The sequence below is a fragment of the Opisthocomus hoazin genome, chromosome 31 (genome assembly GCF_030867145.1).
Source record: "Opisthocomus hoazin isolate bOpiHoa1 chromosome 31, bOpiHoa1.hap1, whole genome shotgun sequence".
Lineage (NCBI taxonomy): Eukaryota > Metazoa > Chordata > Aves > Opisthocomiformes > Opisthocomidae > Opisthocomus > Opisthocomus hoazin.
The window spans coordinates 3,515,987-3,587,256 of NC_134444.1; the positions used below are offsets into that span (position 1 = coordinate 3,515,987).

Sequence of the window (71,270 nt, forward strand, 5' to 3'; positions counted from 1 at the left end):
CTTTATCAGGAAGCGTAGTGATAGGACGAGGGGTGATGGTTTTAAACGGAGTGAGGGTAGGTTCCAGTCAGACGTTAGGAAGATGTTCTTTACGGTGAGGGTGGTGAGACACTGGCAGAGCTTGTCCAGAGCAGCTGTGGATGCCCGTCCTGGCAGTGCTGAAGGCCAGGCTGGACGGGGCTTTAAATAACCTGATCGAGTGCGAGGTGTCCCTGCCCGTGGCAGGGGGTTGGATCCGGATGATTCCTTCCGACCCAAACCATTTGATGATTCTATGATTCTGTGAAACGGAGGCCATAAGGGGTGTAAAGGCAAGGTCTTGCTCTGACGGGGGCAGACCAGGTGGGCAGACCCCAATTGAATTTGCCATTGGTAGTCCTGATTACCTCTTCTCTCTGTCGTAGAAACTGCTCCAAGGAAGTGACTGAAACCCAGGGGAGGCTGCAAGAACAGCTCCAAATGCAGATCAGGCACTCCGATTTGAAAACTGGAGAAAGGACTTCATCCTCACTGGCACCATCACATGCCCAGACTTTCCTCAGTGATTGGGCAGCTGGCAGCGAGCTGGTGGGTCCTGTGGGACCGCAGGGTCTGCCTCGTCAGACTAAGGTAACATCTGGGGGGGTGGGTCCGGGCACCAGATGGACGGTGGATTGCTTTCTGGACTCCAGGCCTTGCTCTCTTTTCCCTCACGGACTGCAGCTGGCTTCACAGCCACAACGCTGCTCCCAGCATCCCAGCAAGGTCCATCCCATTTGTCCACCTTTGGCCCTGCTGCCTTTGCAGCTCTCCAGGAGAGCCTTTGGGAGGTCCTGAGCCGTCCCCTGACAGGGCTTCTGAGGGTACCCCGCTGTGCTGGTCCTTGCAGAAAGACCTTTTCTCTACTCCCTTTGCAGGACATGGCGGTGGGCACGGAGGACTCTGCAGATGACAGCAGCTCCTCTGCACCAGCCAGCCCCAGCCAGCTCACCTGGAGAGGCGCTCGCGAGATGTCTTCAGGCTGGCCGTGTCTCGACTGGCCAGGCAGGCTCAGCATCGTCTCCAGAGTGGGCTCCTGCTTGCACCGCTTCTTCTGCAGCTGTGCGAGGCTGCTGTTCAGAAGGACAGCTGCGTGTTTGGGCTTCTGTCAGCCGTGCGACCGCGCGCTGCACTCCGGGACACAGGAGAGCAGCAAAGAGAAGCACGGACGCATCCCTGCTGCCCGTGGCAAGAGGAGAGGTGCCAGGGAGAGGGCCCGGAGCAGATCCCCGCAGTGGGGCAAGGATCTCCGCAGCTGGCTCGTGGACACCACAGACTACGAGCACGCAAGAGAGAGGAGGAGAACTGGCCGTCCAAGTCGTGTCCACACTGCCAGGGATGAGGCAGCTGCGGGACTCTCCGATACCAACTCCCACTCTGCTCCCACACCCAGCGCTGCTTGGGAGCAAACCCTGCCAAGGCAGAGAGAGCAGAGCAGGTCCCTGGGTCGGGGCTATGATCTGCGCCGCCGGTTCATGGAGCACACGGACTGCCACCGCTCTGCAAGGAGAACAAGGAGGAGGAGAGCAAGTGCTCCGCATCATGACCAAGACCCAAGGGATGATGCAGCTGCAGGGCCCGCCAATGCCAGCTCCAGGCGGGATTCCACGAAGAACGCTGCTCGGGAGCAAACCCTGCTGAGCAGAGAGAGCGGAGCAGATCCCCGTTATGATCTCCGCAGCCGGTTTGTGGACACCACAGACCACGACCACTCATCAAAGAGGAGGAGGAGGAGGAGGAGGGTTTCAGTGCCCAGGAGAAGCAGGCTGGACTAACACTCAGGGCACTGCGGGAAGGAAAGCCAAAGCTGGAATTGAAAACACTTGCTGGCCTTGCCTGTGAGGTCTGTGCGGTGTTTTCTTCTATGTAGGCTTTGGGGCAATTGGTGGAAATACCCGGTTGTCCTGAGTTTGGCCAGGACAGGGTTAATTTTCACCGGACTCCAGGAAGGGGCACAGCCGGGGGATGGGGGCTGACCCCACCTGGCCAAACAAAGCCCGGTATTCCATACCATGTGCCGTCACGCTGGGTTCCGGTGGGGGGGACGGCGTGGCGGGAACTCTCTCGCGGCTCGGGAGCGTTGCGCGCCGGTGGGGTCCAAGAGAGCGGGTCTGTTTTTGTCGTGTTTTCTCCTTATCTGTATCGTTGTTGTTCCTGTTTCCCTCTGTTTGTTGTTCTGTTAAACTGCCCTTATCCCGACCCACCAGTTTCTGCCTCTTTCTTTTCATTCTCCTCCGCACGCCGGCGGTGGGAGGGGCAGCCGCGTGGTGCTTTTGCTGCCGGCGGCAGCTGAAACCAAAACATTTAATTGGCGCCCAGATGTGGAGCGGGGATAACGGCAGGGCTGAGCAGCGGGTGTTAAAACTGCTTTTATAGATTTTGTTAAAATGTATTATACGCATTTACTGTGTTAGTTCAAGTCGCCGGTAAAAATGTTTCTGACTTTGATCAAGTGGCTCTGCTACCTAAATCCTTACTTGCTGTATGTGTTTGCCGCCGTGCTGTTTGTTACCTCGGGAAAAAAGATCAGGATGATGATTTTGCTGTACTGTATGATATCGACTTATGATATGATAACATCACTGTGCATGAAATTAGGCTTGTGTTTGCATGCGGCACTGCGGTCATTTCCGTACCTCGGATCCTATGTTTTAGAATTTGTTAGTAATCAAACCCAATCTGTGGGGAAAACCAATAGGGATACCTTCCCCCACTCTTTCGCCCCCTCTCTCTCCTTCAGGCTGATCCTAACGGCTTTTGAGAATTTCGAGTACCCATGGGATGCTCAGGCCAGCACTCTCCTTTTGTTCTGCCTCCTGAATGGGTTTTGGGTTTTGTTTAGGTTTAAACAAGTCATTAAGAACATCATGCAAAGACCTGCCCCGGGGCCGGATAGCTGTGAGTGGCTGGGTGTGTGGGACAGCATGGGCAGGTGTCTAGAGCAGTGGGCACCCCTGGTGTGTTTTAAACTCACTCCTGAGCAAATACAGAATCCGGACAAACTAGTAAAATATCTGCAAAAAGTGTGCTGCCACCCTGGGAACTCCAGAGAGACACAGATCACCTCAATGTGCTGGGGTCTGGCCCACACCTACCGAGCTTCCGTGTTCAACACTGTTCAGCACCTTAAAGGGGAAGGCGGGGGAAACGAAGCAGCAGGCACTGGCGCTGCCCCCCCGGCCGGCCCTGCAGCCCCTCCAGCCCAGCAGGCAGTCACAGCCCCCACGACCGGCACCACGGCTGCTGCAGCCACTGGCGTGGTCCCGGCTCCCCCGGTGGGCACAGCAGCGGCTCCAGCCCCAGCTCCAGCAGCAGGTATCGCGGCTGAGCCCAGTGACCAATCTGTGCCGGGAGCAGTCGCCCCTGTAAAACTAAAGAAAGATGCAAAGAGAGCAGATCGCTCCGGAAGGGATGACGATGAGCCAGGGTCATCGCGGGAGATAGAGACAGAGATCATCACCCGGTCCCTGTCCCTGGGCGAGCTGCGAGACATGCGGAAAGATTTCAGCCGCCACCCAGGCAAGCACATTGCCACCTGGCTGCTGCGGTGCTGGGATAACAGGGCCAGCAGCTTGGAGTTAGAGGGCAAGGAAGCCAAGCAGCTGGGATCCCTGGCCAGGTATGGGGGCATTGACAAGGCCATTGGGAAAAAGGGACAAGTCCTCAGCCTCTGGAGGAGACTTCTCTCAGGGATGAGGGAGAGATACCACTTCAGTGACGATTTTCTATGTTACCCTGGCAAGTGGAGCAATATGGAAAGGGGTATTCAGTACCTGAGGGAATTAGCTGTGCAGGAGCTGGTTTACTATGAACCAGATGATGACCAGTTACCCACAGACCCAGATGAAGTCCAGTGCACAGCATCCATGTGGAGGAAGTTTGTGCGGAGCGCACCCTCCTCATATGCCAACTCACTGGCAGTTGTAAACTGGAAAGGTAAGGAGGCACCAACAGTGGATGAGGTGGCTGTCAGACTCCGGCAATATGAGGAAAGTCTCTCTTCCTCCCTTGTCTCAGCTGTAAATAAATTGTCCCAGAAGGTCCAGCGACTCGAACAGAATATGTCCTACTCCCCACCTGTAAGGGGCCAGTGTCTCAGCTATTAGGGGCAAGCGTTTCTCTGCTCAGGAGAGGGAATACAGAGGCTACACACCCCGGGGCACTCTGTGGTTTTACCTGCGTGACCATGGAGAGGACATGAGGAAGTGGGATGGAAAACCCACCTCAAGTCTAGAGGCACGAGTACGTGAGTTGCGAGGTAAAACAATCACCAAAGGGGATTCTGTTAGGAAAAATGCCGCTCCAGTTTCCAGCAGTCAGCTTTCCAGACCAGGTAGAGAGTTTGATCTTGATTCCGATCCTCTGGAGGGGACCTCCAAGTCATTTTTACAGCAGGTGAGCAGCAAATTCTCTGAGCAGGATTAGAGGAGCCCTGCCTCCAGCCAGGTAGATTAAAGTGACAACCGCGTTTATTGGACGGTATGGATTCGGTGGCCTGGCACGTCAGATCCACAAGAGTATCAAGCTCTAGTGGACACTGGTGCACAGTGTACTTTAATGCCATCAGAGTTCAAAGGGTCAGAGTCCATTTGCATTTCGGGAGTGACAGGGGGGGCCCAAGAGCTGAGTGTACTGGAGGCTGAAGTGAGCCTCACTGGGCAGGACTGGCAGAAGCACCCCATTGTAACTGGCCCCGAGGCTCCGTGCATCCTTGGGATAGACTATCTTAGGAGAGGGTATTTCAAGGACCCAAGGGGGTATCGGTGGGCTTTTGGCATAGCTGCTTTGGAGACGGAAGAAATTCAACAGCTGTCCATTTTGCCTGGTCTCTCGGAGGATCCTTCCGTTGTGGGGTTGCTGAGGGTTGAAGAACAACAGGTGCCAATCGCGACCACAACACTGCACCGGCGACAATATCGTACCAACCGAGACTCCTTTCTCCCCATTCATCAGCTGATCCGTCAACTGGAGAGTCAAGGAGTGATCAGCAAAACTCGCTCACCTTTTAATAGTCCCACATGGCCAGTGAGAAAATCTACTGGAGAGTGGAGACTGGCAATAGACTACCGTGGCCTGAATGAAGTCACACCACCGCTGAGTGCTGCCGTGCCAGACATGCTAGAACTTCAATATCAGCTGGAGTCAAAGGCAGCCAAATGGTATGCTACAATTCACATGGCTCATGCATTCTTCTCCATCCCTTTGGCAGCAGAGTGCAGGCCACAGTTTGCTTTCACCTGGAGGGGCATCCAGTACACCTGGAATCGACTGCCCCAGGGGTGGAAACACAGTCCCACCATTTGCCATGGACTAATCCAGACTGCACTGGAAAAGGGTGAAGCCCCAGAACATCTGCAGTAAATCAATGACATCACTGTATGGGGTGACACAGCGGAGGAAGTTTTTGAGAAAGGGGAGAAAATAGTTCAGATCCTCCTGAAAGTCGGTTTCGCCATGAAGCGAAGTAAAGTCAAGGGACCTGCGCAAGAGATCCAGTTTTTGGAGATAAAATGGCAGAATGGGTGCCGTCAAATCCCAATGGATGTCATCAACCAAATAGCAGCTATGTCTCCACCAACCAACAAAAAGGAAGCACAGGCCTTCCTGGGTGTTGTGGGTTTTTGGAGGATTCACATCCCAAATTACAGCCAGATTGTAAGTCCTCTGTACCACGTGACCCACAAGAAGAATGATTTTGAATGGGGCCCTTTTCTGGTTCGACTGCAGCTGGCAACAAAAGCGTCACGTGACCACCCCTCCCCCCGCCGGGTTGCGGCGGAGAATGGAAAGAAACAGGCAGAAACCGGTGGGTTGGGATAAGGGCAGTTTTACAGAACAGCAAAAAAAGGGAACAGGAACAACGATACAGATGAGGAGAAAACCCAACACAAACTGCACGACCCACAGAGCTGCACTCCACGACCGCCACTGCCTACTCCCAAACCGCTAGTGAGTTCCCGCCGCGCCGCCCCTCCCCCCTCAACTGAACCCAGCATGACAGCACATGGTATGGAATACCCTGCTCTGTTTGACCAGGTTGGGTCAGCCCGCCTGGCTGTGTCCCTTCCTGGATTCCCTTCCCGGATTCCGGTGAAAATTAACCCTGTCCTGGCCGAACCCAGGACATTATGCACCTCTTTTTCCATACCATCTACATCATGCCCAGGTCCCCCATTGTCCAGTTGATCACCACCACTTCTCCTGTCTCCAGATATCATTCCCTTAGTCTATGGATCATAGAATCATAGAATCATAGAATCATAGAATCATAGAAAGTTTTGGGTTGGATGTGACCCCTAGAGGTCATCTAGTCCAAACCCCCCGCAGCGAGCAGGGGCACCACTAACTAGATCAGGTTGCTCAGAGCCCTGTCCAACCTGGTCTTGAATGTTTCCAGGGATGGGGCCTCCACTACCTCTCTGGGCAACCCATTCCAGTGTTTCACCACCCTCATTGTAAAGAATTTCTTCCTTATATCCAGCCTAAACCTGCCCTGTTTTAGTTTAAAACCATTACCCCTCGTCCTGTCACTGCTGTCTCTACTAAAAAGATTGTCCCCATCTTTCCTATAGGCTTCCTTTAAGTACTGAAATGCTGCAATCAGGTCTCCCCGCAGCCTTCTCTTCTCCAAGCTGATCATCACTCTAAAGTGTCCGTTGAGTTCATTTAATCCATGACTTTGGGCTCCATCTGTCGTAATGGTCTTCCGTGGCAGGAGAGGTGATGTGTGGTGACGGGCGATCACTTGCTGCATCCGGAGCTCATGGCTGATGTATCTGGTGCGGCCCGTGCCCACAGTCTGCAGTTTGGAGACGTCGATCTCGATGAAGTTGCTGAGTGCCAGTTGTTGAAAACCCGGTCCAGTCCCATCATCACTGTGCTCTGCTAGGTTTTCATCAAAAAGTCCATCCTTCTTTAATCTGGACGATTCTTACTACGGTACTGCTGGTACAACACATAACAATTAAAACAGTGATAACAGACAGTGACAGGGTTATTTAACAATTTACTTTATAAAATTTATTTATTTATGGACTATTCTCACCCAAAATCAAATCCCCATGAGGTACACATCCGACTTCCCCATCCTTCCACATTACCCACCAGGTACACCCAGGTCCTTGAGCAAAAGCAATCCCGCGGATGGGCTTGCCTTTCCCTGAGACAGGACTAACCCAAATTCCACTGAATGCTCCTTTATTTTTCTGTGGTGCCCTGCAGCTCCTCGTGTTATCTTGCTCTGTGTGGGTACGCCGAAGGATGTGGGCTTCTTTGCCTCTTTGGCCCCATGGTGAAGACTCTCAGGGCACTATAGGAATTGCCTGAGAGAGCTTGAAGGGTACTTTCAGGGCACGGTGCAAAAATGATCAGAGGACTGGAACACCTCTCCTACGAGGAAAGGCTGAGAGAGTTGGTTCTGTTCAGCATGGAGAAGGGAAGGCTGAGGGAATGGGGTGGTAGGACAAGGGGTAATGGCTTCAAACAGAAGGAGGGTAGGTTTATATTAGATAGAAGGAAGAGATTCTTTACGATGAGGGTGGTGAGGCACTGGAACATGTTACCTAGAGAAGTCACGGATACCCCCTCCCTGGTAGTGTTCAAGGTCAGGTTGGATGGGACTTTGATCAATGTGTTCAAGTAGAAAGTGTCCCTGCCCATGGCAGGGGCACTGGAACATGATGATCTATAAGGTCTCTTCCAACTGATAACATTCAATGATTGTATGTGACATGGAGGGATGCTCTGCTGGATTTCTGTTTCACAAAAAGACAAGACAGGACTTGTAGAAGATGTTGAGGGCAGCTTTGGCTGTAGTGTGAGTGAGGTGGCACAATGGAAAACCCTGAGGGAGCAAAACAGAATATAGAAGTGCTGAGTGGAGAGGAAGGATCACCTCCAATAGCTCACTGGCAGTGCTCTTCCTAATGAGGCACTAAATGTCTTTGGCCTTTTGGTTACACAGATGCAAAGCCAGGATAGGACAAGGCTTGGGGACACATTCTAACAGCCTGCCACATCCTCTTGAACACCAGTGAGAAAATGGAGCCAGGTTCTTCTGTGTTTCTTATGAGGGGAGGGTGAGGACCAGGGAGCATCTTTCACATTTCAGCTGAAACAAGGGAGGAAAAAGTTTCTCCCCATCAAGACAGTTAAGCACCTGAGCAGATATCCCAGAGCATTTGTGTCATCTCCATTCTTGAAGATATTCAAGACCAAAATCATTAAACATCAGAGCAGCTTGATCTGACCCCATAGCTGACGCTGCTGTGAGCAGTAGGTTGGCCTAAAGACCCTCCTGCAGTCCCTTCTAGCATGAATGATTTAGTAGTTCCGTCTACCTTGCTTCTTGCCCTCATGATGGGGGGGAAAACACTCAGTTTCCCGGTGACCACTGAAGTCGGGCAGAAAAAAATTTGGCAGATGATCTCTGTCTTTCTTGTCCCATTCCACATATTGCTCAGATGCAGGGTTGCTTGGCAGGTACCAGCAAACAGCCCTGATTACTTCTCCAGATTTTGTTTTTCCTTTTTTTCCCCCTTCACAATCTCTTCCTCTTGAAAATCCTTGTAACCTCCAACAGAGAAAACCCTTCTCTGTTTACCCTTTCCTCCCTGGCCCTAGATTGACTTCCTTTGTATGCAGAAAATGGCAAACCCTTACAGTGTGGAAAACGGCAAATCTGGTGAGCCACCTGCACACAGACATTAACAGCTGTCAAAACAGAGCCTCACTCCAGGGTGAGTTTCGAAAACTCTCAGTCAGTAGACTGAGAACATGTCATGGACATGTTGCCCACCAGCTCGTACCCATCCTTGCAGCCGTAGTACACGGTCACTCCCAGGGCAAACTTGTCCAAGGACTGCCCGCTGTGCAGCCCGTTGGCGATGTTTGGTGGCCAAGGACATGTCACCACTGGAGAAGGAGGGGAAAAGCCCATGAGACTTTTCAGGAGAGGCGATGCCTGAGAGACAGCTCAACTCAGACCTCCTGCACGTCAGACATGGGGGAAGGGGAGAGGGTTCACAGCCCCAGTACTGCTGGGTCTGTCCAGACAGCTAGCCTTTGGGTGCCCCATCTCTTCTCTGATTTTTCTGGACAAAGAAGGTTGAATTGATTCATAAGAATCCAGCCAGTCTCGCCCGAAAGCCTGTGTCGCACCCCGTCCCCAGCGCCGTTGCCGGTGGGCTCCCTGTGGGTGTGCTGCAGCCGGGCTGCTGCCGGAACATCGGGAGGAGGGTGCTGGCTCTGGAGACCCCTTTGCACTTGGCCTCACATGAAGTGATGTGCGGATTCCTGGACGCACACTGCGGGGACCCCAGCACCCAGCCGCAGCCGAGGGGCGCGGCACGTGCAGCCGCAGTTACAGAAATGCCTAGCTCCAGATTCACTCAGTAGTGAAAACTCAGTCAGTAGAAAGCTAATAATATTTTAGCAGGAGAAGTGGTCAGTCTTTATCAGGGGCAGAATAAGACCACAAATGAGTGCAGGCTGGGACCTGAACAGCTCAGGAGTTGACCCTGAGGAGAAGGGCCTGCCCATGAAGAGGAATGCCATAAGAGCCAGCAGCACATGCTCCAAGTTAATAAGGCCAAAAGCACACAGGGCTGCATTAGGGGCAGCATGGCAATGCAGACAAGGAGTGAGCATCCCCCTTAACTGACCACTTGTGTGGCCACCTCTGGACTAGTATGTCTGGCTGTGAGGATCTCTGTTCTGGAGAAGTGGGATGGAACCAGAAAGGTCCACAGGAGACCTGCCAGGGGTTTGAAGCCTCTGTGGAGAGGCTGAGGGACCTAGGCCTCTTTAGCTTGGTGAAGTAGAGGCTTGGAGCTCTATAGTAGTAGACTGCCACTACTTGAAGGGTACTGCAATATTGTATCTTGGAAGGAGATGGAAATCTCCACAAAGTGTGTATTGGAAGGCTCTCATTGGATGTGAGGAAACAGGAATCTTAATCGAAGGGTCACGTTGTAGTAGGCTTGTGGTGCAAGAGGTCACACAAAGGGAGTCTGGATCAGCCCATGGCTTTGGGTTTCGAAGAGCAAAAGGAGGATGGAAAGACATCAGTGAAAGCAAAGAAATGCTGGGACAGGAGTTAGGTGGGAAAGCAAGATGGGTGTCTGCAGCCTGAAAGGAAAGAGGTACAGGCACAAGACAGTGTAGGACTGTGTACAACAACCTGTAGCAGAGATGGCCAAAGGCTCATGACAGGCTGAAAAGACACACAAGACCAAGGTCTTTGTCCCCTTGGCTATGACAGTTGCATCTGCTGCTGAGGCCTACCAGGAGAAACTTCATTTTGAGGCTGCGGTCTTTGTTTCCTCCTCAGCTCTCCTTTGGGAAACCAGGAGGTGTTGTACAGTTTTCCTACACTTGGCATTGCTCACCCTCACATCCCACTGACCCTGGAAGACCCCTGAGCCACACCTGAGGGACAGGTTCTGCCTTCTCAGAGCTTGAGGGTCAAGGCTTGGCCTTTCTGCTATATCAGACAAATCAAGGCTTTTCTCAGCATTAGAGCCATCTACACAGAGCCTTTGCCTGCCTGCAATCACAGCCTCCAATTATCTGCTCTAACGAGTCCCTGGGGAGGCTTTGTCAGTAATGGCCCTCATTGGGGCCCATTAATGCTTCCAAGTACTTTGAGTTTTGCTTCTGACTTCTTGAGCAGCTTATTCTGTCTTCTCAGCACGTGAGTTTCAGAGACTCACTACCGAACACACCGTGGGGCTCATTAAAATACAGAAAGCACTTCAGACCCATGTCTGTTCCTGTCATTTCTTTCAAGCCCTTAAGACTTGTATAGCCAATTAAAGAGGTTTCATAGTCTAGTTAAGAAAGAAGATTTCAAAGTGAATGTAACAATGATTTTTTCTTTTAAAGAGCAGTCTTTGTTGCTCTTCACTTTAGCAAAGAGGCGATAGAAGCATTGTCCAAGTGATATTGGTTTGGGGTGTCTCCTCAGGAGATCTGGACAGGTAGGAAAAGCTGTCCCTTGAGGTATGACACTGTACGGGCAACCTTGCTCCTCAACTCCCCAACCTCACCATTTCTGTCATTGGCCTCCTGCGATTCACATCACTGTTCCTTGCCTCAGACTTCTCCACTGAAGTCCGCAACTGGATGCCACCTCTGCATTGCATCATCCCCCACCTGCTCTCCTTTGAGAACTGGCTGCACACAGGCACAGAAGAATTTTTCCTCTTTGAAAGCAGAAAAATTAAAGCATGATCAGTTTTCACAAAGAACAAAACACACTCTGTGACCTAATGCTAAGTACAAATTGCCTCATATGAGGTCACCTGTCTTCAAGGGATAATCTCATGAGAAATTGCTTAGATAGGTATACATAAAAAAATTAGATATTGACATAATGAAACAGCTGCCTAAGGAGACAATTAGTCCTGTGAAAGACAGGAAAGCTTTTAACTCCCTGAAGCTCGAAAGAGCAGCAGCTGGCAAGCTGGGAGGAATCTGAAGGAATAAACCATAGAGTCGTCGAATATCTCACATGGTTGCAGAGTGCTTTACTGTTGATGAAACTCGTCATGCTTCACTTTCCCTTGCTTGTAAAGAGTAAAACAAAGCTGTATCTCTCTGCAGTTGTCCAAAGAAAGCCAGTGGGAGTTGGTACAAAGGAGCTGTAACCTCCAGCTGCAGAGTGCAGCGGAGAAGTCTGGTGTAAGGGAAAGTCCCAGGTGGCCAGTGAGAGCAATGGTGGGGTTGGGGAGGTGAGGTGAGCATTGTCCATACTGCATCAGACCTCAAGGGACCTCTTATTCAGCCTGTCCAGACTTTCTGAGGAGAGACCCTGGTTCAACACCTGCTGGAGAATGCTGACATCACCTGTTCTCTAAAATCAGAAGTCACAAGATGTGCCCTTGAAAAAAACACCTCATTTTTATTAGAAACTCTTTGAAATATTCTCCATCACTACCCTACAAAACAGATCCCATTATAAGTACAACTCTTGAAGACTTGGAAGAAACTACAGGAAGAGACATGGCTTGCTTTATTTTTACGAGTCCCATGGTGTATTTGGTACCGAGTCCTTGAACCTCGGGTACTGAGAGTAGATTGACCAAGCCTCTCAAAGACTCAGCGTAAAAAACAAAATCCAAAGTACTTTAAAGCTAAGATGAGTCTCATGGAGATTATCAACAAAGCCTCCCCAGGGACTCGTTAGAACAGATAATTGGAGGCCATGATTGCAGTAGGCAAAGGTGATGTGCAGGTAGATCAGATTCTGAGAAAACCCTGGGTTTGTTTCATGAAGCAGAAAGGCCAGCCCTGGGAAGGCAGATCCTGTCCTTCACATTTTGCTCAGAGGTGTTGGGGGGCAGAGGGATGTGGGGTGTGTGATGCAAAGTGCAGGGCAACGGTATGACAGTTCCCAGCCCTACTGGGGGTGTGCAAGGAGGCCGTGAGGCCCCCATGCCTTAGGACAATGTGCCTCCTCCGAGAACTTAGTGGAAGAGGCAGCTGCTATAACCAAGGCAACAAAGACTGGGATTTTCTTTATGACTTCCACCTTTCCTAGCACCCTTTGTCATCTCCACCACAGGTTGTCCTAAGCTGTCGTACAGCTCCTTCCATTTCCCTGCAAGCTGTAGACACCCATCCACTTCTCCACCTTGCTCTCACTCTGGCATATCCATACATTCACTGACATCTGTCCACCCTCACCCTCTGTTCCTGGAAATACGAAGACATGGCCTGATCTCATACTCCTTCTGGATGGCTTCTGGTACCACAGCACTAAAATTTAAGTGACATTGTTTCCTCCTTGTGTCCAGTCCTCACCTTCCAAGCTTCCCTGTGTGGCAGTGTTTCTCTCTCCTGCTGTTTCCCACAACCATCTCGGAAACAACCCTTCAGGCAGGCATCCCAACTGTCCAGCCTTCTTGCTGTCTTTCACCTGACCAGACAGAAGTAACCTCAAAATGTTCTCCCAAGGCTGCTAGCTGTTCGGCGTCTTGGATAGACATAACCAAGGCATGTTTCCTGTTGATATCCCTTCATGTACTCAGGCAGGAGAGACATGCCAACAAAAATCTCAGCCCCCTTCCTGGAGTGAGCCTAGGTCCTTCAGCAGAGGGGATCTCCTGGCCAAAGTGCCAGCCAGGTGCCTTCTGCTGGCCTGTCAGATGTGCTGGCAGATGGCGGCTTAAAAGCATGTATCCCAGCCATGAGTCAAGGGCTGACCTATCAGCTATTTCAGAAGCAAGCAACCTCACAGTGCCTTTCTCAGCCATGTTCCGGAGGCACAAATGACCTCACAGGCCCCTTCACAGCCATTGGCTTCTTACTGGATTTTGATTTCCTGAGACACAATTGATCACATGATACCATAACCAACCATCACAATCCTTATGGCCCAGTAACTGACAACATAGAAATAAACGTGTTTCACGAAATTCATCTAATCGATTTCCTACCATGAGTTTGAGTGAAGAAATGTTCCTCAGAGGAACTGCTGTAATTGTCTTGGTGTATTTTATATCTCTACTTCTGTTTCTGCTTTGTCTTCTTCCTCTGTCTACTCCGTCTTCAAACTGCTCTCCAAGTGAAAAATTCAATGAATCATAGAATAACTCAGGTTGCAAGAGAACTCTGAACATCGTCTTGCCTGGCTATCCTGCTCAAGGCAGGATAACCTGATGAGGTCGCTCAAGGTCACTGCCCAATTTGGCATCATCAGCAAATGAGCTGAAAATCTGCTCCGTCACATTATACACGGAGTTCCAAAAGGCATTCAGCAGTCTTCGCCCAGTCAGTGGGGCAGTGACAAGTTACGGTAGATGTCTCACAGCATAACCTATTCCAGTTCTCATGGAAACCCCCCAGATCACCTCTCCCCTTTCAGAAAGAACTTTGGCTGTGAACTCTGGGTGCTGGCTTAGGAGGCCCCAAAGAGCAGGGGGCTGTGCTGTGGGCTCTGGGGGAATTTGCTCTGCCCTACAACATTGGATTCATAGGAACTGCGAGAGATGTTAAATAAAATCCACTCATAGTATTAAGCAGCTTTAAATCACTGTCACTTCCACTTCACCAAACTGCGGAGCAGAGCTGTGAGGATTTTGTATTATTTTATTCTAGTTGGCTCACCACAGTGCATTGTATTATTTAACGCAGAAATCTTTGGCTTTTCTCTCTGTGTCCAAGAAAAACTGCTTGGTTCTTGTGAGGCACAGCATCTATCCCTTCATGCAGAGTGAGGACAGCCAATCTGTCAGTCAGCCCTGGTCTCAGCTGCCCTAAGGTGTCACCTCTTTGAGCTGCAGGCAATTGCACCCATAGGTTCCACACAGAAGAAGATGGACAATGCTGAGAACAGGTGAATCCAGTCTCCAAGGGCAGATCTCCAAACACTTCATACTATCTCATCCTGTCAGAGGAGGAGCTCAGCTCTCCCCTATGTGCCAGGGACACAGAGGGCTCATCACAGCTGCTTGCACACAGCCTTCCAGCAGCATTTCCATGGCCTCCGTACTGAGAGGCTGCGAGGTAACACAGGGATGGAAGGGCCTGGGATTCCATAGGGCTGGCCTTGGCACTGAAGACTGAAGCAAAGAAGGCATTTAGTAACTCTGCCTTCTCTGCACCCTCTTTCACCAGGACACCCACCTCGTTCAGCAGCAGCCCCACATTGCCCCTAGTCTTCCATTTCCTGCTGATGTACATAAAGAAACATTTCTTGTTGGTTTAGTATCCCTTGACAGCTTCAAATCTAAGTGGACCTTGGCCTTCCTCTTTGCATCCCTGCACGCTTTAACAACATTCTTGTATTGTTCCCAAGTGGCCTGCCCCTCTTTCCACATTCCGTGGACCTTTCTCTTCCATTTGAGCTCCACTAGAAGCTCCTTGCTCATCCATGTGGGTCTCCTGCCTCCTTTGCTAGATTTCTTTCTCAGGGGGATGCACCGCTCCTGAGCATGGAGGAAGTGACATTTAAACGGCAACCTGCACTCTTGGACCCCCCTGCTTTTGAGAACCCTGGCCCATGTGATTCCTCCCAGTAGCTCCTTGAAGAGGCCAAAGTTAGCCCTCCTGAAGTCCAAGGTTTTGATCCTATCTATCGCCCTGTTTCCTCCATGCAGGATCCTGAACTCCACCATTTCATGGTCACTACCACCGAGGCTACCTCCAGCCTTCGCATCCTCAACCAGTCCCTCCTTGTTTGTTAGCACAAGGTCCAGCAGAGCGCCTTTCCTTGTCGGTTCCTCCACCACTTGCACCAGAAAGTTATCATCGATGCTCTGTAGGACTATATATGGAGTATATATATATGGAATTCCTCTACAAGAGGGACAACAGGTTGAGTTAACTTGGGTGAGTGTGGATGAGAGGAGGAGTCAGTAAGGGTGACAGCACCTTGGCAGTTCTAAACTACTACATCAGGGATAGCAAGCATAAGAAGTCCCCTGACAGCAACCCAAGGAAGTCTCCAGGTCATTGAGCAGGTTCCTAAGGGGACTATAATTCCCCTGGCACTCACTGGCCAGGTAAAGCAACACAGTGCCAACAGCCTGGAGCCCTGGGATAGATTCTTAGCCAAACTGCCAGGTGGGCTAGGAAGAGTGATACTCACCTGAACCTGGTCCTGACCAGCAAGGGAGAGCTGCTCAGGGATGTGATCATCAGTGTCAGCCCTGGCTGTCATGGCCATGAAATAGTGGGGTCCCAAGATCAAAGGGCAGTGAGGAAGGCCAGCAGCAGAACACAGGCCAGGGGAATCTAAAGCAGAAGACTTACGTATACTTTGGAGACTGGTACATGTGGTGCCATGAGACGCAGCTCTGAAGGGTGAAGGAGCATGGGAAATTTTATAGCCTCCACAAAGGACAAGAATGATATCTTTGAATATCCATGACGAGGAGCAACCATCTCAGGATTCTGCTTGTCTGAACTGACTGAGTTCCAGGACAAATAGGCAGCATGCTGGAGGTAGAAGCTGGGGAAGCTGCAAAGGAGGAATTTAGAAACCTTGTCCCAGAATGTGGAGATGATGCCAAAGCCAAAGCTCATGTACTCTTGATACTTGCAGCAAGATGATCTTGATTACAATCACTCTGGTAAGCAGAAATTTTACATTTATGGGTACCAACGTGATACTACTTAATCATTATCAGCAGAAGAACACACCAGGAGAACATGGTCCTACTGCTGAACTTTCTAAGAGTAGGACCAGACAGGGCAGAGGAACAGGCTGCCCAGGGAAGTGGCTGCATCACCATTTATTGGAGTTGTTGAAAAGAAGTGTATACAGGGCGCTTAGGGACATGGTTTAGTGGTGGACGTGTCAGTGTTGGGTTTAGATTTGGACTCAATGGTCTTACAGGTCTTTTCCAACCGAAATTATCTTATGATTCTACTTCATGGCTTCTTTGTATCTGTCTTCTCCCAGACCTTGGTGGCTGGCAGCAGGACCATGGAGGAGAGCAACCAGCAGTGGATGCGGCTCAAGTCAGGGGTTACTTGAGCAAACTCAACCTTTAACAGCCCATGGGAACAGAGGAGAATCCTCCAAGGATGGGCAGGGAGCAAGCCAATTTCATAGCGAGGTCACTCTGCATCATATTTGAAAGATCACGATGATCATGGAAAGTCCCTGATGACTGGCTAAAAATGTCTCCACCTATCTTCCAACACAGCCCAATGGATTAGAGGAGAACAAAAGGCTGTTTACCCTCTTATTGGAGAGCAGTCTTTCCCAGATCATGTTCCCTTGGATGACATTTCTGTGCAGATGAAAGCGAAGGCATTGGGAATAGCCAGCATGGATTTATCTAGGGTGGACCATGACTGATCAACCTCACTGCCTGTTAGGATGAAGGGGCTGGATTTCTGTAAGGGGGTGTGACTAGTGGGTGTGCTTTATTATATTGGTGTATTCTGGACATTTGGATGGAAGGATGAATGGATGGATGGATAAGGAGATGGGCAGGAACTGGGATTGATGGTCAGTCTCAGAGGGTAAGGAAAAATGGGTCACATTTTGCCTGGAGACCTGCAAGAAGTGGGCACTGCTGTTGTTTGCATCGGGACTGCAGGTCTCAGACTGGGAGATGGGGATTCCCCCTGCTGCGGGTGGCTGTGCCAGTCCATCCACACGGGTCTAGATTATGCAGAATCTACTGGCAGACATTCCAGTAAGCCAAATAACTGGGATGAAAGCATTTCATTCACTTGGTCTCTTTCCTTTGACATCTTTTCACTTTAACTACACTCCTGAAATCTCTCCAATTAACCACATAAGAACTGAAGCCTAAGGGAAATTATATCCAGGACTGACCTTAGGGTGTTTTGCGTGTCAGTGAGCCCTCTGGTCCTGGGTTGCTGAACTGCAGATACTTAAAGGCTGACCAAGCCCCTAGGGAAGTCAAAGTCAGAAGCAAAGATCTGTATCCTCCCTGATTTGCACAGGATGGGCCTTCCTTCCTGCCATCTTCCCAGAAAAATGCTCTTCCACTTCTTTCACCTGCAGACATCCACTGCTTTCCACTGCTGGGCTCAGGTACGGTTGTAAGGATTTGCTAAAACCATCAGCCATCTCTGTGTTTCTCACTGACATCCCTCGACGCTTTCTCCCAGACCTACACAGGGCAAATCAGTGCTGCTCAGGGCCACTCACTCTTCAGAAGACGCCTTGAGCATTTTGGATCTTCCTGGTGCTTTTTATAATCTAACTCTGTGCCTCTGGATTTCATGGTGAGAATTCTCAGCCACAAAAGAGCCTTTTTCACCATATCTTGTGAAATGGTTTTCTTTTTATCGTGGTTCGTGGAGACAGAGTGGTCACCGAAAAGCACCAGGAAGATCAAAGCAGATGCTGAGTGAAGTGCCAAAAAGAACCAGGTGAGCTACCCTCATGCCTATGGCTTCCTGGCAAGGAGTCTGTCCTGAGAAGGCGATTCAGCCTGGCCACTCCCTGGAGAGGGAAATCAGCAATGTCCATGCCACCTGGGGACATAAAGGGTGACCTTTGCAAGCCCACCCTTCATTGGAACTGCTGTGAATGCCTACTTCAGAATGGGCTACCATGGCCTATACAGCAAATTCTGATTCATTTGCCACTGCCCCCAGTAACTACTACAGAAGCAGACTGCTTTCTCCCCCTCTCCCCCCCGCAGATACTGCCACTCTTAGGGAAATCATAGAAACACCTGAAGGATCATTGATGCATTACAGCAGAAGACCCACCAGGCTTGCATCTCGAGAAATGGAACACCAGAGGCCAAGGGAAGGATGGTTAAGGCACTGTCATGGGATTTGGGAAACTGAAGCGTGCATTCTTCTCCCTGTCTCCTGACACCCTGCCCTCTTCATCGAGATGTGCATGAGACTCCATCGACTAGGTCTGGACTCACAGCTGTGTCATACAACTTATGTCTAACTGCAGCCCTTGTTGTCCTACCAGCTCAGGATTTGAGCTTCCATTTGAGCCCAGGCCATTTAAGTTCACGCTCCTTCCATCTTCCGTCTGACACTGACTGTTGTATGACACCACTCTCCTAGATCTGCACACAGGTTTGGCAAGGGAGTTTAAATACTGAACTGGAACTTCTCCCCTTGCTGGAAATGTAAACGCAGCAAGCTGGAGCCAAAACACCCAGAAAACCCAACTTCCCATTGGGCCAACCAAAGAGAAAATACCACAGGCTCTGAGACTTTCTCTTTACTGACGGTGTATGTCTGAGTCCAGACTACATACCTTCAAGTATTTTTTCCTCTCTCTTTGTTAATAGGCTGTAAGCACTTAGGGATTTAATCTGCTTTGCCAGGTTGAACCTGTGTCTCTGTGTAAAACTAGCCTAGCAAGTTCTGGTTTGTTCTTTTAACTCCAATATATATGCAGAAAGGCATTTCTATATCTTCAACACCTTCGGCTGATGTTGGCTACAAGAGAGGATATATCTCAGCCTGCAAGGTGAAATGGATGAATCAGTGAAGGATAAATGCGTTTCCTGAGACGACATTTTATATGTACACAATACAAAGAGGTTGTGAAAGTGAGTGGGTGTGAAAGAAACAGGAAAACTACCCACCCAGTGGAGCTCTGCAGAAGGAGAGTGGAGCAGTAGATAACAGGAGGTGATACAAGTGGGATCAGCAGGTAGAGGGGACTTTTGTAGGGAAGGCTGTGCAAGGGCACGCCCTGACTTCCCCCAGCTGCAGACAGAGACCAGGCAGTGTGCTGAAGGGATGGGGAAAACTGTCCTGGGTTAACAGAGCCTGGATGACAGAAGCCTGCAGAGATGAAGGTTGGAGAGACTTCAGACAGGCCTTTTGGTATCTGAGCAGGCTGAGCTTTGGTGCCATGGCAAAATAAAAATGCTCTCAGGAATGTTTTTTTAATTAGTTCTAGTGTCACTAATATCAGTAACAGGACAGTGCTGCAAGGGAACTGCTTCTTATTCTTGATGGTGGCAATGAACTAAAATGCCTTAATTTCTTTCCCAACAGATATTCTGTATTGACAAAATCACTCTGAGTTCTCAGTAGCTAGCCTCTGGCATGAAGTTCTTAGAACAGTGTTTTTCCTCTCACTGCTATGTACCTCTCTGTTATCATCTAAAGCTTACAGCTCTTAGACATATTTGCCCCTAAATCCTGCCATCTCCATGTATTTTCTTCCGATTGTCATCAGGAGGAGAAGATGGAGTAGGGGAGCTGTTTCCTTTTCAGCAGAAGGAGACCGAGGGACAGATCCCAGGTTTGTGAAAGAAATAGAGAAAGGTAAAATTGTCTTCTGTTATACTGATACAACACCGTTACCTGCATTTCCAGTCTCTGAAGTCCTAACTGTGCAGAAGGGAACATGGAAGCTCTCAGGTCCCTGCATCTGCATTTCAGCATGCAAAAAGAAACTAACGGAGTCAATAAGATGGTTTTGATTTCTTCACCAACTTAAACATTGCATATGTCAGCAGATTGGCCCATACCACTAAAGAAGAATCACACTTTGCTGGACAAAAAGCTTAGGTGTCTCCAGGAATTTCAGGAGGCAAGGCATGGTGGTTCCCAGGGTCATTGAACTGTTCAAAAGCCTCATCTGTCCCTCAGCAATGATGGCTTCAATACCTGGCTCATCTATAGACTCTCTACATGGATGCTGACATTTCTTGAGTGACCTGCTCTGAAAGGATTAACATGGTAGGCTGTTAGTTTTGGAGGGGTATCAGTGTAGTAAAAGGGAAGAACATGGCTTTGGGCAAATGAAAAGGGAAGCAAAGGACGTGGTCAGGGCTGTTTGGGGGCACCTGTGGAGAAACTCTGTGCTTCCTGTGAATTCCTTCTGGGGTCAGGGAGAATCTGGGAGTTTTCCGCACTTTGAAAACATGAAGAGGAAGGGCAGACAGCATTACTGAGGCTGGAAGGGACCCCAGGAGGTGTCTTGACCAGAGTACTCAGGGCTTTATCCATACACATCTTGATTGCATTCCTGGATACACACAACACACACTGCCTCGGAAAGAGCTTCCAGTGCTTGACTAACATCATGCTAGAATGGTTTCTCCCTATAGCTAGCCTTAGTGTCTGTTGTTGCAGCCCTTTGTCTCTTCTCCTTGTGTCAGGGACATGAGCGTGACTCCATCTTGCTGGGAACTGTGCAATGCTGCTGTATGTCCCCCTCAAGACCTTCACTTCTCCAGGCTGAACAAGAACAGCCATCTCAGCTTCTACTCACACTAACGAAGTTCTCCCAGGCTGAGGGCTGCAGCGCTGCTACATTGAACTGGCTCCAGTTTATCAAGGTCTCTGGCATGGTGGGATGTCAAAACCTAGGGAAAATATTGTGTATACCATGTAGAGAGTGCTGAGCAGACTGGCTGTGCTCCTGCTCATACAGCCCAAGATGTTGTGAGCCTTGTTTGCTGATGGCTCATGTTTTACCTAATGAAACCCAGAGAGCAGAAGACCCTTTCCCACAGAGCTACTACAGGCCTGAGCAGTCCCCGGGCTCTATCATTGCAGGTTCTTAGTCCACCTCAAGGTCAGGACTTCATGGCTGTTATGAGTTTCCTATTGGCTCAACCCTCATGTCTGTCTAAGTCCCTTGGGATGGCAAGCCGGCCTCAAGTGTAGTGTCTGCTCCCCTCAATATGATGTCTTCTACAAATGCTATGAAAAAGCACTCTCTCATCTCCTATGGGCCATTAAAAACACATTGAACAGGGCAGGTTGCAGGACAAAGCCTTGTCGTTCCCTACTAGTTACAGGTCCCCAGACTGAGTACCAACATTGGCCATGCCTCCCCATGCCCGATCATCCAGTTAGTTTCTCTTACCCATCTACTCATCCACCCACACAGACCATAAAATCCCATCCTGGACAGAAGAATGTTGTGGCAGATGATGCTGCAAGCCTTGCTGACTTCCAGTTAGAAGCAGTACCCCTCACTTCCAGACCACAAGGCAAAGAGGATGGACAGGCACAATCTGCTCTGGGTAAACCCAGTCACCTTCTTCTGACACCCAGAAATGTGATCCAAGTGCACACGCACTGGGGCACAGCCCTTTTGTTTCTCTTAACTGTTCTTGAATTAGTCAGCACTCATTGTGGTTCCCTGGAATTGCCTTACAGGTTTAGACTGGTTTGTCATTTGGACTGTTCCTGTGCTTGGAGGGTGCTGTCCTTGAAGGCCAGTTGTACCAACCTCTGCCACCACAGCCTGGCAATTGATTCCGTCAGTGCCGCAGCTCTGTCTCTGACATGAACGGATCCAGCTCATCCCGTCTGTGACCCTGGCTGAGCATTGCTGCACAGTTGGGATGAAACACAGATGCTGCTAAACCAGGCAAGCTCATCTTTGGCAAAAGAAAAACTGCTATCAAGGGTCCAAGACCCTGTGTGTGCAAAGCTTTTGTTTCAGAGCAGAGACATGGCGTGTACAAAGGAGAGCTGAAAGTGTTTCTAGCCCTAGCAATACAAATCCGACACAAAATGCCTAAATTAACTCAATTAAAGTCACACACCCCCCCCAGCATGAAATAACTGATCCTTCCCTGTCACCTTTCCAGTGTCCTGCTTAAATATGAGACAAAAAAAGTGATTCTCATGCCCAGCTCCTTTTCAAATAGCAGTAATGAAACTGCTAAAAGTAAGTGTCTCTCTGTAGCTGAGTGAAGGAACATCAGTTATTCCTCCAGGCTATTTTGCATCAGGTTCCCCTGGAGCCCCTGGGACACCTGGAGGGAGTCCAGAGGGGACAGAGTAAGTCATGCCTTGGGCTGGTCCTCTGCTGCTGAGCTGGGCTGGGCTCCTGGGATGGAGGGAGCAGATGACAAGCAGGCAGTGCTGCAGAGAGACAGCTCTGCCCAGAAGCAGCTCCTCTGCAAAGCCCAACAGGGCTGAGGGCACTGCCTGCAGGCACCAAGGGGAGAGGAGCAAGGCAGAGGCAGGTTATAGGCCATCGCGAGTGGGAAGACCTTGAGCTGAGACCTCTCTAGGGGAGAGCTCTTCACAGCCCTCTACACGGTAAGTGACTGCATGCAGAGCAATGTAGTTCATATTCCTGAAGGCATCTTCAAAAGCTGGCACACCCTACAGCCTGTGAGACCTGTCAGGAGGACTCTTGCAGTGACTCCAGTGCAGAGGAGAAGGCTGTGCTTCTGAACAGGGCTTCCCTGCTGCATCATCAGAGGGACAGGGCATGACAGCTGCCTTCTCCGCCAGGGGTGCCCAGGACTGTTCTTCACAGCAGGGTCTCTGCACCCCAGGGGCTGTGTGCTGGGGCAGGGACTCTGCCTCCCTGCCAGGGTCAGCTCTCAGCCTGCATGGGGAGATCCTTATGGCGCTGTGGGGAGAAGCTGTGGGTGGAAGAATTGACCCCTGTCATGACAGGGTCCGTCAGCTGTGGAGAGGGTGCTGCATGGGTCAGGGCTGTTCATAGAGCCAGCTCATGCCCAGGTCATTTCCAAAGGGACATTTCATGGCTACGTTCAGTACAGGAGATTTCTGCCTGAGTCTGTGCCTTCTTGAATCTGCGCTTCCACTTTTCTCTGGCTCAGCTTAGTGGCAATGGGAACCCAGCTGTGCGGGTCAGAGCAGGGGCTGAGACTCTTCAGCCATCACACTGAGGTTTACGAGGAACCTCAGCAAGTGCCTTTACCCCCCAGCAGCCTGCAGATAAAACCAGCATCACCTTTCCATTTTCACCAGGGTTTGTGTGACCTGTTCTTTCAGCCCTGCACACATAGAGTGGTTGCAGGGCAGAGCTGTGCCCACGGGGACTGGGATGGGGTCTGTGAGTGTGAGCAGGGAAGAAGCACGGGGCCAAAGAAAGAAGTCCCAGCAGAGACAGCTTCAGGCAGCAGAGACAAGGATAGGGAAGGAGGGAAATGCTGATGAAAATCCTGTTGCAGGGGAGACCTGGGAACCTGCTGGCCATGCCTTGCAGGGCAGACTCCTTCCCTGAGCGACAGACTTCTTGTCTGCTCCCCAGCCAGCACAACCCTTAGCCGCTGGGGTCTAGGCCATTAGTCACCTCCTTGTGCAGCAGACCAGCAGAAGAGATGAAGTGCATCTCTCCTGCCATGTGCCCGTTTCCCACTGACCAGAGCCCAAGGACAAGTGTCCTGCATTGTTGATGTCTGGGAGATGGTGTGCAGAGCTGGGTAAGGGAAAGGTTTCCTGAGTTCCCACCTGTGTCTCTCCCATGCTTGCTCAGATGTTCTTGGAATTGCTGTCAGGCTCTCTGGGAATGGGAGTTTCAGCTGCAGAGTCAGGCACAGACCTTGTGGGTCCTCCTATGCAGATGTGTCCACAGCAGTGAGGTGTGTCAGCTTTCCTCAAACCTGTGAAGCTCTGGGCAATGCAGTCTGTGAGGCCTGCGAATAAGCTGGCTCTTCTTTAATAAGCTGCCATGATTAGGACCCTTTGCTATTTCCTTGGTGTATCTATCCAAGCGGCATGCAAGTTCCTGTGCAACCTGCTGTAGGTGACCCTGCTTCGGCAGGAGGGTTGGTCTAGATGACCCTCAGAGGTCCCTTCCAACCCCTACCATTCTGTGATTCTGTGATTCTGTGATTCCAGGGGACACTACTATCCACGTGAGTCCTTGGCTAGAAGTGAGGAACAGATATTTTGAAAAAGAGTGCGTCATTTCATGCTCTGCAGTGCATGCCTCTGTTCTCAGCAGTGTACAGTTGCTTTTCAGGGTAACAAAGGAGTGTAATCGCCCTTGATCTTACAAAGGTGCAAGTCCAGGGCAGCTGGGAACAAGAAGGAGGGACATACCAACTCCGCTTTCCATACCAGCTATCCTTTTGCTGGTATGTCTCAGTTTTTTCTCCCTTAATGCAGTAGAAAACGGGTTTAAATGGCCTTTTTCCATCCCCATTCCTTACCACCCAGAGCTGCAGAGCAGGGCTGACTCCTCAGCACCCAGCAGGCAGCACCACTGCTCATCACGGCACACTCAGCCAGCACAGACCAGAGCTCCAGCCATGGAGCTGAAGGAATGTCTCCTAGAAAAGGAAAAGTGGGTGGTGTGCAGCAATGGGAGTGAGTCTAGGAGAAAGCACTTTGACTTTTCTCACAGAATTCTACCCTAACTTGTCACTGTCTCTTTCTTTTTGGACAGTGCTCCGTGCTGAGTGGAAGCAAATGTCCAGCAGCAGCTCCTTCACCGAATTCCTCCTCCTGGCATTCGCAGATACACGGGAGCTGCAGCTCTTGCACTTCTGGCTCTTCCTGGGCATCTACCTGGCTGCCCTCCTGGGTAACAGCCTCATCATCAGTGCCATAGCCTGCGACCACCGCCTCCACACCCCCATGTACTTCTTCCTCCTCAACCTCGCCCTCCTTGACCTGGGCTGCATCTCCGCCACTGTTCCAAAAACAATGGCCAATTCCCTCTGGGACATCAGGGCCATCTCCTATCTGGAATGTGCTGCCCAGGTCTTTTTCTTTCTCTTCTTTATCTCCTCTGAGTATTGTCTCCTCACTGTCATGGCCTATGACCGATACGTTGCCATCTGCAAACCCCTGCACTATGGGACCCTCCTGGGCAGCAGAGCTTGTGTCCACATGGCAGCAGCTGCCTGGGGCACTGGGTTCCTCAATTCTCTTCTGCATTCTGCGAATACATTTTCAGTCCCTCTCTGCCATGGCAATATTGTGGACCAGTTCTTCTGTGAACTTCCCCAGATCCTCAAGCTCTCCTGCTCAGACTCAGACTACCTCAGGGAAGCTGGACATATTGTGCTTAGTGCCTGTTTAGCACTTGGTTGTTTTGTTTTCATTGTGCTGTCCTATGTGCAGATCTTCAGGGCTGTGCTGAGGATCCCCTCTGAGCCGGGACGGCACAAAGCCTTTTCCACTTGCCTCTCTCACCTGGCCGTGGTCTCCCTGTGTCTCAGCACTGGCATTTTTGCCCATCTGAAGCCTCCCACCACATCTTCCCCATCTCTGGATCTGTGTGTGGCGGTTCTGTATTCGGTTGTGCCTCCAGCAGTGAACCCCCTCATCTACAGCATGAGGAACCAGGAGCTTAAGGACGCACTGAAGAAGCTGATTCAGTCAATTATCCTTCTGCAGAAATAAGCTGCTCTTGTCTTTTCAGAAGTGATTTTCTAATTCATCTCTGAAACATCCTCTGAATTGAGCATTTTATCTGGGACAATCTTATTTGTCCAGGAATGTCTGCATCTACTCAGCTTCTCCAGAGAAAGGAACCCATCCTGTCTGACCGAGAGGACTTTGTAGATTGCTCTGGCAGGACGGTACAGCTGGTTTGCTTTATTGCATCTCTGTAATAAAAGAGGATTTTCTCAGTATCAGTGTCTGGGTGTTGGGCTCTTCTTCCAAAGCTGAGATCAAGAACAGGCTGAAGTAATTGCCCCTATGAGCGCATTGCTGTGCTTTGCTTCTCCATCGGTTTAACGTAGTTGTGCATGGGGCGATGTGTTAGGGAATGAGCCTGTGTGGATACTTCACATGTGGGTGGCCCATTGCAAATGGAAATGATGGGTGATCCAAAGGGATCTGCCTGGGATCGTGTCCCTCTGGCTTGCAGGAACCACTGCCCTACAGGCAGCACTGCCAACTCAGGGCAATGCCCAAGATGACATCCCTGGACAAGAGCAGAACTAATTCTGCATGCACCAGTTTGGGCAGATTTTTCTCTTACTGGTGTAGCAGGAGTTGCCTGGGGAACCTTCAAGGCAGGAGCCTCGTGCTCGGGAAAGGGACTGGTACAGAGGGACTGCCAGCATAGAAGCACAGAGTCATAGAATCATAGAATTATGAAGGTTGGAAAAGACCTCTAAGATCATAAAGGCTAACCGTTAACCCAGCACCACCATGCCTGCTAAACCATGTCCTGAAGTGCCACATCCACATGTTTTTTGAACCCCTGCACAGATGGTGACTCCACCACTGTCCTGGGCAGCTTGTTCCAATGCCCGACCTGTCTTTCAGTAAAGAAACATTTCCTAATATCCAATGTAAACCACTCGTGATGCAATCTGAGGCCATTGACACAACTTGAGGCCATTAGGCAATAAGATTCTCTTTGAGACAAGGCCAGCAGACACAGGGAGATGCTGGCCTCTGTCTCTTTATGCCGTGCCTGGTGCCAGCCCTGGGACTTATGGGGAGCCTGAGACTCCTCTCTGTCCCTCAGGACCTGCTGTTCCCATCCGAGGGGCAGTGGCTGTAGGGTGAGTGCCCAGAGCTCTGCAGCACCCTGTGCTGGGCACTGCTATGGTGCCAGCGTGACTGGGCTGCTCTGCTGGGCTGGAGATGGGGCAGTGGAGATGGGGAGAGCTGGAGAGGAGCTCGACTGGGCTGGAAAGTGTCTGCTAAACACCAGTGTAGAACTTGTACTGCATGAACATGCAGGGTGATCACTCACCCCAGGGGGTTTGTGATGCAGAACCAGGGCTTGCGTAATGGGGTCAAATGCCATGGGGTGCCATTCTGTGCTTTCCATTTCATGGACAAACTGGGAAGGTGGCCCAGGACCTTTGTCAACCCCCCAGCATCTCTCAGCAGCTATTTCCAGCACTGGCTGCTCACTTCATCTTTATGGATGAGTCTTGTTGGAAAGCCACCTCCATCCCCCTGGTGGGCTCAGTGGCAGCACAGGGGGAAGAGCCAGCCCTGCCCAGCCTCTCTCCTGGCCAGTGCCTCATCAGACCCCAGAGAAGCGCTGTCTGTAAAGCCCCACATGGGACATAGCTGGAGCTGGGAAAGGGTTGGGTACTGGTGGAGGTTTCAGAAGCTAAATTGTGGGGTTGTGTCTTGTTGGGGTTATTGGGAAACATTGCACCTCACCCCTCAAGTGCTGTGTTCAGTTTTGGGCCCCTCACTACAAGAAGGACATGGAGGTGCTAGAGAATGTCCAGAGAAGGGCAACGAGACTGGTGAAGGGTCTAGAGAATAAGTCTTATGAGGAGTGGCTGAGGGAACTAAGATTATTTTAATCTGGAGAAGAGGAGTCTGAGGCGAGACCTTATCATTTTCTAAAAACATCGGAAAGGGATTCAGGTCCCTCTAATGCAGACCACAAGCTCACGGGAGTGGGAATGTTCTTGTGCCAGTTAAGTGTGCATAAAATAGGCACCAGCATGAGAGCTCCTTGTCTCAGCTCCCACGCTGATTAATGGAGAAGGAGGGAAGGAGTGGGCTGTTCACACAAAACGCCTGGACACATCTGAGGTGTCAGCGGTGGGTGAAGATCTGTGCAGGCAGCTGCAAATTCAAATGGAGCAGTTCACAGAGACAGGGCAGCATCTTGGGGCATCCTCTTGGAGACTGTTGGGTATTTTATTTGGCCAACTGAAATGAGAGCTGCTGCCCAAATTCACGGCAACTGAAACTGTCCCCACTCACTATGTCCAGGGCAGCCCATAGAATTATTCCTCTGAACAACTGCAGTCATGTGCCAATGGGAGAACTCGGGCTCTCTCTCTCCTCCACCAGTTGTATGTATGAGGTTTCCACTGACTGCATTGGCAGGCCATTCATGTTCATCCCCACATCACCTCATAGAATTCAGGGTCTCTTCTCATTTATTTTTCAAGTGCAGGCCCATCGAACTACCTGAGATGCCAAGGCTTGCAGGGACAGCACAGGACCTACAGCAAAGCTATTCCTGTATATGTTTGACTATTCTGCTGAAAGATTAGGTGTTCAGAGATCCAAAAAGACATAATGGTGTTGTATCAGTGTTCATCACACAAAACTTTGGCCTGCTTTGTGCTTGGACCACTTAGGGATCAGTTCTATGACATTATTTTGGTAAAAAAATAAGCTTTCACACAGACACACACTGAAACAAGGATGAAAGACAGAGAGCAGAAAAGAATTAGGGTAACGTTGTCTGAGAGGTGTTGCCTTAAAATGGTAACAAAGAGTCAGCCACGGGAGGAAAAGCACTCTCTAGAAACTTCATGCCAGAAGCTAAAGACTGTAAAGTTATAGCTGTCTTGCCAACTAAGAATGAATTACAAGAATAAATTTAAAGAAATTAAATTTCTCATAACCAAAAAGGAGAAGAAATTTTAGAGCATTTTACTGCTAATGGTTTTACTGAGAACAGAAAAAAGTCCATGATGCGGCCACTAAGCCCCCACCCACCACTCACTCACTCCCCTCTTCTGAAGGGTGAAGAGAGAATTTAAAGTGCAAATTGAGAAGAAGGAAGACGCTAACAGGTAAACCAAAAGCTGTGCTGAGAAGCAGAGCAAAAGAAGGAACACAATTGGAAGAAGGCTGAAATAATCACTGACTGTCCCTCTCTGAACACTGCACAGGCTGATGGCTGCAGTGGGGATTGCTCTGCCAGGGTATGTGGATTTACAGGAGGTGTCCATGTTCCCCTCTGCAAACCCCTATTCCTGACCAGGGTCAGGCAGGACACATAGGCAGGGACAGGCAGGGGATCCTTTCCAGCTGGGCAGGGCAGGGATGGAGCAACCTCAATGGAGGCATCTCAGCTCTGCTCAGGATTCCTGAGGCCGCAGGGGCTTTCAGCTTCTCTGGTGCACCCACAGACCCCCAGGAGCTGGGATTCCTCTTGCCTCAGCTCAGCTGCACTAAAGAGGTGTCAGCTCCTTAACTAAGCTGCTGTGTTACTAATGGAGACAGCGGCCAGAAGTGACCTGCAAGCTCTAATGGAGCAATTGTGGGAGCCAGGGCAGCATCTGGGGGCATTGACTCGGAGACTGGTGGGGAATCCCGTTGGACAGATGAAATGATAGAAAATGGTCCCATCTATGAGAACCAAACCTTTCCCTTTTCAGTATGCTTAGGGGAGCCGATAGAGGTATTCCTCTGACCGAATGGAGCCACGTTCAACAGAGGCAGCTCCTTCTGTCCTTCTCCATAACTTTCCTACGACTCCACCAAGTGTCACTTGTATCTTCCCATGGACATCCCTACATTGTGTAACCTCATCCAGGGCACCTGCTCAGCTTAATGGTCAAATAGAGGCCTGCAGAGCTACCACAGATGTCAAATCTGCCCAGTACACCAGAGCGTAAACCTGGCTGGACAGCACAGGACCTACAGGACAGCTATCCACATGCCAAGCTGGTACAGAACCGACACCCCAGGGCATCTCAGACAGGTTTGGTGTGTGTGAGCAAGTGACCGAATGCCACCACTGCAGTGAGACAAGGTCCATCCCATGTCTATGATGTAGATGCAGGCAGTGCATGTACATGAAGGACACCACAGCAGGGTCTCTACTTGTGTGCCAGTGTTTTCATAGAATCACAGAATTACAGAATCACAGAATATTCGGGATTGGAAGGGACCTCTGTGGGTCATCTAGTTCAACTTCCCCTGCCGAAGCAGGGTCACCTACAGCAGGCTGCAGAGGATCTTGTCCAGGCGGGTCTTGAATATCTCCAGAGAAGGAGATTCTACAACCTCCCTGGGCAGCCTGTTCCAGGGCTCCGTCACCCTCAGAGGGAAGAAGTTCTTCCTTGTGTTCAGACGGAACTTCCTGTGCTTTAGTTTGTGCCCATTGCACCTTGTCCTGTCGCTGGGCAACACTGAAAGGAGTTTGGCCCCATCCTCCTGACACCCACCCTTCAGATATTTATAAGTATTTCTAAGGTCCCCTCACAGTCTTCTCTTCTTCAGGCTGAACAAGCCCAGCTCCCTCAGCCTCTCCTCGTAGGAGAGATGTTCCAGTCCCCTCACCATCCTCGTAGCCCTCCGCTGGACTCTCTCCAGTAGCTCCTCATCTTTCTTGAAGTGGGGAGCACAGAACTGGACGCAGTACTCCAGATGGTGCCTCCCTAGGGCAGTGTAGAGGGGAAGGAGAACCTCCCTCGACCTGCTGGCCACACTCCTTCTCAGGCATCCCAGGATGCCATTGGCCTTTGGCAGCCAGGGCACACTGCTGGCTCATGGTTAACCTGTCGTCCACCAGGACACCTGTGGAGTCCTGGCTGGACGAGAGGGCACATAGCTTCATGCCGTTGAGCAACCCAGGTTCCAATCCGGAAGTGAGCCTTGGGAGCGGCTGACGCGGAACCCTGCTGGGAAGGCAGAGCGACGAGCTTGGGACACTGGAGCAGGGGGAACGTTGCCGTTTCCTGCCACACTGTTACTTCCTTCCTGCCACGCTGTTGTTTCCTGCCACAGCACTGTTTTCACATCGAGATGCAGCTCTGCACCAATCACAAAGAGTTGCAGTAGTTTTGCCTATATATGGATTGGGGGTTTGACTAATCAGATGCTGTAATAGTTTTGCTATATAAACCTTGTTTTTGCTGACTAATAAAGGTGAATGATCATACTCATATTGGGGTCACATCGTTACAACGGATCCGTATCCCACGCAAACATTTGGTAGCAGAGGATGGACGGTTTCCCTGCAGGAGTCCCTCAGTCTGCGGTGAGCAGCTAGAGAGGGGGGCGTGGGAGTAACGGCTGGGAGGGTCCTGCCTGGGTGCGAAAGCGCAGGGCAGACATGGACGGCCAACTCCCAGGAATTTTCGAGCCACACTGGGGCTGTCTGGCGCAGCTAAATTTGAATGTGGAGGCCATGGTCGCAGGCATGGAGGTGGATGCTGCGGCTACGTTGCTCGTCGATATTCTCTCTAAGAGAGGAATAGACGCAACGGCAAAGCAACTCATGAATTTGATTAAACGGGGGTAACGATGGGGTCACTTTGCAGATACCCAGCTACTGTTTTCCGTCTCGGAATGGCAAGAGTTAGGAAAGACAATGTGGGAAAGGACAACAACGGGGGAGGAAAAGGAGGAAAAGAAGATAAAAGCCATCTGTGAGCTCTGGCGAACAGTATTAGAGACCTTAAAAGCCATGAAAGCTGAACGAGAGGTGGTGTGCGCTGCAGCTCAGATACTAGCTCCGCAGCCTGGGAAAGGTCATGTGCCTAAGCCTGGGACATTATCACAGGTTTTCAGGCTATCTGCCGTTAGAGGGATGGCTGGGATCACCTGTAACACAATTGCTGAGATTCGGGCGAGTGAGAAGCGTGGTTCTGGTCTGGGCACATAGGGGCGTGGCCCACCGGAAGTTGCCACTAGAGAGATCACGTCAAAATGCGAGCCGGACGCGGTAGTACAACAGCCCCAGGGGAGAGGGGAGGAGTCAGGTGCGGAAGTGCGACTGTCTTCCGGAAGAGGGGAGGAGCGGCTCATACCACCCCCAGAGGGGGAGGGAGAAGGGGCGTGGCTTACGATATCGGCCCCTCCTGGGGCACGGCCTGCAACATCGGCCCCTCCTCTCTATCCACCAGTGCCACCCTCCAGCAAGGCGTCTCCACTCCCGACGCCCTCTGATGGCGGCCAGAGCGAATTGCAAGGAAAAACAGCGTGCGATCTTTTGCAGTCAGTTTTGCAGCATCTGCAAGACATGAGTTTGCAGTTCCAGCATATGTCAATCGTTGCCAACTCCCCCCATCGGGAAAATGAGGCTTCCTCTCCGAAATGTTTAGCAGTGGAACGTTGCCACCACTATGGGAGGTACACAAGCCTTAGCCTGTCCTGTGGTACAGGTTAATGGACAAAGCAAATGGGAATCACATGACTGGAAGATTTTGCAACAGGCCCGTACCACCATAACGCAATATGGGGTGAAGTCTGAGGCCACTCGACAAATTGTTACCTGGATTTTTTCTGCTGACTTGATGTGCCTGTATGACTGTCGGAATTTAATGCGACTGTTGCTAACTCCTACTCAGTTCTTGTTGTGGGGATCAGCGTGGATACAATGGGCGGTAGATGAGGCGATGCGACATCTGGACCCTTATTATGAAATAACAGCAGAAGAAAAGGTGGCCACTGTCGTTCAGAAGAGTCCTTTTGTTGCAAATGTACCACCTGAAGAAAGCCGTGAGCAGGGGCTGGGTCCAACAGACCCTGAGCAGGAATCAGGTCTGTTTCCCCCCCCAGCTCGCTGGAGAATGGGACAGTCACTGAAAAATGGAGCAAAGGCTCCATTAAAGAATTTTTTACAGTGAAGTTTGAAAGAACAAAGTCTTGCAGTTTAAAATTCCCGAGGAAATCATTACTTGGAAATCAGTGCATACAGCTTTAAATGCTCTAAAACTTACAGAGACTATCTTACAAGCAGCTGCTACTCCTCTGTCCTTATCTCAAAAGCAAGGACAGAGCAGCAGTCTGTTGAAATTTAACCCTATATATGACGAAATTCCTACCGAACATGAGAAATGCGGGAAGTAAATCTGCCAGAACCTGACGATCCTTTGAATGCAGAGAAATGGGAAGTGGGGTGTAAAAATCCGGCATCTTGAAAGTGTACGACAGGGTCTCTCGACAGCAATTGGCATACCCGACCTGAGATCAAAACGAGGTGAATTCCAACATAAAACTGCACAGTCCCTCAGATGCTGTACAGCCGCCGCGCCAGCAGCCACTGCATCGGACGGGTCAGCGAACCTTACACCTGGTCGGGCACATGGCTCCCCCTGGACAACCGGCGGCACGGTTCCCCCCCCACCCCCCCGCTTTTTCCCCCCACCCCCCTTCCCTCGATCCCAGCGCGCCAGCCCATCCCGGCCAGCCCAGAAGCGGCACGGCGAGAACCATCTTTCTGACATTCAAGGACTTGGTTACAAAAAATGTATACAATTCAATTACTGCAGTAGAATTCCTTGTGAACAAACAACTGGACTTTATTATCTTTCCAAGGTTCAGATGGTCTACCTGCATGATGTTATTTACTCTGCTGAAAGGTGAAAATATTGACATTACGACTGAAGATTTGTCCCCTCTATTTACTTTGTTAAAAGGGACTCAGATTTATTATTTTCCTGAAGATCAATGACAAAAGCAAAAACTGTTTTACAAAAGATTTCAGATAGAATTGCAATTGCCTTTACCTCCAGAATTAATGTCCAATTGCCAACAAATTTGTATATAATTTATGAAGGTTTTGTTTTACAGCCTTACCCTCTTTTCGATAAGTGGTGTGTTAACACGCAGAAGTTGAAGACTCTGGAATGGATCTTTTTGTCTCATACGCCCATGAAAACATTGACCTCAAAGGTACACATCATAGTGTCCTTAACAGCACAAGGTTGGAATCACTGTCAGCAAGTTGATACTATTTGCCTGCTGATGGTTAAAGATGACTTTGTGGTATTAAACAGTGAATCCTTATTGCTGCAAGCCGCTCTAGCTGATTATTTAAATAATATACATTATACCCTTCCACAACATAAGCTGCTACATTCCCTCTCTCAAATTTCATTGCAGCCAAATCACCGATGTGTTTCTGTTCCTATTAAAGGAGCATGAACAGTGTTTCGGAAACAAACAAATTCATCCGATTAGTAATCATCTATTTTAGTCGTTGAAGGATCCACACAAATTGTTAAGCTATCAGCAGCCTTGCACGTCTTTGAATTCTTTTCGACTGAACCACTCAATGTTGTCACAGATTCTGCATGTGTTGTGAATATTGTTTAACACATTGCAGATGCAATGATAAGAGCAGTCAATAACAAACAACTTTTTTTCCTTGCTATTGAGATTAGAAAATCATATACGTGTATATTTTATAATGCATATATGGTCACATACTACTCTACCAGGACCAATAACTGAAGGAAAGGCTGTAGCAGATAAATTGACAATGGCAGCAGTACTGCCACACAGTTTCAAGCAAGCCCTATTATCTCATGACTTCTTTCATCAAAATGCCTCTTCCTTGCATAAACAATTTGCTTTGCCCCAGGGGCAAGCCACAACACATGTTCATGCATGCCCTGACTGTCAATGTATTACACCCGCACCATCGTGTGCAGGAGTGAACCCTCGTGGTTTACGAGCTGATGAGTTACAGGACTGCAGTATACAACATGGTACAGGTATACCACATTCTTCTACTGCACAAGCCATTGTCAAAAGCATCCACGGGACCCTCAAAGCGATGCTAAATAAACAAAAAAAGGGGGAATCCCATGGGCAGTGTTACCCCACAGGAACAGTTAGACAAAGCATTATATGTACTTAATTTTTAAAATTGTTCTGATGATCAATTATTTACAACAGCAGCTGACCATCAATTCGGGATGGTCCCTCCATTTGTGGTTCGACCAAAGGTATGTTATAAAGAATTTGGGGAATCGCAATGGACAGGTCCTGTAGAACTAACAACGTGGGGAAGAGGCTATGCGTGTGTTCTTCTTTCAACAGGCCCTCCAAGGTTACCGGCAAAATATGTGAAGCCATATCATGAGCTGAAAGAAAGTAACGCAGAATCTGATGTCAGAGGCGACCACGCTCACTCTCAGGGAGCAACCTCTGACATGGAAGCAGAAGAGATCCACTCTGGATGATCCTATTACACAGGGAACACTGAAAAAATTGCAGCAAACGGAAGTACTCTGATGACTGCAGTGGGTGCACCATCCACACCAATTAATACATTCCTTGCATATTTGGCAATTATTTCCCACAACAGCTTTTGTATAACGAAGCAATCTTGGAGGACATGGTATACGTGATTTTAGAACTGTGTCTGCACAAGAGCAAAGGTCAACTAGCAGACACCGTGAGGAAAAGTATGAACCTTCACCTGAGGGCTCCTGACAACTGCCCAGAAGTGCCAATATGCATGTACAAAAGACATATATATATTAAAAAAAAAAAAAAAAAAAAAAAAAAAAGGGAGGGGGGGAGAAATGGAGAATGACAAGTACTTTGCAGAAATGTAATGATTACGTATGTTAGCATGGCATAAATATCTAATAGGAGTGTCTTTTCGGTACACACATTTGAGCAGAACTATTCCCTGTGCGTTCAGTACTGCAGTAAAGAATGCCTGCTTTCTAGAACTCCAACATTAAGTTTCAGAAAGTTAATTATTTTACTGCTTTCTAGTAATAGATTTTGGGTACCCAGGTAGGACGCTGCTCTTGAACATCAATGGTCCAAGGGATTGCAGGACCTCCAGCCGGTACCGAGGGATTCTCGGGGAGAACCTCTGATCACTGGACCAAAAAGTTCTGAGCGTGAACCATTAATAAGGCAAAGGCATTCTTCCAGTATTGTTTCTTGTTGCCTATTTGTTAGTCATAGTAAAAGCTTCACAGCATTGAGCTATATCCCTGATGGGAAAGGAAAGCGTCCTTTCTAATCCAGAATTGAAAAGAGAGTACTCTTCCTGAAACTGAAGCTTGGGAATTTGTCTGTTAAATGTTGAACTGTAAGTCCTGTCTTTGCAATATTTGGATTTGTGCTGAAAACTTGGTGTGCCTGTGTGTGTGTGGTCGCGACCATGAACGTGTGGTTTTATGTTACCGTGTTTGTATTTCTGTGATCTGATGAATTCATTTGGTTTCTGTGATCTCACGGATTTGTCTGGACTGAGTAACTGTTTTGTGTCTTCTGGTTTGGTAAGGTCTGCAGGTATTGATTATATCTGGTTTTTGACTTTAGACTGTTGTATTTGGACTCTGATTTATCAAGACTTCGGAAGAATTTGATGCAGCAGGGAGTAGATGTGGTGATGTTGGCAGCTTTGTGCTTTTATGTACATTAATTTTAGCCTATATAGTTAATGAGTCATAGTTCTAGGTACATTGATCTTAACCTAGGTGATTAATATGGATAGCCAATACTAACTGTTATGGATGTTTGTATATGTGATAAGTATACCTATAACCCAAGTGCAAATTTACTGAGCTAATATTATTGATACACTGCTATTTCGATGCCTAACGCGATGAGATGCATCCCCTCCCATTGACAATAATGATACGTTGTGGTCAAGCGGTACTTTAGTCCCACCATCCACACAGGAAGAAAATTGGATACAAGTAAATCCAGCAAGAAAAGTGAATACAAGTAAATCAATCTACACCCATATGCTAGGTAACAGATTTACCATCAGTACGTATCATTCTCAAGTTAATTTGATCTTTCTTTATATCCAGCACGTTATGGTATGCACTTCACATCTCTATGTCTTCAATTAGCATTTGTGTTCTTATATCTGTTAGTATTGTAGTTTGTGTGACCCTCTGAAGAAGTGGTAGCAAGCTGAAGACCAAAATTCTGTCAGCTCTCATCATCATCAACAACCTCATCAACTATACCTGGCTTGCTCAAAAAAAAAACCAAAAAGGGGGAATTGTGGAGTCCTGGCTGGACGAGAGGGGACATAGTTTGGTGCTGTTGAGCAACCCAGGCTTGGTAACGGAGATAGACCTTGAAAGTATTGAACACGGAACACTGCTACAGAAGTAGAGTGGCGAACACGGAACGCTGGGCAAGGGAACTACCACGTTGTTGCTTCCTGCCTTAGCCGATTCCGGCCACGTCGCTGCTTCCTGCCTTATCGTCGCTTCCGCATCGAGATGCAGCTCTGCACCAATGACAGCGAGCTGTAGCTATTTTGACTATATATGGTTAAGATAACTAACCAATCAGATGCTGTTATTGCTTCGCTATATAAACCCTGTTTTGATGACTAATAAAGACAAATGATCTTACTCACATCGGGATGGTATCGTTTCTACCGTTTCCGAGTTCCCACTCCGACAAGTAGATACTGCAACTCTTAGGGAAATCATAGAAATACTGGAAGGATTGTTGATGCACTACCAGCAGAAGACCCACGAGGCTTGCATCTCAAGGAATGGGACACCAGAGGCCAAGGGAAGGATGGTTAAGGCACTGTCATGGGATTTGGGAAACGGAAGCATGCTCTCTTCTCCCTATCTCCTGACATCCTGTCCTCTTCATCGATGTGTTAAACTCCATCAACTAGGTCTGGACTCACAGCCATGTCGGATAACTTATGTGTAACTGCAGCCAGTGTTGTCCTACCAGCTCAGGATTTGAATTCCCATTTGAGCCCAACCCATTTCAGTTTACATGACTTCCATCTTCTGTCTGACACTGTCTGTTGTATGACACCACTGCCCTGATTCTCTACACAGGTTTGGCAAGGGAGTTTAAATACTGCACTGGAACATTTCCCCTTGCTGAAAATGTAAATGCAGCAAGCTTGAGCCAAAACACATGAGAACCCAAACTTCTCATAGGCCAACTAAAGAAAAAATTCCATAGGCTGTGAGAGTTTCTCTTTACTCAACACTCTTTTTCTGAGTCCAGACAATACAGCTTCATTCATTTTTTCCTCTCTTTGTCAATTTGCTATAAGCACTTATGGATTTAAACTGCTTTGCCAGGTTGAACCTGTGTCTCTGTGTAAAACTAGCCTAGCATGTTCTGGTTTGTTATTTTAACCCTGATGTATATGCAGCAACTTTGCCTGATGTGTCCTCCAAGAGCGGAAATATCTCAGCCTGCAAGGTGAAATGGATGAAGCAGTGGAGGATAAATGGTTTTCCTGAGACAATATTTGCTAGGAATACAATACAAAAAGGTTGTGAAAGTGAGTCTCGGGTGTGAAAGAAAGAGGAAAACTGCCCATCCAGTGGAGCTCTGCAGATGGAGTCACACATAACTGGAGGTGGTACAAGTGGGAACAGCAGGCGGAGGGGACTTTTGTAGGGAAGGCTGTGCAAGGGCATGCCCTGACTTCACCCAGCTGCAGACAGAGAGCAGGCAGTGCGCTGAAGGGATGGGGAAAAGTGTCCTGGTTTAAAAAAGCGTGGATGACAGAAGCCTGCAGAGACGAAGTTTGGAGAGACTTCAGACAGGTCTTTCAGTATCTGAGCAGGCTGAGCTCTGGTGCCACGGCAAAATAAAGATGCTCTCAAGAATGTTTTGGAATTAGTTCTAGTATCACTAATATCAGTAACAGGACAGTGCTGCAAGGGAACTGCTTCTTATTCTTGATGATGACGATGAACTGAAACTCTTTAATTTCTTTCTCAACAGTTATTCTCTATTCTGGGCAGCAACATTCAGGCTGGAAGGGACCCCAGGAGGTGTCTCGACCAACCTCCTGCTCAAAGCAGGGTGAGACCAGAGTACTCAGGGCTTTATCCAAACACATCTTGATTGCATTCCAGGATAGAAGCAGGGCACATTGCCTGGGGAAAAGCTTCCAGTGCTTGAGCATCCTCATGCTAGAAAGGTTTCTCCCTATAGCTAGCCTTAGTGACTGTCGTTGCAGCCCATTGCCTCTTGTGCTTGTGTCATGGACATGAGCCTGACTTCATCTTGCTGGGAATCGTGCAATGCTGCTGTATGTCCCCCTCAAGATCTCCAGGCTGAACAAGATCAGCCGTCTCAGCTTCTTCCCACACTGCCTAAGTTCTCCCATGCCAATGGCCTCAGCGCTGCTACATTGAACTGGCTCCAGTTTAACAAGGTCTCTCTGGCATGGTCAGATATATTTTGGATACCGTGTAAAAAGTGCTGAGTGTCCTGGCTGTGCTCCTGCTCATACAGCCCAGGATGCTGTGGGCCTTGTTTGCTGGTGGCTCATGTTTACCTAAAGAAACCCAGAGACATCAAGACCCTTTCCCACATTGCTTCTACAAGCCTGAGCAGTCCCTGGGCTCAATCATTGCCGGGTCTTAGTCCACCTCAAGGTCAGGACTTAATGGCTATCATGAGGTTTCTATTGGCTCCTCCCTCCAGTCTGTCAATGTCCCTTGAGATAGCAAGCCTGCCCTCCAGTGTAGTGTCTGCACTCCTCAATGTGATGTCTTCTACAAATGCTATGAAAAAGCACTCTCTCATCTCCTCTGGGTCATTAAAATACGCTGAACAGGGCAGGTTGCAGGACAGATCCTTGTCATTCCCTACTAGCTACAGGTCCCCAGGCTAAGTACAAAACATTGGCCATGTCTCCCCATGCCCAAACAGCCAGCTGATTTTTCTTACCACTACTTATCCACCCACACAGACCATGAAATCCCATCCTGGAAACAGGAACGTTGTGGGAAATAATGTCGAAAGCCTTGATGACTTCCAGTTAAAGGCTACTCCTCCAAGTCCAAACCAGAAAGCAAAGAGGATGGCTAGACACAATTTCCTCCTGGTAAACCCAGTCACCTTCTCTTTCCAACACCCAGAAATGTGATCCAAGTGCCCACGCTCTGGGGCACAGCCATTTGTCCCTTGGGCACGTTGAAAGGTGCGTGCAATGTTTGAGTGTTCTCACTCAGAATCCCTGCAGCCTCCATGACTTTTCGGTGACGGACAGTGGCCTCACTGTGACATCGGGGCGTTGTCTCAGCTCCCTGGGGTGCTGCCCCTCCTGTCCTATAGACTGCTGAGGACTGCACTTGCTGAAGTGATGCCTCACTTGAACTCCTATCACTACTGGATGTTCTCCTTCAGAGTCCTGCCTCGGAGCCCAAAAGGCTGGAAGAGCTTGCTGTTGGAGACTGAGGCAAAGAGGACATGGAGCATCCCAGACCTATCTATGCCTGCTCTTACTGAATTCTGCAGTGGCCACACAGTGTCTCTGTTATTCTTTTAACCACTGCTGATGTAGTCAGTATTCATTGTGGTTCCCTGGAATTGCCTTACAGATTTAGACTGGTTTGTCATTTGGACTGTCCCTGTGCTTGGAGGGTGCTGTCCTTGAAGGCCAGCTGTACCAACCTCTGCCACCACAGCTTGGCAATTGATTCCGTCAGTGCCACAGCTCTGTCTCTGACATGAAAGGCTCCAGCTCATCCTGTCTGTGCCCCTGGCTGAGGGCATTGCTGCACATTTGGGATGAAACACAGATGCTGTCCAACCAGGCATGCTCATACTCGTCATAAGGAAAGATGGTATCAAGGGTCCAAGACTCTATGCGTGCAAAGGTTTTTGTTTCAGAGCAGAGACATGGTATGGACAAAGGAGAGCTGAATGTGTTTGTAGCCCTAGGAATGTAAACCAAACATCAAATGCCTAAATTAACACAATTAAAGTCATCCGCCCCCTTAGCTTGAAATAATAGGTCCTCCCCTGTCAACTTTTTGCTGTCCTGCATAAATAAGAGACAAAAAAAGTGATTCTCATGCCCAGCTTCTGTTCAAATAGGAATAATGACACTTCTAAAACTAAGTGTCTCTCTGCAGCTGAGGGAGGGAACATCAGTAATTCCTCCAGGCTATTTTGCATCAGGTTCCCCTGGAGCCCCTGGGACACCTGGAGGGAGTCCAGAGGGGACAGAGTAAGTCATGCCTTGGGGTGGTCCTCTGCTGCTGAGCTGGGCTGGGCTTCTGGGATGGAGTGAGATCATGGCAACCAAGCAATGCTGCAAAAAGACACAGCTCTGCCCAGAAGCAGCTTCTCTGTAAAGCCCAGCAGGGCTGAGGGCACTGCCTGCAGGCACCGAGGGGAAAGGAGCGAAGCAGAGGCAGGTTACAGGCAAACGGGAGTGGGAAGTCTTTGAGCTGAGACCTCACTAGCGGAGAGCTCTTCATAGCCCTCTATACAGTAAGTCACTGGATGCAGAGCAATTTAGCTTGTGTTCCTGAAGGCATATCCAAAAGCCGGCACACCCTACAGCCTCTGAGATCTGTCAGGAGGACTCTCGCAGTGACTCCAGTGTAGAGGAGGAGGCTGTGCTCCTGAGCAGGGCTTCCCTGCTACACCATCAGAGGGACAGGGCATGACGGGTGCTTTCTCCTGGGGATGGATGTAGGGGTGTGAAGGTGGGTGTGCAGCCAGAGGTGCACAGGAGAAGATGCAGGTGGAAGGATTGACTCCCAGCAGGGCAGGGTCCTTCAGCTGTGGAGAGGGTGATGCATGGGTCAGGGCTGCTCACAGAGCCAGCTCATGCCCAGGTCATTTCCAAAGGGACTTTTCAGGAGTACGTTCAGTGCAGGGGATTCCTGCCTGAGTCTGTGCTTTCTTGAATCTGTGCTTCCACTTTTCTCTGGCTCAGCTTGGTGGCAATGGAAACCCATCTGTGCAGGTCAGAGCAGGGGCTGAGACTCTTCAGCCATCACACTGAGGTTTACGAGGAACCTCAGCAAGTGCCTTTACCCCCCAGCAGCCTGCAGATAAAACCAGCATCACCTTTCCATTTTCACCAGGGTTTGTGTGACCTGTTCTTTCAGCCCTGCACACACACAGTGGTTGCAGGGCAGAGCTGTGCCCACGGGGACTGGGATGGGGTCTGTGAGCACGGGCAGAACAGCAGCATGGTGCCAAAGAAACAAGTCCCAGAAGGCACAGCTCCAGGCAACAGAGATGTGGGGAGGGAGGGAGGGAGGGAGATGCTGATAGAAATGCTGTTGCAGGGGAGACCTGGGAACCTCCCAGACACGCCTTGCAGGGCAGACTCCTTCCCTGAGCAGCACACCTCTTGTCTTCTCTCCCTCCCAACAAAGCCCTTAGACCATAGGTTCTAGGCCGTTAGTCACCTCCTCGTCTAGCAAACTAGAAGAAGAGATGAAGTGCATCTCTCCTGCCATGTGCCCATTTCCCACTGGCCAGGGCCCAAGGGAGACTGTCCCGCATTGTTGATGTCTGGGAGGTGGGAGATGATGTGAAGAGCTGGGTAAGGGAAAGATTTCCTGAGTGCCCCCATGTCTCTCCTATCATTGGATGTTCTTGAAATTGCTTTCAGGCTCTAAGGGAATGGGAGTTTCAGCTGCAAAGTCAGGCACAGACCTTGTGAGTCCTCCTATGCAGAAGTGCCCACAGCAGTGAGGTGTGCCAGATTTCCTCAAACCTGTGAAGCTCTGGGCAATGCAGTCCTGGAGGCTGAGGAATAAGCTGACTTTCCTTTAATAAGCTGCCATGGTTAGGACCCTTGTCTATCTCCTTGGGGTGTCCATGCAAGCAGCATGCAACTTCCAGGGGACACTATGATCCATGTCAGTGTTTGGCTAGAAGTGGGGAATGGAAATTTTGAAAAAGGGTGACTCATTTCATGGTCTGCAGTGGATCCTTCTGCTTTTAGCAGTGTCTGGTTGCTTTTCAGGGTAACAGAGGGGTGTAATCAGTCTCGATCTTAGAAAGGTGCAAGTCCAGGGCAGCTTAGAAGAAGACGGATGCATAGACCAGCTCCCCTTTCCATATCAGCAATCCTTTTGTTGGTAGGACTCACTTTGTTCTCCCTGAATGCAGCAGAAAACCTTTTCCAACTTCCTTTTGCCATCCCTGTTCCTTAGCACCCAGTGCTGCAGAGCAGGGCTGACTCCTCAGCACTCAGCAGGCAGCACCACTGCTCGTCATGGCACACTCAGCCGGCACAGACCAGAGCTCCAGCCATGCAGCTGAAAGCAGGTCTCCTTGAAGAGGAAAAGTTGGTTGTGTGTAGCAGTGGGCGAAGTCTAGGAGAAAGGGCTTTGACTTTTCTCAGAGAATTCTACCCTAACTTGTCACTGTCTCTTTCTTTTTGGACAGTGCTTCACTCTGAGGGGAAGCAAATGTCCAACAGCAGCTCCACCACACAGTTCCTCCTCCTGGCATTCGCAGACACACGGGAGCTGCAGCTCTTGCACTTCTGGCTCTTCCTTGGCATCTACCTGGCTGCCATCCTGGACAACGGCCTCATCATCACTGCCATTGCCTGCGACCATCACCTCCACACCCCCATGTACTTCTTCCTCCTCAACCTCTCCCTCCTTGACTTGGGCTCCATCTCCACCACTGTCCCCAAATCCATGGCCAATTCCCTCTGGGACTTCAGGGCCACCTCCTACTTGGGATGTGCTGTACAGTTGTTTTTCTTCCTTTTCTTGTTCGCAGCAGAGTATTGTCTCCTCACCGTCATGGCCTATGACCGATACGTTGCCATCTGCAAACCCCTGCACTATGGGACCCTCCTGGGCAGCAGAGCTTGTGTCCACATGGCAGCAGCTGCCTGGGGCACTGGGTTCTTCTACCCTCTCCTGCACACTGTCAACACATTTTCAGTCCCCCTCTGCAAGGGCAATGCTGTGAACCAGTTCTTCTGTGAAATCCCTCAGATCCTCAAGTTCTCCTGCTCAGACTCCTACCTCAGGGAAGCTGGTCTTGTCCTTGTTAGTGTCTGTTTAGCTTTTGGATGTTTTATTTTCATTGTACTGTCCTACGTGGAGATCTTCAGGGCCGTGCTGAGGATCCCCTCTGAGCAGGGCTGGCACAAAGCCTTTTCCACGTCCCTCCCTCACCTGACCATTGTCTCTCTCCTTATCAGCACTGGCATCTTTGCCTACCTGAAGTCCCCCTCCACTTCCTCTCCATATCTGCATCTGGTGGCGTCATTTCTGTACTCGGTGGTACCTCCAGCTGTGAACCCTCTCATCTACAGCATGAGGAATCAGGAGCTCAAGGACGCACTGAAGAAGATGATTCAGTCATTTATTCCTCTGCAGAAATAAGCTGCCCTTGTCTCTTCAGAAGTGAATTTCTAATTCACCTCTGAAGCATCCTGTGCATGAAGCATTTTGTCTGTGACAGTCCTGTTTGTCCAGGAATCTCTGCATCCACTCAGCTTCCCCAGAGGCACAACCCAGCCTGTCTGACCTAGAGGACTTTGCATGATTCTCTGTCAGAAAGGTACAGCAGGACTGTCATGTTACATCTCTGTAATAAAAGACGATTTTGTCAGTACCAGTGCCTGGATGTCAGGCTCTTCTTCCAAAGCTGAGGTCAGGAACAGGCTGATGTAATTGCCCCTATGAGCATGCTGCTGTGCTTTGCTTCTACAGAGGTTCTGCACTGAAGGGCGTGGGGAGATGTGTTAGGGAATGAGCCTGTGTGGATCCTTCAAGCGTGGGTGCCCAGTGCGGAGAAAAATGATGGTGATCCACAGGGATCTGCCTGGGACCATGGCCCTGTGCCTTTCAGGAACCACTGCCCTGCAGGCAGCACTGCCAACTCAGGGCAATGCCCAAGATGACATCCCTGGACAAGAGCAGAGCTATTTCTGCATGCACCAGTTTGGGCAGGCTTTTCTCTTACTGGTGTAGCTGGAGCTGCCTGGGGAACCCTCAGGGCAGGAGTCTTGTGCTCAGAAGAGGGACTGGTACAGAGGGGCTGCCAGCATTAGGCAATAAGATTCTCTTTGAGACAAGGCCAGCAGACACAGGAGACATTGGCCTCCGTCTCCTCATGCCGTGGCTAGTCTCAGCCCTGGGAGTGATGGCGAGCTTGAGACTCCTCTCTGTCCCTCAGGACCTGCTGTGCTCATCCAAGGGGCTGTGGCTGTGCGGTGAGTGGCCAGAGCTCTGCAGCACCCTGTGCTGGGCACTGCTATGGGGTCAGCCCAACTGGGCTGCTCTGCTGGGCCTGGGATGGGTCAGTGGTGATGGGGAGAGCTGGGGAGGAGCTGGTCTGGCCTGGAAAGTGTCTGGGAGAGAAAAACACCAGTGTAGAACTTGTACTGCATGAGCATGCAGGGTGAGCACTCACACCAGGGGTTTGTGGTGCAGAGCCAGGGCTCGTGAAAGGGGTCAAAGAACCCCACGCGGGCACAGGAGAGAGGATGCTGATCTATGCTCTCCATTTCATGAACAGACTAGGAAGGTGGCCCAACAGATTTGTCACACCCCCCCCCCCCCCAGCCTCTCTCAGCAGCTATTTCCAGCAGTGGCTGCTCACTTCATCTTTATGGATGAGTCTTGCTGCAAAGCCACCTCCAGCCTCCTGGTGGGCTTAGTGGCAGCATGGGGGGAAGAGCCAGGCCTGCGCTGCCTCTCTCCTGGCCCATGCCTCAGCACACCCCAGAGAAGGGCTGTCTCTAAAGCCCCACAAGGGACATAGCTGGGGCTGGGAAAGGGTCAGGTACCGGGGGAGGCTGCAGAAGTTAAGTTATGGACTTGTGTCTTGTTGGGGTTATGAGGGAACAGTGCACATCACACCTCAAGTGCTGTGTTCATTTTTGGGCCACTCACTACAACAAGGACATGGAGGTGCTAGAGCATGTCCAGAGAAGGGCAACGAGGCTGGTGAAGGGTCTACAGAACAAGTCTTATGAGGAGCGGCTGAGGGAACTGGGATTTTTTTAATCTGGAGAAGAGGAAGCTGAGAGGAGACCTTATCATTTTCTGAAAGTACCAGAAAGGGACTCGGGTCCCTCTAATGCAGACCACAAGCCCACAGGAGTGAGGATGTTCTTGTGCCAGTGAAGTGTGCATAAAATAGGCACCAGCATGAGAGCTCCTTGTCTCAGCTCCCGCGCTGGTTAATGGAGAAGGAGGGAAGGAGTGGGCTGTTCACACACTACACCAGGCAACATCTGAGGTGTCAGGGGTGGGTGAAAATACGTGCAGGCATCTGCAAACTCAGATGCAGCAGTTCATAGAGACAAGGCAATATCTTGGGGCATCCTCTTGGAGACTGTTGGGTATTTTATTTGGCCAACTGAAATGACAGCGGATGCCCAAATTCAATGCAACAGAATCTGTCCCACTCATTATGTCCAGGGCAGCCCACAGAGTCATTCGTCTGAACAACTGCAGTCATGTGCCAATGGGAGAACTCGGGCTCTCTCTCTCCTCCACCAGTTGTATGTATGAGGTTTCCACTGACTGCATTGGCAGGCCGTTCATGTTCATCCCCACATCACCTCATAGAATTCAGGGTCTCTTCTCACTTATTTTTCAAGTGCAGGCCCATCGAACTACCTGAGATGCCAAGGCTTGCAGGGACAGCACAGGACCTACAGCAAAGCTATTCCTGTATATGTTTGACTATTCTGCTAAAGGGTCAGGTGTTCAGAGATCCAAAATGTAGATAATGGTGTTGTATCAGTGTTCATCACACAAAACTTTGGCCTGCTTTGTGCTTGGACCACTTAGGGATCAGTTCTATGACATTATTTTGGTAAAAAAATAAGCTTTCACACAGACACACACTGAAACAAGGATGAAAGACAGAGAGCAGAAAAGAATTAGGGTAACGTTGTCTGAGAGGTGTTGCCTTAAAATGGTAACAAAGAGTCAGCCACGGGAGGAAAAGCACTCTCTAGAAACTTCATGCCAGAAGCTAAAGACTGTAAAGTTACAGCTGTCTTGCCAAGTAAGAATGAATTACAAGAATAAATTTAAAGAAATTAAATTTCTCGTAACCAAAAAAAACCCGTGATGCGGCCAGTAAGCCCCCACCCACCACTCACTCACTCCCCTCTCCTGAACGGTGAAGAGAGAATTTGAAGTGCAAAGTGAGAAGAACGAAGATGCTAACAGGTAAATCAAAAGCTGTACTGACAAGCAGAGCAAAAGAAGGTACACAATTGGAAACAGACTGAAATAATCACTGACTGTCCCTCTCTGAATACTGCACAGGCTGATGGCTGCAGTGGGGATTGCTCTGCCAGGGTGTGTGGATCTACAGGAGGTGTCCATGTTCCCCTCTGCAAACCCCATTCCTGACCAGGGTCAGGCAGGACATGTAGGCAGGGACAGGCAGGGGCTCCTTTCCAGGTTGGCAGGGCAGGGATGGATCCAAGTCAATGGAGGCATCTCAGCTCTCCTCAGGATTCCTGAGGCCGCAGGGGCTTTCAGCCCTTAAGACCCATGACTGTTCCTGTAATTTCCTTCAACTCCTTAAGGCTCGCACAGCCAATTAAAGAGGTTTCATAGTCTAGGTAAGGAGGAAGATTTCAAAGTGCATATAACAGTAATGTTTTTTTTATTTTAAAGGGTAGTCTTTTTACCCTTCACTTAGCAAACAGGTGATAGAAGCATTGTCCAAGGGATATTGGTTCAGGGTGTCTCCTCAGGAGGTCTGGACAGGTAGGAAAAGCAGTTCCTTGAGGTCTGATGCAGTAAGAACAACCTTGCTTCTCACTTCCCCTAACTCACGATTTCTGTCATTGGCCTCCTCAGACTTACATCACTGTTCCTTGCCTCAGACTTCTCCACTCAAGTCTGCAACTGGATGTTACAGCTCCATTGCATCATCTCCCACCTGCTCTCCTTCGAGAACTGGCTGCACACAGGAACAGAATGATTTTTCCTCTTTGAAAGCAAAAAAATTAAAGCATTATCAATTTTCATAAGCAACAAAACACACTCTGTGACCATATGCGAACTACAAGCTTCCTCTTATGAGGTCACCTGTCTTCAAGGGATAATCTGATGAGAAATTGTTTAGATAGGTAAATAAAATAATAGATATTAACTTAAGGAAAGAGCTGCCTAAGGAGAAAATTTGCCACCTAAATTTGACCTAAAAGACCCAACAACACACATTGCCATGTAAAAGACCCAACAATACACATTGCCATGTAAAAGACCCAACAACACACGTTGCCACCTAAAACATACAACAACACACATTGCCTTTAGAAAAGACCTGTTGGGTCTTTTAGGTGACGCCGCCCCCCCCCCCCCCCCACCGGAACCCAGCATGACGGCACAGGGTATGGAATACCTGGCTCTGTTTGGCCAGGTTGGGTCAGCCCACCTGGCTGTGCCCCTTCCTGGATTCCGGTGAAAATTAACCCTGTCCTGGCCGAACATAGGACATTATCCACCCCTTATTCCATACCATCTACGTCATGCCCAGGTCCCCCATTGTCCAGTTGATCACCACCACTTCTCCTGTCTCCAGAAGTCATTCCCTTAGTCTATGGATCATCCCTCTAAAGTGTCCGTTGAGTTCATTTAATCCATGACTTCAGGCTCCATCTGTCGTAATGGTCTTCCGTGGCAGGAGAGGTGACGTGTGGTGATGGGCGGTCACTTGCTGCATCCGGAGCTCACGGCTGATGTATCTGGTGCGGCCCGTGCCCACAGTCTGCAGGACATGTTGATCTTGATGAAGCTGCTGGGTGCCAGGTTTTGAAAACCAGGTCCAGTCCCATCATCGCTGTGCTCTGCCAGGTTTCATCAAAAAAAAAGGTCCATCCTTCTTTAATCTGGATGATTCTTACTATGCTACTAGTGGTATAACATACAACAATTATAACAGTGATAACAGACAGTGACAGGGTTATTTAACAATTAAATATATATAATTTATTTATGGACTAGGGTGTCCACTGCCCTAGGTACTTGCCCATGTTATGTCACACACCCAGCCACTCACAGCTAACCTGCCGCAAGGCAGGTCTCTGCACGATGTTCTTAACTACTTGTTTAACCCTAAACAAGACCCAAAACCCACTCAGGAGGAATAACAATAGAAACCCACTGGCCTGAGCATCCCAGGGTTACTCGAAATTCTCAAAAGCCGTTAGGACCAGCCTGAGGGAGAGGGGGGGGCAAAAGAGTGGGGGGAGGTATCCCCTCCAGTTTTCCCACAGATTGGGTTTGATTATTAACAAATTCTAAGACGTAGGATCCGAGGAATGGAAATGACCGCAGTGCCGCATGCAAATACAAACCTAATTTCATGCACAGTGGCGTTATCATGTCATAAGTTGATATCGTACAGTACAGCAGAATCGTCATCCTGATCCTTTTCCCCGAGGTAATGAACAGCACGGCAATGAAGCAAGTACGGATTTAAATACCAGAGCCATTTGATCAAAGTCAGAAACATATTTGCCGGCGACTGTTTAACTAACACAGTAAATGCGTATAACAAATGATAACAAAATCTAAGAAAGCTGTTTTAACACACGCTGCTCAGCCCTGTCGTTATCCCCACCCCACGCTGGGCGCCAAATTTAATGTTACAGTTTGGCTGCGGCCGGCAACAGAAGCGCCACGCGGTTTCCCCTCCCCCCGCCGGAATGCGGAGGAGAATGGAAAGAAACAGGCAGAAACTGGTGGGTCGGGATAAGGGCAGTTTAACAGAACAGAAAACAAAGGCAACAGTAACAACAATGATACAGATAAGGAGAATACACAACACAAACCACACAACCCAGAGAGCTGCTGCCCCGGACCGCCACTGCGCGCTCCCGAGCTGTGAGAGAGTTCCTGTCACCCCGCTCCCCCCCACCGGAACCCCACATGACGGCACATGGTATGGAATACCCTGCTCTGTTTGGCCAGGTGGGGTCAGCGTTCCCAGCTCCTGGTGAAAATTAACCCTGTCCTGGCAGAATCCAGAACAGGGGTCCCAGGTGTGACCCCCCTCTGCAGCCAGAGCTCCAGCAGAGCCGTGCTGCAGCTCTCCAGCCACGGGCCCAGTTCCCTCTGCAGATCACAGGTGCTGAGAGCAGCTGCCCAGCAATGCTGGGGTCTGGGAGGTGGCGTGCACAGCTGGGTCAGGGGAACGCTGTCCTGAGTGCCCACCTGCCTCTGTGCTTGCCTCTCTGAGCCAGACACTCGCTGTAATTTTCCTTTCTTCTCCCCTTGTCTGTGTTATTTTTGTGGTTTTGCTGTTCTTGCTGTCAGGCTCTCTGGTGGTTGGAGTTTCAGCTGCAGAGTCACACACTGATCTCGTGGGTCCTTTCATGCAGGTGTGTTCATGGGAACACAAAGTGTCTCAGTTTTTGTCGCGCTTGTGAGGATCTGGTCAATGCAGTCTTCATGGCTGGGATATGAGCTGACCATTACTGAGATGCCATCACTAGGACTCTTCGGCCTCCCCTTCAGCTGTGAGCTGCCCTACAGAATGAAAACATGTGCAAAGCGCCTCTAGTTTACCTTAATGCCCTACAGAGAAAGCAAAGACTCCACAACTGAGGAAATGCTGTTTGGTTGATGATAGGAGCCATGTGTGTTTCATTGACTACATGTGTTGTGCTGAGATCTATAGAAAGGGTGAGATATTTTGTGGTCTGCAGTGGATCCCTTTGCTCTCAGCAGTGTCTGTTGCTTTTTCAGGGTAACATGGGAGTGTGATCATTCTCCATCTGAGAAAATGGCCTGCCCAGGGCAATGGGGAGCAAGAGAGAGGGACAGACCATCTCCCCTAACCGTGCACTAAGGCACAGGCAATCCTCTTGCCTTGCAGGAGTCATTATGTTCTCCCTTATTGCAGCAGAAATGCTGATGAGTTCTGACATCCAAGAACATTCCCCATCTGAGATGGGGGCAGCTGTCAAAAACCCCAGGTCTCTCCAACTCTCTTCTGGCATCCTGGTACTGAGAGTGCAGATGCTAACAGGCCCTTCCGTGTTCGGAGCTGTTTAATCTGCAAAAGTCAGACACCAGGTCCATGAACACAGTGTTGCAGAGCAGGGCTGACTCCTCAGCAGGCAGCAGGCAGAGGGCCTGCTCCTCAAAGCAGATTAAGACGTCACCAACCAGGGTTGCAGTCTTTGATTTGAGCAAGGTCTACAAAAGAAATAGGAGATTTGTGAAGCAGCAAGAGGGTGCATGACAAGTGGCTTTGATTTTTCAGAGAACACTCTCCATTAATTTTTCATCAACTTTTCCTCCTTGGACAGAGCCTCATGCCCACAGATGTTTTCTAAATGGCTGCACGATCCCTGAATTCCTCTTCCTGGCATTCACAGACACTCAGAATTTGCAGCTCTTGCACTTCCTGCTCTTCCTGGGCATCTACCTGACTACCCTCCTGGCCAACGGCCTCATCATCACTGCTGTAGCCTGCAACCACCACTTCCACACCCCCATGTACTTCTTCCTCCTAACCTCTCCCTCCTTGACCTGGGCTTCATCTCCACTGCTCTCTCCAAATCCATGGCCAAAGATGGGAGCTCTGGGCAATGCTGTTTGCAGGGCTCAGGGAGGCAAATCCCCGTTCAGGACAATAGATCTCACGGACTTTCCCTTATTTCACTGCAGGCTGCCTTGCAGAAGGGCACAGCTCTCCCCTTCCATCTCTGTGTTACCTCGCAGCCCCTCAGTACTGAAGTCATTGAAATGCTGCCGGAAGGCTGTGTGCAAGCAGCTGTAATGAGCCCTCTGTGTCCCTGGATGGGAGGGCAGAGCTGAGCTCCTCTTCTTGTAGGATGAGACAGTAGGACGAAGTTGGAGATGTGCACCTGGAGACAGGATTCACCTGCTCTCAGCATTGTCCATCTTCTTCTAAGGGGAACGTCTGAGTGCAGTCGCCCCCCAGCTCAAAGAGGTGACAGCCTAGGGCAGCTGAGACCAGGGCTGATGAACAGACCAACTCTGCACGAAGGGATAGTACCTGTGCCTCACAAGAACCAAGAGGTTTCTCTTGGACACGCTGAGAAATGCCAAGGATATCTGCACTAAAAATACCACGCACTGTGGTAGGCCAACTAGAGCAAAATGACTAAAACAAAATCCCCACAGATCTGCTCTGCAGCTCAGTGAAGTGGCAGTGACAGTGCTTAAAAGCTCTTTAATACCACAAGTGAAGTTTATTTAACATCACTCGCAGTTCCTATGAATCCAGTCTTGTAGGACAGAACAGATTCCGCCAGAACTCACAACACCGCCCCCTGATCTCTGGGGCATCCTAAGCCAACACTCACCAGAGTTCACAGCCAAAGTTCTTTCTGAAAAGGGAGAGGTGATCTGGGGTGTTTCCAAGAGAAGTGGAATAGGTTTTGCTCTGAGACTTCTGCCCTAACTTGTCACTGTCTTTTTCCTCTTGAACAGGTCCCAATACCCAGAAGCAGCAGATGTCCAACAGCAGCTCCATCACCCAGTTCCTCCTCCTGGCATTCACAGACACACAGGAGCTGCAGCTCTTGCACTTCCGTCTCTTCCTGGCCATCTACCTGGCTGCCATTCTGGACAACGAGCTCATCATCACTGCCATAGCCTGCGATCACCGCCTCCACACCCCCATGTACTTCTTCCTCCTCAACCTCTCCCTCCTTGACCTAGGCTGCATCTCCACCACTGTTCCCAAAGCCATGGACAATTTCCCGTGGGACACCAGGGCCATCTCCTACATGGGATGTGCTGCACAGGTCTTTTGTTTCTTTTTCTGTGCTGCAGCGGAGTTTTATCTTCTTACCGTCATGGCCTATGACCACTACCTTGCCATCTGCAAACCCCTGCAATATGGGACCCTCCTGGGCAGCAGAGCTTGTGTCCACATGGCAGCAGCTGCCTGGGGAAGTGGGTTTATCACTGCTCTCATGCACACTGCCAATACGTTTTCACTCCCCCTCTGCCACAGCAATGCTGTAGACCAGTTCTTCTGTGAAATACCCCAGATCCTCAAGCTCTCCTGCTCAGATGCCTACCTCAGGGAAGTTTAGTTTCTTGTGGTTAGTATCTGTTTTTCTTTTGGCTGTTTTGTTTTAATTGTGTTTTCTTATGTGCAGATCTTCAGAGCCGTGCTGAGGATCCCCTCTGAGCAGGGATGACACGAAGCCATTTCCACGTGCCTCCCTCACCTGGCCGTGGTCTCCTTGTTTATCAGCACCTCTTTTTTTTGCTACCTGAAGCCCCCCTCCATCTCTTCGCCACCCCTGAACTTGGCAGTGTCATTATTGTACTCGGTGGTGCCTCCAGCAGTGAACCCCCTAATCTACAGCATGAGGAACCAGGAGCTCAAGGGTGCAGTGTGGAAATCGATGCCTGGACAGTTTTCAAAAGCCAAATTAATTAATTTCAAATTCAACTGTTTGCCATCTTCTGCAAATTGGTCATAATGTAAGACTTTACAGGCCCACAGCATCTTCTGTAGTTTTTGCTGGGGTTTTGGGGGGGTGTTGTTGTTTTGCTGTGTTTGACTTTTTAGAACATTGTTGAAAAAGAAATTTTATTATATGTCCCATTTCTAATGAATTATCTATCCAGATTTTTTTGACCCACAGACTTTGTAAATGAAGAGCTGTGATCTCTGTTTATTTAAACAGCGTTTTGTTTTTCCGAGATCCTGCCTTTGAATCCTTCCCCAGCACTTCAGTGTGAGTTCCTGTGTGCAGAGGGGGAGGCAAAAAGAATCCCAGCAGAGCCGTGCTGCCGTGGAAGAGCAGTGCTTGGTCTTCCCAGAGCATCTCACTTCCCTCTTCAGCGCTCTCCTTCTTAGCTCTTGTGTTGGTGTAAGGCCTGAGTGCTCTTGCAACTTGGTTACAGTCCTGCGGTGCGGCAGTCCTGTGACTGCAGGCAGAAACAGGTAATGGGCACTTCTGTGAATAATCTGACCTCCATAGCAGCATTTCCGTTATACACTGGGATGTCCTCAGGCAGTGCCTGAAGGCTTAGGTCTCCTTCCAAAGTGTTCTCTCAAAAACGTGCTCAAAAAAATGCCAAAGAAAGAAAAAAAAACAGTGAACAGTCAAAGTGTATGAGTGTGCAGGGTGGGGGGAAATAACAGTGTCCTCGCACTGCCAGGCTCCTGGGAGAGACAAGAAGGTTCAGGACAGCAAGGTCTGTTCTGTGACCATGCACACTGAACACGCCAGGAACGTTCCCCAGGGTAATCATCACAGCCCAGCCAATAACAACCACCATTTCCAGCACTGACCTCTTACTCCAGCTCAGAGAGGTGCTTTATCCTTCCATTGAGGGACACCGAATGACTGGTTCAGAAGGCCATCTTTGCACTGTACATATGAGACGTAAGCATGCCCATCGTGGGTGGGTGGTGCGATGAACCCCAGTGAGCACAAATGCCATCAGCTATACCTGCCAGTGCCACGAAGGCTTGTGGGACAGACACTGTCTCGAGGTCACTTTGCGGTGAGAGTGACATCCCATGGGAAACCACCTGAATGCAGCACTGGGATGTGCTTCCTTGAACGGAGGTCCCTGTGTCCATTCCTCCTGCCGTGGGGCATCTCACACGAGTGCGACACCACTGCCTCTGTGTGTGTGTGTGCCCTGGCAGAGCCCTGACATTTCTGTCTGTGACTCCAGGAAGAAACCCACTATCCCAGTGGCATTCATCTACCCTCCATTGCACAGATTTACTGCAAAAGTCTCTGTATACTGTGATACCTACGTCTGCCTTTCTGGCCTGTCCCTTTCATTACAAATATGAAAAAAACACATCTGGAGCATTTCACCTGTGCAGTCAGAAGGAGTTCTGCAAGCGTGAGCAGCATTGCCCTCTAGCAGAGGGCATTTTCACCTTTCAGAAAGCACAGAGCACATTTAGGAAATACGAATACACTCAGAGGCAAACACACCTTTCTGAACTTCCTTTAAAATTTCTTTAAGCAACTAACAAAAGAACAAATGTTCTTCCTCATATGTATCCTATTAGAAGAGGGAGGACAAGAACGATGTTAGCATTCCATGGAGAAAGGGGAATGGGACACTCAGACGTCATCAGTAGACTTTCTGCAGCTGTGAATGGTGAATGTCCCTCACCATTCGAGAAAGCTCTTTGTCCTCTTTCTCCTGACCTGTCGCAGGACAGTGGTTGGGAACACCTGCACTATTCTGTGCCTGGTTGCAAACCCAGTGTCTGTACAACCCTCGGAGCATCTGCTTGGGGAATTTGTCCCCCCTGGAGACCTGTTACAGGTCCACCACCCTTTCCTGGCTGCTGGTCAGCTTCCTGACTGGGGACAACATCACCTCTGATCACAGTGGTGGTTGTACTATTGCCTGCACATTTTGCCTCCACTGAGTGTTTCTTGCTGGCAGCCATTTCCAAAGATTAATACTGGGCTGTGTGCCACCCACTTCTCTTTGCAAGAGTCATGGACTGGGAAGTGTGTCTCCAGAAGGCAGCTGCACCTTGGCCAGGGGGATTTCTGTCACCTACAGTTGTCACCTCATTCTCATCCCAGTTACAGCTCGGTGACCCCAGCCTCCTGGATCACTTCTTCTATGAGTTTGCTCCATACTTACAGCTCTCCTGCAGTGACACCGTGACACTCCTGCTCTTTCCTTTCATGACATGTTTATAGATCCCATCCTCCCCTTCCTGTTCACAAGGGCATTCGGTGTGTGCATCAGAGCAGCCAGCCTGGGGCAGCTGTCCCACCCAGTGTGGGCAGGCAGAAGGTCTTTCCACCTGCTCTTCTCCTCTGCTGGTGTCACTGTTTCCCATGACACCCTTATCATTGTCTGTGTGACGCTCATAACAGCCTTCCTGTCATGTGGGAAATTGACATTTAGTTCGATTTTGTTATAGCTTTAGTTTAATTTTGTTCCATAGCTTTGCAGCTATGTTAAGGTCAGAGTTAAACACTGACATTTAGTTGAGTTCTGTTCTTTGTAACCACGCTAACTAGGACTGCTGTGAGCTCAAACGTAGCTAACAAACACTGCTTGCGAGACAAACAAAGAGAAACAAGGACTGATAACCAGAACTTTGTTGTCTGTAAGAAGCAACTCTCTAGCTGAAACAGTTTCTACGGTTTGGGACTCAGCCAACACAGACAACTCAGGAATTTCTGAGCCAAAGATGAAAGCACACAGCGAGGAGACTATGAGCCTTCATCCAGAAGACCCCCACAGACGACCACCAGATGCCACTGCGCAAGCACTAAAGAGGGGTGCAGTATGATAATGAATTCCTAGGAATACTTACAATAGTCCAGCCTACTTAGATAAGCTTTGTAATAAATAGGTTTATGCTTCGTGACTTGATGTGCAAGTTAGGAGGAGTGATCCCCCTTGAACCTGGTGCCGCGATAAACCTGCTTTATAACTCTGTGTGAGTTGTGGAGTTTTCTTCCGCACGTCACTTCCAACCCCCAACATTCTGTGACTCTGTGATTCTGTGATCTCTTTTCCTTAGAGAAGTGGACGGCACAGAGGCACAGAAGGATTTATCTTCATTGCCAACAAACAAAAGTTAAACTCGAGACAATTCAATAAACTTCAAAACTCTCTTCTAAGCTGTATGTGAAGTTCAAGCAGCATCTAATGTCGTCCACTTTTCACAAGGGACATCCATACAAGAACAGTTTTAGGCAGAGAGATAGGAAAGGACAGATATAAAACACAAGTAAAGTGTTGGCTAAGGAGTCTATTCGACTTCTGAAACATAGGGCAAGTTTCATAGAATCATAGAAACAGTATCATTTTAGTTGAAAAGATCTCTAAGAACATCATCCCCAAATGTAAACCTAATACTGCCAGGTTCACCACTAATCATGTCCCTAAGTGCCATGTCTGCTCATCTTTTAAATACCTCCAGGTATGGTGGCTCCACCACTTCCCTGGGCAGCCTGTTTCAGTGTTTGACAAAGCTTTCAGGGAAGAAATTTTTCCTAATATCCAATCTAAACCTCCCCTGATGCAACTTGAGGCCATTTCCTCTCGTCCTATCGTTGTTTACTTGGGAACAGACATCAACATCCACCTCACTACAATCTTTCAGGCAGTTGTAGAGACCAAGATCTCCCCTCAGTCTCCATTTCTCCAGGCTAAACAACCTCAATTCCCTCAGCCGCTCCTCATAAGCCTTGCTCTCTAGACGCTTCACAAGCTTCATTGCTCTTCTCTGGACACAACCCAACATCTCAATGTCCTTCTTGTAGTCAGGGGCCCAAAACTGAACATAAGATTCGAGGTGCAGCCTCACCAGTGCTGAGTACAGGGGCACGATTACCTCCCTACTCTTGCTGACCATGCTGTTCCTGATGCATGCCAGGATGCCACTGGCTTTCTTGGCCACCTGGGAACACTGATGGCTCATGTTCAGCCGGCTGTCGAACAACATCCAAAGGTCCCTTTCCACTGGGCAGCTTTCCAGCCACTCTTCCCTAAGCCTGTAGCACCGAATGGGGATGTTGTGACCCAAGGGCAGGGCCCAGCATTGAGCCATACTGAATCCCATACAAGTAGCCACGGCCCAATGACCCAGCTTGTCTGCTCTCTCTGTAGAAGCTTTCTACCCTCAAACAGATGAACACCCCGTCCAAACTGACATCATCTGCAAACTTACTGAGGGTGCACTCAATCCTCTTGTTGAGGTCATTGATAAGGGTTTTAAAAACAGCTGGCCCCAGTGCTGAGCCCTGGGGAAAAGCACTTGCAACTGGACACAAACTGAGCGGCGCCAACTCAATGACCCCAGTTCCCGGAGTTGCTCAGTGAAATGGCTGCACATGGGCACAGAAGGTTTAACATCATTGCTAACAAAAAAGTTTTAAATATGATGCAATTCAGGAAACAATAAACTACTTCTTTCAACATTATGCTAAGTCCAAATAGCATCTATTGCATTCTGCCTTTGGCAAGTACCATCCGTACAAGAACTCTTTGAGATGCAGAGATTTAAAAGGATAGGCACAAACGCAATCAAAGATTTGGCTAAAATGACATTGATATATACTACTGGAAGACAGGAGACTTTTTAACTCCGTGATGCTGGAAGCAGCTGCTACACAATTTCTTGTGCTTCTTCAGTGCATCTTTGAGCTCCTGCTTCCTTGTACTGTAGATGAGAGGGTTCACAGCTGGAGGCACCACCGAGTACAGAAATGATATCTCCATGTTCAGGGATAGGGAGCAGATGAAGGGGGGCTTCAGGTAGGCAAAAAAAGAGGTGCTGAGAAAAAGGGAGACCACAGCAAGGTGAGGGAGGCACAGGGAAAAGGCTTGTGCCGTCTCTGCTCAGAGGGGATCCTCAGCACAGCCCTGATGATCTGCACATAGGACACCACGATGGAAATAAAACACCCAAACACAGTAGAGGCAGTAATCACAAGCAGTCCAACTTCCCTCATGTAGGAGTCTGAGCAGGAGAGCTTGAGGATCTGGGGGATTTCACAGAAGAACTGGTCCACAGCATTGTCATGGTAAAGCAGTAGTGAAAATGTATTGCCAGTGTGCAGGAGAGCATTGAGAAACCCAGTGCCCCAGGCAGCTGCTGCCATGTGGACACAAGCTCTGCTGCCCAGGAGGGTCCCACAGTGCAGAGGTTTGCAGATGGCAACATAGCAGTCATAGGTCATGAAGGTTAGGAGAGAAATCTCTGCTCCAAGCAAGAAGACAAACAGAAAGACTTGTGTAGCACATCCCAGTAGGAAATTTCCCTGGTTTCCCACAGGGAATTGGCCATGGATTTGGGAATAGTGCCAGAGATGGAGCCCAGGTCAAGGAGGGAGAGGTTGAGGAGGAAGAAGTACATGGGGGTGTGGAGGCGGGGGTCGCAGGCTATGGCAGTGAAGATGAGGCCGTTGTCCAGGATGGCAGCCAGGTAGATGCCCAGGAAGAGCCAGAAGGTCAAGAGCTGCAGCTCCCGTGTGTCTGCAGATGTCAGGAGGAGGAAGTGGGTGATGGAGCTGCTGTTGGACATTTTTTGTCCCTTTAAGCAAGGTGCACTATCCAAAAACAAAAGACAGTGACAACTTTAGGTAGAGTTGTCCAAGCAAAAACTCATAGACTGCTCTGCTACTACACATACACACCCCTTTCCTTTTCTTAGAAAATCTTCCTTCAGCTCTGTTGCTGGAATTTCAGTTTTTCTGGCTGAGTGTGCTGTGAGGAGCAGGACACTGCTCGCTGGCTGCCGAGGAGTCAGTCCTGCTCTGCAGCAGTAGGTTCCTGGGAACATTGACAGCAGGGTTCAGTCCTGGTTGTTGAATTTGGTAAATGAAACTGCTCCTAACATAAAAGAATTTGTCAGCATCTGCACTCCCTGTTATAAGGAACAAGGTTGCAAAAAGCACTTTGAAAGTGTTAATTTTCTTAAAACATTCCCTGCTTCTGTGTTCATTGCAAAAGTGCTGTCGAATGTCAGAAACCCTCAGAATTGCTGCTGAGAGTAGGGAGATTAGTGTGAGCCCTGCGAGGCAAGAGGATTGCCTGAAGTTTAGATAAGAGAAGTACTTGTCTGCCCCTCTGTCTTGTTTCCAGGGTCCCTGGGCTTGCATCTTTCTGAGATGGACACTGACCGTACTTCCATGTTTGCCTGACAATCCACCAAAAAATGCTGAGAGCAGCAGGATCCACTGCAGACCACAAAATGCCTCACCCTTTGTCAAGGTCTCAGCACTCTGCTTCTAGGTAAAACACACATGGCTCATCTCACCAAACTAAACATTTCCTGCAAAGTGATATCTGCAAAAAGTGTGCTGCCACCCTGGGAACTCCAGAGAGACACAAATCACCGCAACGTGCTGGGGTCTGGCCCACCCCTACCGAGCCATGTTCAACACTGTTCAGTGCCCTAAAGGGGAAAGGGGAGTGAAACGAAGCTGCAGGCACTGCTGCTGGCGCTGCCCCCCCAGCCGGCCCTGCAGCCGCTTCAGCCCAGCAGGCAGTCACAGCCCCCCCGACCGGCACCACCGCTGCTGCAGCCACAGCTGCAGGGTCTGCCTCGGTTTCCCCAGCAGGCATGGCAGCTGCTCCAGCCCCAGCTCCAGCTGCAGGCATCACGGCTGAGCCCAGTGACCAACCTGCGCCAGGAGCAGTCGCCCCTGTAAAACTAAAGAAAGACGCAAAGAGAGCAGATCGCTCTGGGAGGGATGACGATGAGCCAGGGTCATCGCGGGAGATAGAGACAGAGATCATCACCCGGTCCCTGTCCCTGGGCGAGCTGCGAGACATGCGGAAAGATTTCAGCCGCCACCCAGGCGAGCACATTGTCACCTGGCTGCTGCGGTGCTGGGATAACGGGGCCAGCAGCTTGGAATTAGAGGGCAAGGAAGCCAAGCAGCTGGGATCCCTGGCCAGGGACGGGGGCATTGACAAGGCCATTGGGAAAAAGGAACAAGTCCTCAGCCTCTGGAGGAGACTTCTGTCAGGCATGAGGGAGAGGTACCCCTTCAGTGACGATTTTGTATGTTATCCTGGCAAGTGGACCAATATGGAAAGGGGTATTCAGTACCTGAGGGAATTAGCTGTGTGGGAGCTGGTTTATAATGAACCAGACGATGAGCCACAGACCCAGATGAAGTCCAGTGCACAGCATCCATGTGGAGGAAGTTTGTGCAGAGAGCACCATCCTCTCATGCCAACTCACTGGCAGTTGTAAACTGGAAAGGTAAGGAGGCACCAACAGTGGATGAGGTGGCTGTCAGACTCCGGCAATATGAGGAAAGTCTCTCTTCCTCCCTTGTCTCAGCTGTAAATAAATTGTCCCAGAAGGTCCAACGGCTCTAACAGAGTATGTCCTACTCCCCACCTGTACGGGCCAGTGTCTCAGCTATTAGGGGCAAGCGTTTCTTTGCTCAGGAGAGGGAATACAGAGGCTATATACCCCGGGGCACCCTGTGGTTCTACCTGCATGACCATGGAGAGGACATGAGAAAGTGGGATGGAAAACCCACCTCAAGTCTAGAGGCACGAGTACGTGAGTTGCGAGGTAAAACAATCACCAAAGGGGATTCTGTTAGGAAAAATGCCGCTCCAGTTTCCAGCAGTCAGCTTTCCAGACCAGGTAGGCAGTTTGATCTTGATTCTGATCCTCTGGAGGGGACCTTCAAGTCATTTTTACAGCAGGTGAGCAGCAAATTCTCTGACCAGGATTAGAGGAGTCCTGCCTCTAGCCAGGTGGAGGAAAGGGACAACCACGTTTATTGGACGGTGTGGATTCGGTGGCCTGGCACGTCAGATCCACAAGAGTATAAAGCTCTAGTGGACACTGGTGCACAGTGTACTTTAATGCCATCAGAGTTCAAAGGGTCAGAGTCCATTTGCATTTTGGGAGTGACAGGGGGGTCCCAAGAGCTGAGTGTACTGGAGGCTGAAGTGAGCCTTCCTGGGCAGGAGTGGCAGAAGCACCCCATTGTAACTGGCCCCGAGGCTCCGTGCATCCTTGGGATAGACTTAGGAGAGGGTATTTCAAGACCCAAGGGGGTACCGGTGGGCTTTTGGCATAGCTGCTGTGGAGACGGAAGAAATTCAACATCTGTCTGGTAGGATGAGTCGGGCTGAGGGCTTTGGGAATGGGCCCTTAGAAAATGGATTCCTCTGCTCTCAGCAGTGTCCAGTTTCTTTTACAAGGAGCACCTGCCTGCGATTGTCCTCCAGCTCCAAAAGGTGCGAGCACAGGGCGACTGAGACAAGCTCTCCTCACTCTGCACTAAGGCACAGTCCCTTTGCCTCTCAGGACCCACTGGATATCACTTGCAGGACAGAAGAAATGCCATAAAAGCACTCCTCAGATGTGGTGGGACAACTGGAGGAGAATAAACAAAACTAAATCTCCACAGCTCTTCTCTGCAGTCATGTGAACTGGGAGCAACAATGCTGAAAAATTCTTGGATAACATGAGTAGATTTAGTCTGAGAACAAGCTGTGTTCTATTTATCTGTTCCTTTAAGGCAGGACGGGCTTCTCCCTTATCCACACCATACCCCCCTGTTCCCTTGGGCAACCTTGGCCAGCACCAACTGGACCTCACAGAAGGGACCTGCCAAAGGTCTTGCTGAGAGTGGAGAGGCAGCCTGGGGATTTTTCTATAAGAATTGAAATAGAAGAGTGCCCTAACACGTCCCCGTTTACAGAGATGGCAAATGTCCAACAGCAGCTCCATCACTCAGTTCCTCCTCCTGGCATTTGCAGACACACGGGACCTGCAGCTCTTGACCTTCTGACTCTTCCTGGCCATCTACCTGATGGCCCTCCTGGCCAACGGCCTCATCATCACTGCCATAGCCTGCAACCACTGCCTCCACACCGCCATGTACTTTTTTCTCCTCAAACTCTCCTTTCTCGACCTCGGCTCCATCTCCACCACTGTCCCCAAAGCCATGGCCAATTCCCTCTGCGACACCAGGGCCATCTCCTACTGGGATGTGCTGCACAGGTCTTTCTCTTTCTCTTCTTGATCACAGCAGAGCTTTCTCTTCTCACCATCATGGCCTATGATCGCTATGTTGCCATCTGCAAACCCCTGCACTATTGGACCCTCCTGGGCAGTAGAGCTTGTGTCCACATGGCAGCAGCTGCCTGGGACACTGGGTTCCTCTATGTTGTGCCGCACATTACCAATACATTTTCCCTACCACTCTGCCACAGCAATACTGTGAACCAGTTCTTCTGTGAACTTCCCCAGATCCTTAAGGTCTCCTGCACATATGGCTACATCAGGGAATTTAGATTTCTCATGTTTACTGCTGTTCTGGTTTTGATGTGTTTTGTTTTCATTGTGCTGTCCTATGTGCCGATCTTCAGGGCTGTGCTGAGGATCCCCTCTGAGCAGGGACGGCACAAAGCCTTTTCCACATGCCTCCCTCACCTGGCTGTGGTCTCCCTGTTTATCACCACAGGCATATTTTCCTACCTGAAGCCTCCCTCTGTCTCCTCCTCACTTCTGGATGTGATGGTTGCTGTTGTGTACTCCTTAGTACCTCCAACACTCAAACCCCTCATCTACAGCATGAGGAACAAGGAGCTCAAGCATGCCCTGAGGACACTGATGGCTGGATGTATTTCAGCAGCTAGAGACTCCTGACTTTCCTTTTCAAATGTTTCCCTCTGAATATCATGACAGCTCTAGCTTGTCTTTCCTTATTATATTTTATTTAGTTTTTTGAGTTGTGATGATATGGTCATCAAAGAATTGTTATTATTCATCCCTGTCCACTAAGCATCCACCCATCTTGTATGACCCAGAAACTCTGTGTAAATGAGGAGACAGGCTCTCTGTGTATTTAAGCAAAATAAAAGAACTTGCTGCAACTTCTTTGGCTGAGAACCATCCTCAGTTGGGCAGGAACAAGCGAGAAATGAAAATACCTGTCTGGCTACCCCAGCTCGAGGCAGGCTGCTCTGTCTCTGGGGCAGCACGAGATGCCTGAGGACCGGCAAGAGCAGGGCTCATTTTCTGGCCTGGGGACAGGTTATTACAAGGCGGGGCTGCAGACATCTCAGGATCTCCTGGAGAAGAGAAAAGGGGACACAGGGTGCCACTGCTTTGCGCCATGGATGCTCCGCACCTCTGGGCCTTGTGCCTCTCATCCCATGAGCAGCTTCTGTGCCCTTCAGAGTTCCAGTTCAGTAATGAAATTCTTCTGCTCATCCTGCCTGAGGGTCCAGGACAGTTGAGTCACACCAGAGCCAGTGTCAGAGGGAAGATGGAGATAGAGTGAACTGAAATGGTTTGGGTCTAAGTGAAATTCTTAGGGATTTCAGTAGAGTTCCAGGATTTTCAGAGCTCGAGATATACCTAGGACATCTCCAGGAGGACTTCTTACATCAAGGCAGGGACTACTTGGAAGTAAAGGTGCTTTCTGTGGTTTGTGCTTTCACTTCCTTGCTGTGGTTACTGGGGGGAAAATCATGGAATCATTAAGATTGGAAAAGACCTCTTCGATCATCAAATCCAGCCGTCAACCCAACACCACCATGCCTGCTAAAACTTGTCCTGAACAGAGCAGACATTGGTGTGTGTGTCAGCGGGTGAAACTGCTAACAGACATCAAACCAAAGCAGCCAGAGAGTGTAGAAAGAGGCCTGAGAGGCAGTTATTTTTGAGACCTTAAGTCTGGACTGGTTATTGGACAGTTAGCTGCAAGTTGGCTCCTGGATGGATATCATGGCCTAAATCACCTCCTGGAGAAACTGTGGAGTCTTGTGGGTAAGGTATTGAGAATGCCACTGTGGTTTTTCTTGGCTTAAAGAGCTCTCCGGGTCCCTTCGAGCATGAGTGATCGTGCATTTTCTTCCACTGCAGATCTTCCCTTAATGACAGTAGGGACAGCTCTCAGGTTCCCCATGACCATGGAGCTCAGCAGACAGAAGTTTGGAGTGATCAGCTGTGGCTGTTGTGTGCCACCAAAGTCAGTGACACTGGGCTGCTAGGCAGGTAACCCCAAGCAGGCCTCATCATATCTGAGCTTAACCCTTGGAATTCTTTTTCCTTCTTCTTCCTCCCAAGTTCTTCTCTTTGATCACCCTCATACATTCCTTTACAAACAGCCCAGCTCTGCTCTTTCCCCACCGGCCCTGGTTTTGCTCTCTTTGTGCTTCTAAGAGAGCTGTCGTGCTGATTCCTGCATTGGTCAGTACAAAACTAGTAACTCCTTTCATTAGCTGTACTGTCCTGCAATTTCTTATGCTTTGAGCTTACGTTGATGGCTCACCACAATCATGGTAGAGGCTTCTGCACACAGATATCAGAAGGGCAAAATGGAGCTTCAGTCCAGGGGGACTTTGAGAAACTGCGGGATTTGGCCAACAGAAGCTTGTCAAGTTTTAAAGGAGAAGTGGCCAGTCCTGCATTGTGGTAAACTGTATAACCTGGGACAGAACAGCACTGTCTCATGACCCTGAAGGATCAGCGCATCCTGTTCCTGCCTTTCTATTCCCATGGGGTAAGCTGTTTTCACACATCCACCTGCAAAAGATCCTGGAAAACAGCAACCATGAACTGACATCTGCAAAGCCACGAATGCAAAGCTGATTGGCTCTAGTAACTGTTGTATTAGTATATAAGGTATTCACTTGAGCAGTAAAATGATTCTGACCGAGCACAAGACTGGGGTCCGTGAAGTCATTCACCGCACTGCATCAGGGGAATTCTGAACTCCATACATCAGGGCAGGCTGGGTCCTGACTGACTGAGCAATGATCCTGAGGAGAAGGACCTAGGCACTATGAAGGACATCACACGAGCCAGTGGTGCATGCCCACCATGAACAAGGTCAACTGCATATGGGACTGCATTCGGAGGACTGTGGCCACCAAAGACGTCTTCAGTTTTCATCCCCCTCCAGTGAGCCACGATGTGGTCACATCCAGACTAGTGTGCCCCTCTGTGGGAATTCCTGCTGTAGAGTGGTGGGAAGGAACTGGAGAAGACCTCTTCCACACCCACTCCACCCCAGGAACATGTTGTCCCTGGAGAGCCACCGTGCTCTCCAGGCAGCTGCAGAGTCTCCTCCTGTGTGAAAGCCCTGGGTACATCCATCCGTTACACTCACCATCTTACCTGCCAGAATCGACTGACGACTCCTAAATCCAGTCCTGTGTCTCTAGAAGGTCGCAAATAGACACAAAGCTTTTTAGATCTGAACACACAGAGGAAGAGGAATTTTAGCGGTGTGGTTGCTCAGGACTCTTTGTACAAAGAGTCCAGCATGAAAGTATTGCACTGAGGAGAAGCCCTTTTATTACAGAGATGCTACAAGAGAGGCTAACACTGAGCCCGTGTTAAACATGCTTTTATAGGAGCACTCGATGCCCCTATACACGCAGACTAGGTGCATGACTCAGTTGTACTGACACAAATAGAGATACTTGTGTAGAAACCTAAAAACCATGAATTAAAAGTAACATCAGCAATATTGATGACTATAATGATATTATAAAAACAATAAAAAATCAAGCACAAAACCCACAACAAACAAAGAAACAAAAATAATACCCCCGGAATCAGATACTCTGGGAATCATTTATGCAGAGAGGTGTTAATTTTATTGCTATTAGCAAATGTCCATGGAATCACTGATTTAAAGGCATCCTTGAGTTCCTGGATCCTCATGCTGTAAATAAGGGGATCGCTGCTGGAGGTACCACAGAGCATAGCACAGTTACCCCCAGGTCCAGACATGGGAAGGAGATGGAAGGGGGCTTCAGGTAGCGAAACACTGCAGTGTTGATAAACAGGAAGACGGCAGCCACCTTAGGGACAGCTTCGTCGTTGTTCTTTGGACATGCTCCAGCAAATGAACCCCTTTCTGTAGTGAGGGGTCCAAATACAAACACGGGGTTTGAGGTGCAGCCTCACTAGTGCTGAGTACAGGGGCACGATCCCCTCCCTACTCCTGCTGGGCACACTATTGCTGATACAAGCCAGAATGCCACTGGCCTTCTTGGCCACCTAGGAACACTGCTGGCTCATGTTCAGCCGGCTGTCGACCAACACCCCACGGTCCTTTTCCGCCGGGCAGCTTTCCGGCCACTCCTCCCCCAGCCTGTACCATTGCATTGGGTTCTTGTGACTCAAGTGCAAGACCCGGCACTTGGCCTTGTTAAACCTCATACAAGTGGCCTCGGTCCATTGATCCAGCCTGTTCAGATCCCTCTGCAGAGTCTTTCTACACTACAGCAGATCAACACTCCCACCCAACATGCTGTCGTCTGCAATGTTACAGAAGGTGCACTCGATCCTCTCATTCAGATCATTGATAAAGATACACAGATCTGTCCCGAATACTGAGCCCTGGGCAACATCAATTCTGATTGGCCACTGGTTTGGTGTAACTCCATTCACCACAACTCTTTGGACCCAGCCAGATGTCCAAACAAGAACATTACAGTCTGGAGGGCTGGTTTCATGGTGGGGTTCGGAGGTTCATTGTAAATAAGTGGATCTCTACCTGCAGCCCAGTAGTACATGGAGTACTGCAAGTGTTCATCCGGGTTAACATTTTTACCAATGACGCGGACGAAATGATGGAGTGCACTCTTGTCAGGTTTGCAGATGCCACCCAATTGTGGAAGAGCCAGTCAATAAGCTGGAGGGCAGAGCTGCCATCCAGGGAGATCTCGAGAGGCTGGAATGTGGTGGGTAAATCACATTAGGCAGCTCAGCCCCACAAAGCCACTTCTTCACTCCTCCCCACTAGGATGGGGGACAGACTTGGAAGGGTAAAAGTGGGAAAAATCGTGGGCTGAGATAAAGACATTTTAACAGCTAAAGCTGTGCGCAAGCGCCAAGCAAAAGCAGCCAATGCATTCACTAATTCCCACCAGCAGCCTGATGTTCAGCCATCTCCAGGAAAGCAGGGCTCCTTCACGCATAACCGTTACTTGGGAAGACATGCACCACAACTCTGAATGTCCCCTCTTCCTTCTCCATCCCTGCAGTTTTTATTGCTGAGTGCAATGTCATATGGCATGGAATATCCCTTGGGGTCAGCTGTCCTCATCATGTTCCCTCCCAACTTCTTGTGCACCCCCAGCCTACTCACTGGACGGGCAGTGTGAGAAGCAGAAAAGGCCTTGATGCTCTACAAGCCCTGCTCAACACTAACGAAAAGAGCCCTGTGTTTTCAACACTGGTTTTGTCACAAATCCAGAACATACAGAACAAGAAAAGCTGCTATGAAGACAACTACCTCCATCCCAGCCAAAACCAGGACAATCCCCACCCCTTGTTCCATGCTATTTACAGCATGATCAGGTCTCACATTATCCAATACATCCTCATTAATCATCACCCCCCTTCCCAGCCTTCGATTTATACAAAGGTATCATTCCCTTAGTCTATGGACCGTCCCTGTAGAATGTCCACAGAATGTCCACTGAGTTCCTTCAGCCCACGACTTGGGTTCTGTCTGTTGTAGTGGTTACTCGGGACAGTGTTGGTCTTCCATAAGCTCACAGAGGGCCCATCCCCTGTCCCAAGGCAGAGATCTGTACATTCCTGCTGCTTTTTCTGTCATAACGGATGACTCCTTCTCCGTGCCTCACAGGCCTGTCCATCCCTGGCCGCACTCCTGCTGTGTGCTGTCTCACACCATCTCTGATATCCACATGACTCTGAAGCTCACTGTAACCACACACAGACATCTAATTCCCCCTTTTTCTTCATCACTCTGTGCACATCAGTGCGCTGGACAATTCAGAGACAGGTCTGGCAGCACTGGTTTCCCAGAAAGTCTGTGACAGCATCACAAAATCACAGAAGCACAGCTGAGATTGGAAGGGACAGGACTGGAGCCAGTATGGCTCCTTGCAGAGCACCACTAACAACCGGCCTCCAGCGAGACCTCATGCCACTGATCACCATTCTCTGGTGCCCACCATTCAGCCACTTTTCAGTCCACCTCACTGTCTGCTTGTCCAGTCCGTGCTGCACCAGCTTCTCCATGAGGATTTGATGGAGGACAGTGTTGAAAGCCTTATTGAACTCCAGGTAGACAATCTCTACTCATCTACCCAGCCAGTCATTACACTGCAGAGGTTTATCAGGTTATCAGATAGGACTTGCATTTCCTTTCACCGGCTCTGCTCTGGGCCTCTGTGTATCAGTTGGGGTCTGGCACTTGGAGGGCCGTGATGTTATCCCCTAGACTTGACCAGCTCAAACCCAGGGATGATATGAGGGAAGTGCTACCATTTGTGGTGATTTCTTGAGAGCAAAGAAATAATAGTCAGCTCTGTCCAATCTCTCCAACCTCCATTGTTATCGCTCAGTTTAGATGAAATGTACATATAAGACAAAGTACTAGAAACATGTGCTAGAAATAATTTCTCAATTCAAAGCATTCATAGCAAATGTATTTTAGAAATGGCCGTGTAAATCTAGATTTATAAAGAGGGAGAGAAAGTGTCATCAACTTGATGGTGCCTTCAGAGGTTGGGTGAGTTCCCCCCGTTATGATCCCAGTGAAAGCCCTCAGCTGAGAGATACCCTATAACCCCAGCAAGACATAACCCCATCACATAACTTCTGCAGCCTTCCCCAGCACCCGACCCTTTCCCAGCTTCATCTGTGTTCCATGTGGGGCTTTACAGACAGCCCTTCTCTGGGGTCTGCTGAGGTATAGGCAAGGAGAGAGGCTGGGCAGGGCTGGCTCTTCCCCCCATGCTGCCACTGAGCCAACCAGGAGGATGGAGGTGGCTTTGCAGCAAGACTCATCCATATACCTGAGGTGAGAAGCCAGTGCTGGAAACAGCAATGAGAGAGGCTGGGGGGTGACAAAGGTCCTGGGCCACGTTCCCAGTTTGTCTATGACGTGGCGAGCACAGATTGGCATCCTCTCTGCTGTGCCTGCATGTCTTTGATCCCTTCCACGTGCCCTGGCTCTGCACCACAAACCCCTGGTGTGAGTGTTCCCCCTGCATGCTCATGCAGTACAGCTTCTACACTGGTGTTTTTCTCTCCCAGACACTTTCCAGGCCAGACCAGCTCCTCCCCAGCTCTCCCCATCTCCACTGTCCCATCCCCATCCCAGCAGAGCAGCACAGTGGGGCTGGTTCCACACAAGTGCTCAGCACAGGGTGCTGCAGAGCTCTGGCCACTCACCCCACAGCCACAGCCCCTTGGATGGGCACAGCAGGTCCTGAGGGACAGAGAGCAGTCTCAGGCTCCTCACCAGCCCCAGGGCTGGCACCAGCCATGGCATGAGGAGACGGAGGCCAGCATCTCCCTATGTCTGCTGGCCTTGTCTCAAAGAGAATCTTATTGCCTAATGCTGGCAGCCCCTCTGTACCAGTCCCTCTCCCAAGCACAAGACTCCTGCCCTGGGGGTTCCCCAGGCAGCTCCAGCTACACCAGTAAGAGAAAAGCCTGCCCAAACTGGTGCATGCAGAAATAGCTCTGCTCTTGTCCAGGGATGTCATCTTGGGCATTGCCCTGAGTTGGCAGTGCTGCCTGCAGGGCAGTGGCTCCTGAAAGGCACAGGGACATGGTCCCAGGCTGATCCCTGTGGATCACCCATCATTTTTCTCCGCACTGGGCACCCACGCGTGAAAGATCCACACAGGCTCATTCTCTAACACATCTCCCCAAGCCCTTCAGTGCAGAACCCCTGTAGAAGCAAAGCACAGCAGCATGCTCATAGGGGCAATTACATCAGCCTGTTCCTGACCTCAGCTTTGGAAGAAGAGCCTGACATCCAGACTCTGGTACTGAGAAAATCATCTTTTATTACAGAGAAGTTAATAGGACAGTCCTGCTGTACCATTCTGCCAGAGAATCATGCAAAGTCCTCTAGGTCAGACAGGCTGGGTTGTGCCTCTGGGAAAGATGAGTGGATGCAGAGATTCCTGGACAAACAGGACTGTCACAGACAAAATGCCTCATGCACAGGATGCTTCAGAGGTGAATTAGAAATTCACTTCTAAAGAGAGAAGGGCAGCTTATTTCTGCAGAGGAATAAATGACTGAATCAGCTTCTTCAGTGCGTCCTTGATCTCCTGATTCCTCATGCTGTAGATGAGAGGGTTCACAGCTGGAGGTACCACCGAGTACAGAAATGACACCACCAGATCCAGAGATGGAGAGGAAGTGGAGGGGGACTTCAGGTAGGCAAACATGTCAGTGCTGATAAAGAGAGAGACCATGGTCAGGTGAGGGAGGCACGTGGAAAAGGCTTTGTGCTGACCCTGCTCAGAGGGGATCCTTATCACAGCCCTGAAGGTCTCCACATAGGACAGCACAATTAAAATAAAACATCCAAAAGCTAAACAGGCACTAACCAGGAGAAGCCCAACTTCCCTGAAGTAAGAGTGTGAGCAGGAGAGCTTGAGGATCTGAGGTATTTCACAGAAGAACTGGTTCACAGCATTGCCGTGGCAGAGGGGGAGTGAAAATGTATTGGCAGTGTGCATGAGAGCATAGAGGAACCCAGTGCCCCAGGCAGCTGCTGCCATGTGGACACAAGCTCTGCTGCCCAGGAGGGTCCCGTAGTGCAGGGGTTTGCAGATGGCAATGTAGCGGTCATAGGCCATGACGGTGAGGAGACAATACTCTGCTATGAGCAAGAAAAGGAAGAAAAACAATTGTACAGCACATCCCATGTATGAGATGGCCCTGGTGTCCCAGAGGGAATTGGCCATGGCTCTGGGGACAGTGGTGGAGATGGAGCCCAGGTCGAGGAGGGAGAGGTTGAGGAGGAAGAAGTACATGGGGGAGTGGAGGCAGTGGTCTCAGGCTATGGCAGTGATGATGAGTTCGTTGCCCAGGAGGGCAGCCAGGTAGATGCCCAGGAAGAGACAGAAGGTCAAGAGCTGCAGCTCCTGTGTGTCTGCCAGTGCCAGGAGAAGGAACTGTGTGATGGAGCTGCTGTTGGGCATTGGCTTCCCCACAGCATGGAGCACTGTCAGAAAAAAAATAGAAAGTGACAAGTTAGGGTAGAACTCTCTGACAAAATTCAAAGCCTTTTCTCCTAGACCCACCCCCAGAGCTACAGGTCATACTCTTTTCCTTTTCTAGCAGACCTGCCTTCAGCTTCATGGCTGCAGCTCTGGTCTGTGCTGGCTGAGTGTGCCGTGATGAGCAGGGGTGCTGCTGGCTGCCCTGCTCTGCAGCATGGAGTTCATTGCAATGCTGGGGTCAGGGGCCAGTCCTGGTGTTTGACTTTGTCAGACAGATCTGCTCCTAATGCAGAAGGGCTTGTCAGTGTCTGATCTCCCAGTGCTAAGCAACAGGGATAGCAAAAGGCAATTGGAGAGGGGTTTCTACTGCTCTCAGGGAGAACAGAGTGAATCCTACCAGCAAAAGGATTGCCTGTGGATTAGTGCAGAATAAGGGAAGACGGTCTGTCCATCTGTCTTGTTCCCAGCTGCCCTGGACTTGCACCTTTCTAAGACCAAGGGCGACTATACTCTCTT

At 49.7% G+C, this 71,270-nt stretch overlaps 2 protein-coding genes and 2 pseudogenes across 2 annotated transcripts; 3 read left to right on the forward strand and 1 right to left on the reverse strand.

Moving 5' to 3' along the window:
• The first annotated feature begins 24,630 nt into the window (after nucleotides 1-24,630).
• Nucleotides 24,631-25,569, forward strand: LOC142365085 (olfactory receptor 14J1-like). The gene has a single exon (XM_075445529.1). The coding sequence runs from the start codon at nucleotides 24,631-24,633 to the stop codon at nucleotides 25,567-25,569; it is 939 nt and encodes a 312-aa protein (XP_075301644.1).
• Nucleotides 25,570-42,776: 17,207 nt separating this feature from the next.
• Nucleotides 42,777-43,712, forward strand: LOC142365084 (olfactory receptor 14A16-like). Its single transcript, XM_075445527.1, has one exon. The coding sequence runs from the start codon at nucleotides 42,777-42,779 to the stop codon at nucleotides 43,710-43,712; it is 936 nt and encodes a 311-aa protein (XP_075301642.1).
• Nucleotides 43,713-51,796: 8,084 nt separating this feature from the next.
• On the forward strand, nucleotides 51,797-52,780 carry LOC142365062 (olfactory receptor 14A16-like; annotated as a pseudogene).
• Nucleotides 52,781-65,376: 12,596 nt separating this feature from the next.
• LOC142365082 (olfactory receptor 14J1-like) lies at nucleotides 65,377-70,733 on the reverse strand (annotated as a pseudogene).
• Nucleotides 70,734-71,270: the final 537 nt, after the last annotated feature.

What these genes read in the sequence shown, in the direction of transcription:
- LOC142365085 (XM_075445529.1), top strand. Translation starts at nt 24,631, where the DNA reads ATGTCCAGCAGCAGCTCCTTCACCGAATTCCTCCTCCTGGCATTCGCA.
- LOC142365084 (XM_075445527.1), top strand. Translation starts at nt 42,777, where the DNA reads ATGTCCAACAGCAGCTCCACCACACAGTTCCTCCTCCTGGCATTCGCA.